The 71,422-nt window shown below is 46.0% G+C and overlaps 3 protein-coding genes and 1 non-coding gene across 4 annotated transcripts; 1 reads left to right on the top strand and 3 right to left on the bottom strand.

The window, feature by feature from the left end:
• The first annotated feature begins 34,539 nt into the window (after positions 1–34,539).
• LOC125536093 (integrin-linked protein kinase 1-like) lies at positions 34,540–39,428 on the top strand. The gene is made up of 11 exons (XM_048699217.1): positions 34,540–35,127; positions 35,680–35,754; positions 36,405–36,521; positions 37,079–37,173; positions 37,391–37,511; positions 37,595–37,674; positions 38,389–38,448; positions 38,523–38,644; positions 38,730–38,815; positions 38,909–39,024; positions 39,118–39,428. The coding sequence occupies exons 1-11, from the start codon at positions 34,777–34,779 to the stop codon at positions 39,245–39,247; spliced, it is 1,353 nt and encodes a 450-aa protein (XP_048555174.1). The 5' UTR covers positions 34,540–34,776; the 3' UTR covers positions 39,248–39,428.
• Positions 39,429–41,025: 1,597 nt separating this feature from the next.
• On the bottom strand, positions 41,026–41,145 carry LOC125541999. Its single transcript, XR_007297785.1, has one exon. It is a non-coding gene; the product is annotated as a U5 spliceosomal RNA (small nuclear RNA).
• A 524-nt stretch (positions 41,146–41,669) lies between these two features.
• LOC125536091 (transmembrane emp24 domain-containing protein p24delta9-like) lies at positions 41,670–44,596 on the bottom strand. Its single transcript, XM_048699216.1, has 4 exons — positions 44,234–44,596; positions 43,922–44,131; positions 42,248–42,324; positions 41,670–42,043 (listed from the first exon to the last, which is right to left on the bottom strand). The coding sequence occupies exons 1-4, from the start codon at positions 44,486–44,488 to the stop codon at positions 41,899–41,901; spliced, it is 687 nt and encodes a 228-aa protein (XP_048555173.1). The 5' UTR covers positions 44,489–44,596; the 3' UTR covers positions 41,670–41,898.
• A 5,824-nt stretch (positions 44,597–50,420) lies between these two features.
• LOC125536090 lies at positions 50,421–60,474 on the bottom strand. The gene is made up of 20 exons (XM_048699215.1): positions 60,301–60,474; positions 60,140–60,209; positions 59,184–59,226; positions 58,796–58,873; positions 58,606–58,690; positions 58,441–58,523; positions 58,235–58,292; positions 57,537–57,647; positions 56,896–56,953; positions 56,656–56,752; positions 56,095–56,130; positions 55,793–55,929; positions 54,925–54,995; positions 54,792–54,845; positions 54,541–54,683; positions 54,276–54,425; positions 53,337–53,570; positions 53,189–53,248; positions 51,445–51,678; positions 50,421–50,955 (listed from the first exon to the last, which is right to left on the bottom strand). The coding sequence occupies exons 1-20, from the start codon at positions 60,413–60,415 to the stop codon at positions 50,815–50,817; spliced, it is 2,058 nt and encodes a 685-aa protein (XP_048555172.1). The 5' UTR covers positions 60,416–60,474; the 3' UTR covers positions 50,421–50,814.
• Between the last annotated feature and the right edge of the window lie 10,948 nt (positions 60,475–71,422).

Raw genomic sequence — 71,422 nt, 5'->3', positions numbered from 1 at the left:
AGTCCCCGGAGCTGATCAAGCTCCGAGGCGGACAAGGGGACGAGAAGCTTGGTCAGCTTCCTATCCCGGAGAGCCGGCTTCGCGGGCGTACGCCGACTTCTGATAACCCGCGTAAGCGGGAGGAGAGGGGGCCTGCATGCTGACCATGGGCCCTCTCGCGGCCACGCGGCGGCAGGATTCTGCGAGCGCACGCGCGTGATGGGACGCCGCCGCAGGCCCGGGCCCGCCACTCGCGAGCCTCGGTCCGGGCGCGGATGTCCCGTGGCCCACAGGGCCGCTCGCCTTCTCAAGGCAGTTTCGCCTCGCCATTAAGGATCGGTAATCGTGGGGCGTGGGAAGTGGGCACGATCGACCCCCACGCTTCCCCACGCCACGCCTCCTCGACTCCATCACGTGAGCCTATAAGTAGGGGGAGGAGAGGGAGCGATAGAGGTTCGCGCGCTCCCTCCCACTCCGTCCCCCCTAGCCCCCGTCTCCTTACTCTCGCTGCCGCCGCAGCCTCCTCCTCAACGCCGTCGCGTCTCCACGCCACCTCGTCGCCATGGCACTGTCAAGCTCCTGGGACGGCTCCAACGTCCGCGAGGATCACGTGGAGTTCCTTCGCCAGACCCGGCGCCTGCCCGGCGCCGACCGCGTTCAGGTCCGTCTGGCGCCCGAGAAGGAGATCTCGCCGGTGCCGGAGGAGGGTGAGCGGGTCGTCTTCCGCTCGCACTGCCTGCGCGGCTTCGGCCTCCCGGCGAGCGGGTTTCTTCGTTCCTTCCTCGACTTCTACAACCTCCAGCCGCATCACCTCACGCCCAATGCGGTGATGCTGCTGTCGGCCTTCGTCTCCCTCTGCGAAGGCTTCTTGGGGCTGCTCCCCACGCTGGAGCTCTGGGGAGAATTCTTCCAGAGCAAGCTCGGCACGGTCGTCGCCGGCGTGCCCGCCCCCTGCGGAGCCTTCATCGCCATGAGGAGGGCGAGCGAGAACAATCCGTTCCCGCCCATCCCCCTGATCCAGTCGGTGAAGGTTTGGCAGAGATCTTACTTCTATGTGAGGAACATCGCCGAGCAAGAAGACTACATCAACTTGCCGGCTTACGTAGCCGGCCCGCCGGCTGGGAGGCAGCCCTCGTGGAGCTTCCGATCCCGGTCGTTGTCTCCGGCCGGGAACGCCGCCATCTCCCGACTTCGGGTGCTCGTTCAGTCAGAAGGCCTGCGCGGGGCCGACTTGGTGGCCGCCTTCGTGGAGCGCCGGATCCTTCCTCTCCAGAGCCGGCCCCACATGATGTGTCAGATGAGCGGCCGGTTCGACCCAAGCCGGCTCAGCACATGGGAGATGCCCCACGCGGAGGTGGCGCTTATGGTCAACTACATCGCCAATTGCAAGCTCAGCGGGGACTGGCAGTACGGCAAGGCGCCGTACTCTCGCGCGAATCCTCCACCCGTGGTAAGCTTCTCTCTTTATCCTCTTTTTCGTCGTCAGCCGGCTTTGCGATGGCCGGCTTCTGACCTTCCGGCTCTCTGTGCAGAACCCTCTTCTCCCGCCGCCGGCTGGGGCGGCAGGGATCTAGCGCCAGTACGTCCCCGACCGCACGGTGGATGATGTTGACGACCCAGACTTGGGGGCGGCCGCCATGGAGGACGCCGTCGTGGGGGACAGCGCCGAGCCCGGAGGCTCCAAGTTCACCGCGAGCTTCGAGGACTGGCCGGACGACTTTGAAGCCGAAGTCGTTCCGCGCCGCCAGCTGGCGGCCGACCAACAGGGCGCCGGCTCGTCCGTCGCACCGGCTGCCGGCGGCGCGCAGAAACGTCGGGCCGCTCTAGGCCTCTTCGGCAGTCGGCCAAAGAAGTCCAAGCCCTCCGCCGTGGCGACGAAGCGAGAAGAGGCGGCCGCGAAGGCGGCCCGCTTCCGCAAAGCCGTGAAACAGCCCCAGGCGGTCTCGGCGTAAGTTTTTAACCGCCTGCCGTAGTCTCGTTGTTGTTCTTTTTTCTTCAAATTCTTTAGCTTTCTTCGTTTGCTAGATAGGGCGCCGCTTTCTCTCGAGCGGGGCCCAGGCGGCTCCGTCGTGGGGCCGGCTGTAGGTTCTTCGAGCTCCCGCCGCGTGGACCCCTGCGCCGATCTTAGGGAGGCCACAGAGCGGAACGCCCGCGAAGCGCGGGAGGAGCGCGAGGCGGTGGAGAAGGCGGCCGCCCATGCGGCAAAGGGGCAGGCTGAAGCCGTAGCCGAGGCCCAGAAGGAGGCGGCTCCTGCAGAGACGGAGGCGGAAAGCTCGCGCAGCCAGCCTCCGCTGCTCGCCGTTCCCCTCCGAGCCGTGGCCCCCAACACCCCGTTGCCCATGGCGGAGGAGATCATCCAAGACCCGCCGCTGTTGGAGAGGGAGGAGGAGCCCGTGTTCTTGGCCGGGAGAACACCGCCTGCGGCGCCAACCGGGGCGGGCCAAGGCAGTCGATCGCCAGCGGCGCCGGAGGAGCCGGCCGGAGGTGAGCCAGGGAGCCGGGCCGGCCTCAAGGTGCAGCTGGCGACGGGCCGGCGTGCTGAAGGAGGCGTCGCTCCGCCGGAGTTGCGCCGAGCCGCGGGCGCAGGCCAGCCGGCAGGAGATCTGGAGGTGGCCAGCTCCGCCGTGTCCGAGTGGACTCCCATCGGGGGGACCGGCGAGCTAGAAGCAGCGGCTCAAGGGGTCCGGAGCCGGCTACGAGCTCAAGCCGCCCTGCTGCAGCAGCTCAACCAAGAGTTCTCGTCGACACGAACCTCTGTCCGGGTAAGTCCTTCGCTCCTGGCTGCTTTGCTTTCTTGATTTCTTCCGTGGGGGCGCGTCAGCGCACCCACTGGGTGTAGTCCCCGAGATTCGGGCCGACTGCTGCGCAGTCGGGCGGATCTTTCTCGACGGCCACCTTACTTTGCTTTCTTTCTAAACTTTCAGGAATACCACAACCTTCGTGTTGCCGCCTTCGACTCCCAGGCTCGAGAGCTGAGCCGGCGGACCAACGACCTGGCCGACAGCCGAAGTAAGTACTTGGTTTGTTTGTCTCCTGTGGGGGCGCGCCAGCGCACCCACTGGGTGTAGTCCCCGAGATTCGGGCCGACTGCCGCGCAGTCGGGTCGAATCTTTCTTGACGACTCCTTTCTTATTGATTTTTCTTCTTCTTTGTCTTCAGGGGCCAACGCCGACTTGAGGAAGGAGCTTGGCGAAGCGAAGGCCGCCCTTTTCGCCAAAGAGGCCGAGTGCACTGCCTTGGCCCAGGAACGGGATCGCCTGGCCAAGAAGCTGGCCGACCAAGAGGAGAGCCACAAAACGGCCCTTCAGGCGGCGAAGGAGAGCGAAGCCGCCGTGCTGGCGGAGTATGAGATAGCGGCGGCGACCTGGTCCGAGACCCGGCGAGGCCTGGAGGAAGGCTACGGCCAGATTGAAGACTTGATCGACGGTAAGCTGCTTTCCACGGCCTTCCCCCGTCCCTTGCCGTCTGGGTTTTTTGACTTATCTTGGACTGCTGCTTGTTGTTTCTTGCAGATTACTTCCCGGGCTACTCCGTCTTCGCTGCCCAAACTATCGAGGCTCATCGCGAAGCGCACCGTCAAGCGGGGGCCGACATTGCGCCGGATGCAAACCGGACCCTTGAGGAGCAGCTTCTGGCTGTCCAGGCGCGGCTACAGCCGGCCCACCGGATGCTCCGCCGGCTCCAACGTGCCGGGGCGCAAGTGCTGGCCGCCCTCTGGCCTGGCGAGACGATCCCCCGCACCCCGAGCCGAACTGCCGACTGGCTGGAAGTCGCAGTCGAACGCTTCGAGGCTTGGAAGGCGTCAGCGGCCCGCCTCGGAGCCGGGCGGGCGTTGGAATTCGTACGGGCTTGGTACCCAGGACTGAGCCTGGACCAGCTGCGTACTTGGCGGATGGAGGCCGACGCGGAGCTGGAGGAGGTGAGGCCGGCTATCGCCCAGCGAGCTTCAACGATCGCCGAGTGCACCGACATCAGCGTTTTCGCACCCGAAATCGATGATGACGGTGTCGCGCAGCCGGAGGAGTGGTTCGGGCTGAACCCAGCGGTGGGCGAGGACTTGGCGGAGGAGATCGCCTCCAGCGACGAGGGCGAAGAGGACGAAGACGACGACGGCGGAGACGTCGAGCCGGCTGGTGGAACAACCAGCCGACCTCAGGCCGACCGTGCCTCCAGCAACGAGGCGCGTGGAAGCGCGCCCTCTGCGGGAGGCGGCGACCAAGCCGAAGTTCGTCAGCCGGCCGCTCCTTCAGCCGGTGCGACCGTCTCCGCCAACCAGTCGGCCGCTCCGCCAGCCTGACCCGCCGTCTTTATCTTTCCTACTTTGTTGTCTTTGAACAATCTTTTGTTAAGTTTCGCAGTTCCACCCACTGGGGGTGTATCCAAACTATGTTGAATGCTGGCCTCTTGGAGGTCTTTTTATGTAAATATTATCACGTGCATGTTTGGTTTCCATTCACGTATGCTTGTTTGTCCTTAGACTTTTCCTTTGCCGCCTTCCCTCCTTGGGGAGGCAAGTACTTGAGCTTTCTTGGATTTAAAGTAAAGTGAATGGAAACCGGCCGGCCGACTACTCTGGTAGCCGATCGGCGGTGCGGGAAAAACCGGCTTTGTTATATTAGTCCGTTAGTCCCTAGCCGATTTTCGTGTGGGCGGTCGTTCCTACCTTTAACCCTTGCCGGCCGGACAGCTGGTTCTTCGAACTGCGACTTTGGCAAGGGAAGGCTTGAGAGCCGGTACACTACTTGTCTGACTGCGGGTAGGACTTCTAATATAACTTCAGTCGGCCAGTCCCCGAGCCGACTAGTCGGACTCGGTGCCAGACGGAATAAGTAAATGATACGACAAGCATGACATTTTCATTCATAAAATAAGGGATGGCAGTCCCCGAGCCCTCCTCGGGGAGCCTATTGTCTTGTACTTAATACAAAAGTTAGCGTGATACATACTGCCTTTCAACTGTAAAATCTTCGAAGGAGGTTGGCGTTCCATGGCCGTTCCGACTCCTTGCCGGAGTCGTCTCTTTTGCGTGCCTTCGGCTTCTGTGCGTCGATCAGGTAGTAGGAGTCGTTGCCTAGAGCTCTGCTGATGACGAAAGGGCCTTCCCAAGGGGCTGAGAGCTTGTGCTGGCCGGCTGTTCGCTGAATCAGCCGGAGCACAAGGTCGCCCTCTTGGAAAGATCTTGGCCTGACCTTCCGGCTGTGGTAGCGGCGCAAACCCTACTGGTAAATTGCAGACCGGCTGAGAGCTAACAGCCGGCTTTCTTCCAGCAGGTCGACGCCGTCTTCTCGTGCTTCCTTGGCCTCCGCTTCCGTGTACATGGTTACTCGAGGCGAGTCGAATTCGATGTCAGTTGGGATGACCGCCTCGGCACCGTACACAAGGAAGAAGGGGGTGAAGCCGGTTGACTTGTTGGGTGTAGTGCGCAGACTCCAGAGGACAGCCGGCAGCTCATCGAGCCAACAGCCGGCCGAGCGCTCCAGAGGTACAACCAATCGGGGCTTGATGCCGGAGAGGATGAGGCCGTTGGCTCGCTCGACCTGGCCGTTTGACTGCGGATGGGCGACGGACGCTAAGTCCAGCCGGATGCCTTGGGCTGCACAGAAACGTGCCAAGGCTCCTTTGGCGAAGTTCGTGCCATTGTCGGTGATGATGCTGTGCGGCACGCTTTACCGAGTTGTTATGTCTGCGATGAAGGTCACGGCAGTCGGCCCATTCAGCTTCTTGATCGGCTTTGCTTCAATCCACTTGGTGAACTTGTCCATGGCGACGAGCAGATGCGTCAAGCTGCCGCGCGCCGTCTTGAATGGGCCCACCATGTCCAGTCCCCAAACGGCAAAGGGCCAAGTGAGGGGAATGGTCTTGAGTGCCGAGGCCGGCATGTGTTTCTTGGAGCTGAAGAGCTGGAATCCCTTGCAATGCTTGACTAGTTCTTTGGCATCGTCCAAAGCAGTCGGCCAGAAGAAACCATGGCGGAAGGCTTTGGCGACAAGTGATCTTGAGGCCGCATGGTGGCCGCACTCTCCTTGGTGAATGTCTGCGAGGATTGCAATGCCCTTCTCTTGCTCGACGCATTGCTGGAGGACTCCGGCGATGCTGCGCTTGAGTAGTTCTCTGTTGACGATTGTGTACGCTCCGGCTCGACGCTGGACTTGTCTTGCTTCTGTTTCGTCAGCCGGCAGGTCTTGGTTCACTAAGAAGTTGAGGATGGACTGAGCCCAAGACGGAGCCGCGATTTCTTCTACTGCCAAAGTGGCTACTGCCACTAGGGTGGGCGAGCTGGTCGGTGAGGTGCTGGAGTCGGCCGCCGGCTGTAGTGCTGGTGCAGTCCCCGGGCCGGCTACCGCAGTCCCCGAGCCGGCTGCCGAAGTCCCCGGGCCGGCTACAGGGGTCTTGAGGTCGGCTACTTGATTCTTCGAGCCGGACCTGGCCGCATCGGGGTCAGGCGGCACGAAGATGGAATCGGATTCCGGAGACGGCTTGATAGACGGCTTGAGTAGGCGTTGTAGAGCGACGCCGGTTGGAATTGCTTGCCGGGTGGAGCCTATTCGGGCCAAGGCATCGGCTGGCTCGTTGTCGGCTCGAGGTACGTGGAGGAACTCGCACCCTTCAAAGTATCCGCTGAGTTGTTGGACCAGGAAACGGTAGCTCGCCATGTTCGCGTCCTTGGCGTCCCAATCACCGGATGACTGCTGGACTACCAGGTCCGAGTCGCCATAACATAGGATCCGGCGAATGCCCAGCTCTTTGGCAAGCCGGAGCCCGTGTATGAGCACCTCGTACTTGGCCACATTGTTGGAGGCGGCGAAGTGGATCTGTAGCGCGTATTTGAGCTTGTCGCCTTTGGGAGAGGTAAGGACGATGCCGGCTCCCAAGCTGGTGCGCATCTTGGACTCGTCGAAGTGCGTGCGCCAATGGGTGGAGTCCGGAGCCGGCGGCAGGTACTGGGTCTCGGCCCAGTCGACGAGGAAGTCGGCCAGCGCTTGGGACTTGATGGCGGTGCGGGGCTGGTAGAAGATTGTGTAAGGGGCCAGCTCGATTGCCCATTTCGCGACCCGGCCGGATGCATCCCGGCTGCCTATGATCTCGGCTAGCGGGGCAGTGCATACGACCGTGACGGGATGCTCTTGAAAGTAGGGCTTCAGCTTCTTGGCGGTGAAGTACACGCCGTAACACATCTTTTGGTAGTGCGGGTAGTTCTGCTTTGAGGCGGACAGCACCTCGCTCAAATAATACACCGGCCTCTGGACCGGCTGGGCTCGGCCTTCTTCCGGGCGCTGGACTACGATGACGGTGCTGACCACCCGGCTGGTTGCAGCGATGTAAAGGAGCATGGGCTCTTTCTCAGTCGGCGCTGCGAGGACAGGCGGCGTGGCCAGCATCTTCTTCAACTCGTGGAAAGCTTGGTCGGCCTGGTCGTTCCACTCGAAGTGAGTGCTCTTCTTCATGAGGCGGTAGAGGGGGAGGGCCTTTTCTCCGAGCCGGCTCATGAAGCGGTTCAAGGAGGCTAAGCACCCGGTGAACTTCTGAATGTCTCGAAGCTTGGTGGGGATCGCCATTCTCTCGATGGCCTTGATCTTCGTTGGGTTGCATTCGATGCCGCATTCGGAGACCAGGAAGCCTAGGAGCTGGCCGGCTGGCACCCCGAACACACATTTCTCGGGGTTGAGCTTGATTTGGAACCGGCGCAGGTTCTCAAATGTTTCCTTGAGGTCTTCCAGCAAGGTGCCACGCTTCTCCGTCTTCACCACGATGTCGTCCACGTAAACGTGGGCATTCCTGCCGAGCTGCTTGAGGAGGCACTTCTGCATGCAACGCTGGAAGGTGGCACCGGCATTTCTCAAGCCCAATGACGGCAAACCTCTCTGGATGCTCGGGGTCAAGGGGTATCTTCTTCATCTCCTTGGCCGGCTGGAAAGATCCTTGATCATCATGCTCCTTGGGGTCGGGGGACACGGCCGACTTCTTGCCGGCCATGGCCACGACTCGGTCCAGCATCTTCTTCTCTTCAGCGATCACAAGGGACTCGGCCAGCCGGCTGCTGGCCGCGGCGCACTCGGAGGACTTCTTGTAGTCGCCGGCTACGGTGATGACGCCTTTGGTGCTTGGTATCTTCATCTTGAGGTATGCATAGTGGGGGACCGCCATGAATTTGGCCAAGGCAGGTCGGCCCAACAAGGCATGGTAAGGGCTCTCCAGGTCCACCACCTCAAACCAGATCGCTTCCCGGCGGAAATGCTCCTTGTCCCCAAAAAGTACATCAATCTTGATTTTGCCAATGGGGGCGCAGGACAGGCCGGGTACGATGCCGTGGAACACTGTCCGAGTGGGCGTGAGCTGCTTCGTCCTGACGTTCAGCTTCTCGAGGGTGTCACGATACAGGATGTTGATGCTGCTCCCGCCGTCTATCAACACACGGGAGAAGCGGGCGGTGCGTCTGTCCGTTGCAAGGGTGGCTTCCAGGACCAGAGCGTAAGAGCTGGGAGACGGCATCACCTCTGGATGGTCGGCCCGGCTCCAGCTGATGGGCTTTTCTGACCAATGCATGTGTTCAGCGGGGTTGGCAGCGACCACGCTGACTTCCTGGCGCTCTCGGCGTTTGCTGCGCCGGTCTTCGGGTTGGCTGGTGAAGACGATGTAGGTTGCTTGCTCGTCGGGAAACTCGTCGCGCACGGCTCCGACTACGGGCCGAGCGGCCGGAGGCGGCGGAGGCGGAGGCGGTGGGCCGGCAGGCGGGGGCGGTAAGAGCCCCTCGCCTTAGAGATTTGGGTGAGCCAGTTGCACTTCCGGGTCGTGTGGTTGGACGGCTTCGCGCCGCTGTGGAACTTGCAAGGGGCGTCGAGGGTTTGCTTGTAAGAGAAGGCGGGCTGCCAAGCCGGCCTGCTGCCCTTGGGCCTCTTGGGCGCCGGTTGTTCTTCAGGCGGCGCATCTTCGACCGTGGCCACCTGCCGGCTAGCGGGAGGCGGCGCAGGGCCCTTGCGCTTGCTGTCGTTCGAGTTGGGGTGTCGGCCGGGCTCTCCAGCCGGCGTCTTGGGCGCCGGGTTGAGCACCTTTTCGGACGCGTCTACCCGAAGCTCGGTCTTCATCGAGGAATCGGCGGTGGCGTACTTGTCCGCTATGTCCAGAAGCTCGTCGAGGGTAGCCGGCTCGTCGCAGAGGAGCTTGTGCTTGAGGAGGGTGCCTTCTCGGCATCCGGCTGTAAAGTACTCGATGGCTTGCACCTCGTGCACCCCTTCGCAAGAGTTGCGGAGCTCGGCCCAACGCGTGAGGTAATCGCGAGTGGACTCGGCGGGGCCTTGTACGCACAAGGAGAGCTGTCTGGGCTTGGGAGCCCGCTTGTAGGTGCTGGTGAAGTTGCGGATGAAGGCTTCTGTGAAGTCTAGCCAGCTGTTGATGTTGTATGGCTTGAGGCTGTTGAGCCAGGTCCGCGCCGTGCCCTGCAGCATGAGGGGCACGTACTTCACGGCGACTTGCCGGTTGCCGTTGGCTATGCTGACTGTGGTGGAGTAGTCGATCAACCAATCTTCCGGCTTCACGGAGCTGTTGTATTTGGGCGTATCTCTTGGGAGCGAGAACCCTTTGGGAAAGGGCTCGTCGCGGATGCGGGGGACAAAGCAAGGCGGGCCGACATCGTCTTCTTCTTCCAGCGCCAGGGATCGTGCCAGGCGGTCGAGCCGATGGCGGGCGTCGTTCTCGCCGATTCCTTCGCGGCGGCCCAGTCGGCCGCTGAGAGTCGGGTGCGCCACTGGCGGTGAGGCGGGATATCTCTCTCCACGGGGCGGAGGCGGAGGCGGGTCGCCCCGCCACTCCATGGCTCGGGGATACCGTCCGCGTCCCGCTCGATGGAGATCCGGGTCCGCGCGGCTGGTAGCCGGCTCCTTCTCGCGTCGCGCGCGGGTATTGCCTCGTAGTCGGCGTCCGGGACGTCGCGCCTGCTCTCGGCGCGGGGGAAGGCTTTCCGCGCGAGCGTCGGCTTCGTGCCGCTGCGCGGCGATCAATCCTGCTGGATGCGCCGGGTCATGTGGGGAAGGTCTTCGGCTCTCCAGGCCGTCCAGCTCGTCTACGGCCGCCTGGGCGGCACGCAAGTTCTCGAGCGGAGTGGCATAGACCGGGCGGTCGACTCCCAGCGTGTCGGCGATGACGGCGCCGCGTTGCTTGACAAGGCCGGCCCGGCTTGGCCCGCCGGGGCCGGCGTGCCGAAGGCGGCGCGGTCAGCCTCGCGCCGGTAGGCCTCAGTGAGGCGTCTTACGGAGGCCAGCCTCCGGCCCTCTGCGAGGAGGGCGAGGCGGCGTGCTTCCAGGGCTTCGTCGTCGGCGTCGGCCGGGAGAGGAGCGGACAGGTCGTGGGCCGCCGCGCGCGAGGCGTCGCGGGCGCTCTCGTCGGCCGGGCCGCCTGTGGCCGACAACCATCACTTCGGCGTGGCGACAGCATCGTGGCCGTCCGTCGGCTCGGGGAAGCGGGTCATTGTAGATCGCGACGTTGGCGGGTGAAGATCGTGGGAAGGCGCCGTAGGCCGCGTCGGAGTCGACGGGCATCGGGTCGGTGAAGCCAACCACTCCAAGTCCGCAGCGGGCTCGCTGGAGACATGGAGCCGGGCCGAGGAAGGTTGGCGAGGCGGTCAGCGCTCACATCGGGCCGCGCATCGTTGGAGGAGAAGGTCTCGTCGGGGAGATCGGCGAGGCTGCTTGCCGCGCAGATGCTGGTGACGCCTTGCGCGTCGTGGCACGCCATCGGGCGTGCCGGCCTCTACGCGGGGAAGAGGGTTCCCGTCCAGAACAGGTCTCCGGACGACGGTGCGCCTGCCCCACGGTGGGCGCCAAATGTCGGGTGGTAGGTGCGACATATGCCAACGGGTGGCTTATCTTTGTGTGGAACCAATAAGACGTCGCGTGTGCTGGAAGCGGGATGAGGCGAAGACATGCACGCCGGCGGATCTTACCCAGCTTCGGGGCTCTCCTGAGGAGTAACACCCCTACTGCCTGCTCTGCGGGGTCTCCGCATGCTCACTAGATGAATCGAGTAGCTACACAACGCTCCTTGAGCTGTTTTGGGGGAGGAGGAGGAAGAAAGGGCACGGCTAGCCGCTTCTTCTCCTTGTATATGTGTCTAGAACTAGCAGGGGGTCGAACCCTTTGCATGGGTGCCCCGGGGGGTTTATATAGGCCTACCCCCCGGGGGTACAATGGTAATCCGGCTGGGCGCGGGGCCCAGCCGTCTGTGACTGCACTCGCCGGCTTCTGCGCCGACTGCTGGGGCCCGCCGGCTGGTGGGTCCCGCCGGCTGCCAACTCCTTGGTCACTGTGGCTTCATCTTGCTGACGTGAGCTTCATCGTGGTAGCGCGGCTACAGTACCGCCGCCTGCCGGGTGATCGCTGTAGCCTTACCGCGTCTTGTCTCCTTAATGGGGCGTCCTCTTCGAGGGAAGCGGTGGGCCGGCTGACGGAGCCGGCCCCGTCTTGGGCCGGCTGGTTGGAAGCGCGGCCGCCTTCGGCCGTCTCCCTGCTCTAAGGGGCCCACCGCCTGTGGGCCATGCTGGCGGCCCGTCGTGGGTGACGCCAGGGTCGACATGGCAACAGTGCTGCGCCGGACGGGTCATGCCTACCTCGTACGGCGCACTGTGCCAGGCGTGCTCCGGGATTCGGGGGTGGCAGGCTCTTCTGTAGCCATGCCGTTAGGTGGGTGCAAACTTTGTGGGTACGGTCTTGACTACTTTATGGGGAGCCGTCTTGAAGGAGTTGGCTGTCTCGTAGCCGGCTTCTTGGAGTCGGCCCTCTCATGAAGGTTGAAGTCGGACCGCCTTCCCAAAGCCGGCCTAGATCGCAGCCGGCGGGGGGAAGGTGGCCCCCGTGTCTTGGATTCTTACGAGCCGGGCGGGCTCGTAATTTTTGCAGAAGTGCCAGGGGAAGCCGGCTAGGCTACCCATGGCCATTTACTCCCTTCGGATCTGTGATAGAAGGTGTATCCAATAGTTTCCTTTGGATATCCTATGAAGACACATTTCTCCGATTTGGGTTCGAGCTTATCAGGTTGAAGCTTTTTCACATAAGCATCGCAGCCCCAAACTTTTCAGAAACGACAACTTTGGTTTCTTGCCAAACCACAGTTCATAAGGCGTCGTCTCAACGGATTTTGATGGTGCCCTATTTAACGTGAATGCGGCCGTCTCTAAAGCATAACCCCAAAACGATAGCGGTAAATCAGTAAGAGACATCATAGATCGCACCATATCTAGTAAAGTACGATTACGACGTTCGGACACACCATTACGCTGTGGTGTTCCGGGTGGCGTGAGTTGCGAAACTATTCCGCATTGTTTCAAATGTAGAACCAAACTCGTAACTCAAATATTCTCCTCCACGATCAGATCGTAGAAACTTTATTTTCTTGTTACGATGATTTTCAACTTCACTCTGAAATTCTTTGAACTTTTCAAACGTTTCAGACTTATGTTTCATTAAGTAGATATACCCATATCTGCTTAAGTCATCTGTGAAGGTGAGAAAATAACGATATCCGCCACGAGCCTCAATATTCATCGGACCACATACATCTGTATGTATGATTTCCAACAAATCTGTTGCTCTCTCCATAGTACCGGAGAACGACGTCTCAGTCATCTTGCCCATGAGGCACGGTTCGCAAGTACCAAGTGATTCATAATCAAGTGGTTCCAAAAGTCCATCAGTATGGAGTTTCTTCATGCGCTTTACACCGATATGACCTAAACGGCAGTGCCACAAATAAGTTGCACTATCATTATCAACTCTGCATCTTTTGGCTTCAACATTATGAATATGTGTATCACTACTATCGAAATTCATCAAAAATAGACCACTCTTCAAGGATGCATGACCATAAAAGATATTACTCATATAAATAGAACAACCATTATTCTCTGATTTAAATGAATAACTGTCTCGCATCAAACAAGATCCAGATATAATGTTCATGCTCAACGCTGGCACCAAATAACAATTATTTAGGTCTAATACTAATCCTGAAGGTAGATGTAGAGGTAGCGTGCCGACTGCGATCACATCGACTTTGGAACCGTTTCCCACGCGCATCGTCACCTCGTCCTTAGCCAATCTTCGCTTAATCCGTAGTCCCTGTTTCGAGTTGCAAATATTAGCAACAGAACCAGTATCAAATACCCAGGTGCTACTGCGAGCATTAGTAAGGTACACATCAATAACATGTATATCACATATACCTTTGTTCACCTTGCCATCCTTCTTATCCGCCAAATACTTGGGGCAGTTCCGCTTCGGCTCCATAGAAGACCAGTCTGCTTCCAATAGAATGCACTCAGTTTCAGGCTTAGGTCCAGGTTTGGGTCTTCTCTTGGGTAGCAACTTGCTTGCCGTTCAACCCAACCCCTTGAGTCCACCTCTCTTCTTCCCCTATGCCCTTTTTCTATTGCAATCCCAAGATGGTCTTGCTCTTGACCATCAACACCCACTTATGATACCTATCCTCTTGTTCCTTTTGGATTTCTCGCTCCGCAGGCTCTTCAACGATTGCGAAGAGCTCGGGAAATGTCTTTTCATCCCTTGGCATTATTATCCATCATACGAAGCTCTGTAGCTCTAGCAATATCGGTCAGCCCGACCAACGTCCCCGCGTCGCATTGGCGACAATTCCCAATTCTCGTCAATGATCCCCATCCCTCTGCCGCAGAAGGTCTCACTCCCCAACAATTGCAATCCAAACGTCGATTCTTATACCCGACATTTTTGCAGTATCTGCTCATGGACAGCCACTGTTCTCCTCATTTGCCGCCTCCAATGACACTCTATTGGCGAACTTCCATCATCGTCCTCCATCCCCGCGGCATTTGCCTTGGCAATTTAACTTCAATCCCCCACCCAAACACACAACCCCTGGCAAACTACCACTATGCCTCCTGACGTTCCAACGTCGTTGACCAAACCCTATCACTCCACAGAGATTCAGCCTGTCCACAGCCCTGGCACACGTTGAACTATCGCACCCTAGTCATTCATCTTGCTGCTGCCAGACGTTGCATAAAACTCTGGGTGTTCGCTCTCCAGCGCCGGCCTGCACCCGAGCGGTGCTTCTTCAGCCCCGTAATTCTTCTGTGCACCCCAATGAGGAAAAATACCATCCCATCAAGTTACGAGACCCCAAATCCATGTAATTTATGCTAAATACCCATCACCTCTAATTCCACTATGCCATCTCTCAAGGAACTCGCGACACTCACAAAAATACAACTTCAAAACGGACAAAACAACCGCAAAGAGCGCACTCATAGACTCTCAATTCAAGCCACGCAATAATCAAGCACGACTCCACCTTATCACACAAACCCCACCAGTAAAATACAGGTACTAAGGTTTACATGATAATTAGGTCCATCCAATTAATTCTCCAACTTAACGCCTCCCCCTTTAGATCAGACAATACCCCCCTCTCAATCCATCTACACTGCATTAACGCTGACTACCCCAATTCCCAAAACCCTGTCCCAAAAAACAACCGCCATCATCACGTGAGATGCTAGCTAAGTTTCAATTGAAGTGACATCCTTGCATTAATACAATACATTCCCTATATGATTCCTCATGCATCGACCCCATATTCGGCTTCTCGTGTTCCCCAAAACAACCAACACCCCCATAAAACCAGGCCATCATCATAGTTTACGCATCCAATTGGCTCATCCAGTATAGACCTGAGATTACGCAAGTAGTTGCAACTGTTTTCTGGCCAGCCGCCGCCTCTACCTTGCGTAGCCGCGCCCACCAATATCAACAAAACCCATTACCATCACGTGGTGTCTTCCGCCCCAGACGCAAGAACTTTCACACCACAAAATACGCCGCCTGCCATACACTACGGCACCCCACAAAACGGACACCCCCTATCTTGCTCCTCTAAAGTGAGAGAATCCAATCCCTCAAAAAAATGCTACACGAATACTACACCCCCGCAACCGAATCAGATTGACCCTAACGAAAACTAAAACAATTCACATGCCAATCTAAAAAAATTATAAGTGGATACCCGATGCTCCAATGGACCATCACCTCATCCACTGGCTTGGTAGATTCATACCAATTCTCTCGCAACAAAGCACCGTCACAAGTGAAAATCCCCTCGTCACCCAGACGCGACCTAACAGACAACACTCGCTCATCATCGTCCAGGAACAATCCGATTGTTCCGTCTCGCCATACTCTATTGACTATTCCTCACCTGCACCCTATCATCTACACCGCTTCGTGTATAAAGTCAGCAATCATACACGCGCTTAGCCCTAGAACATAACCTACTAACAGCGACAAACCCCAATAATGGCACATAAACCAAAGAAAACATACCTGCAAAGCTTGACTCAAGAACTAACCTTGCTTACCACCCGACATCCTTCATACTGAACATCCCAAAAAATATTATAGACCTCAAAGTTCATATGAACAACACCATACCCATCAAAACAAATGACTGCAAAAACAACGCTACTGCACAGTCCATAACAACCTTTCCCTTTAGCTTGTTGCAAGTCCTAATACAGTGGACTGCTACGGGCTATAAAGCAACCGCAACACTACTTACACTAACGCATCAAACCCACAAATGACCTGATCTTAGCATCAAGTTACGCCGCTGCACTACGATCCTTTCCCAACCTATCGCAAAGGACAAACTCCGGGCGTAAGCCACACTGGATCAACTAAAGTTGGAAGCAACTAGTCTACACCAGCAACGCCCACTCACTGTACGACACAACGTACACGTCAGACCGAAAACCAGACCACAGGGCTCGCGTAGCCGGTACGCTAAAATGCTCCGGTCCGATACGGCTTCCCGGCTCACAACCATACATACCGACCCTCAAACCACACGTAATCGCACCAATACTGGTACAGCGTATGACATTATATCCCCCAACTACACTGTGTTCTACTCGTTGCCAAATATCCAAAATCAACCGATATACCAACTCTGCCGTCGGATGCCACTGTTCCGAGGTTATCGTTCAGCTCACATCCAAAATTTCAAAAATTCCTACGCACGCCATATCATGGTGATGCATTAGCAACGACCGAGGGGCCGAGTGTTCTGTATCATCACGTACCCTCTGTAGATCGCCACGGAACGCGTAATTGAGTTGCCTGTCGTGCTCACTCCTCCCCGGCAAACACTCGAACCCCCAGACCCAGACTAACCACGCAACCGACAAACTACCAAACAGGCCACCTCCGCCATTCTCCCAGCCACACGTTACGCTCCGATGACGAAAATCCAACCAGATCTGAACACAGAATCCCGCAAGTGTACAGAAGGCCGAAGAGTTACCCAAATCGCCCGCTGAGGACGCTACAAAAAAAACGCACCCAACCACCCGAAAAAAAACGGTGACACAATCAATTGACTAGCTAACTACCAGTACAACAAACAACAACCGCCGAGCTCATCGACACTAAGCAAAACCACGCTACCAAATCAATTCGACAACAAACGCTAATGAGTCGGCCAAGGAGAGCACCAGCACTCGCGCTAGCCTAATGACTTCCACGTTGGATCACTTGATGTCGTCTAGGCGGCCTAGCCCCCCTCGTCCACCGCCGTTCCATATAAAGGAGACAGAAGCGCTCCGCCAGGAGGCCGGCACCGGACCAACAACCCCATCGGAACGGCCAAACAGCCAGAAAGTCCTTCACCTCCACTATAGCTCGACAGAGATCGAGCCTACACCTAACTAGGCAGGAGGGCGGAGTGGCGAAAAAACACAAACCAAGCCCAGGGCGAGGGAAGAGCGGCAGATGTCCGCCGCCACCCTCACAATGGTTGATGTAGTCGTACGTCTCCACGGCCCGACCGATCAAGCGCCGAAACTACGGCACCTCCGAGTTCTAGCACACGTTCAGCTCGATGACGATCCCCGAACTCCGATCCAGCAAAGTGTCGGGGAAGAGTTCCGTCAGCATGACGGCGTGGTGACGATCTTGATGCACTACCGTCGCAGGGCTTCGCCTAAGCACCGCTACAATATTATCGAGGACTATGGTGGAAGGGGGCACCGCACACGGCTAAGAATATGATCACGTGGATCAACTTGTGTGTCTAGGGGTGCCCCCTGCCCCCGTATATAAAGGAGCAAGGGGAGGAGGCCGGCCGGCCCTATAGGCGCGCCAAGGAGGAGTCCTCCTCCTAGTAGGAGTAGGACTCCTACTAGGAGGGGGAAGGAAGTGGGGAGGGAGAGGGAAAGGGGGGCGCCGCCCCCCTCTCCTAGTCCAATTCGGACCAGGGGGGAGGAGGCGCGCGGCCCACCTTTGGCTGCCCCTCTCTCTTTCCACTAAGGCCCATATGGCCCATTACTTCTCCCGGGGGGGTCCGGTAACCCTCCGGCTCTCCGGTTTTCTTCGAAATCACCCGGAACACTTCCGGTGTCCGAATATAGCCGTCCAATATATCAATCTTTATGTCTCGACCATTTCGAGACTCCTCGTCATGTCCGTGATCACATCCGGGACTCCGAACTAACTTTGGTACATCAAAACTCATAAACTCATAATATAACTATAATCGAAACCTTAAGCGTGCGGACCCTACGGGTTCGAGAACAATGTAGACATGACCGAGACACGTCTCCGGTCAATAACCAATAGCGGAACCTGGATGCTCATATTGGCTCCCACATATTCTACGAAGATCTTTATCGGTCAGACCGCATAACAACATACGTTCTTCCCTTTGTCAACGGTATGTTACTTGCCCGAGATTCGATCGTCGGTATCTCAATACCTAGTTCAATCTCGTTACCGGCAAGTCTCTTTACTCGTTCTGTAATACATCATCTCGCAACTAACTCATTAGTTGCAATGCTTGCAAGGCTTATGTGATGTGCATTACCGAGAGGGCCCAGAGATACCTCTCCGACAATCGGAGTGACAAATCCTAATCTCGAAATACGTCAACCCAACATGCACCTTTGGAGACACCTGTAGAGCTCCTTTATAATCACCCATTTACGTTGTGACGTTTGGTAGCACACAAAGTGTTCCTCCGGCAAACGGGAGTTGCATAATCTCATAGTCATAGGAACATGTATAAGTCATGAAGAAAGCAATAGCAACATACTAAACGATCGGGTGCTAAGCTAATGGAATGGGTCATGTCAATCAGATCATTCACCTAATGATGTGATCCGGTTAATCAAATAACAACTCTTTATTCATGGTTAGGAAACATAACCATCTTTGATTAACGAGCTAGTCAAGTAGAGGCATACTAGTGACCCTCTGTTTGTCTATGTATTCACACATGTATTATGTTTCCGGTTAATACAATTCTAGCATGAATAATAAACATTTATCATGATATAAGGAAATAAATAATAACTTTATTATTGCCTCTAGGGCATATTTCCTTCATCAATTTCATGTCCATCATCCATGTCCTCAACATATGGATCATTAATGTGTGGTGTAAGATCTTCTTCTTCATTTTGCATTTGTTGGGGTTCATCGTCAATGATTGCACTTTCTAGATCTTGCCCTTGAGGATGATCTTGTTCTTGATGATTATTATGAAGAGGAACTTGATCATCATCTTGTACTTGGTCTATGGGCATTGGTTGAGCAATAGGAGCTTGTGGTGGTATGGGTGTTGAAGTAGTTTGATGATGCGTGAAGCTTCCATCTTCGTCTTCATCATCATGAGGTTCTTGTTCCATTGGAAAAAGTGCACCAACACACATGGTCAAGATATCTTGAGAAGAATCTTCTTCACCATTCTCTTTTGTTGAGGATGAAACATTTACACCCAAATGCACGAAAGTACTTGACATTCGGCTTGTTCCCAGTTAGGATCTCATATGGAGTATTTTCCAATATAGTGCGAAGGAAGAGCCGGTTTGATGCATGACATGCGGTGTTGACAGCCTCGGCCCAAAAACTATGTGGCGACTTGTATTCATCCAACATGGACCTTGCCATCTCCACAAGTGTGCGGTTCTTCCTTTCTGCTACACCATTTTGTTGGGGAGTGTATGGAGCTGAATATTGATGTTCAATCCCTTCATCACTAAGAAATTCTTCCAAGGTGTAGTTCTTAAACTCAAACCCATTATCACTTCTTATTGCCAAGATTTCTTTGTCAAACTTGCGTTGTGCTTGCTTGGCAAAATCAATGAAGGTGATCTTCGTCTCATCTTTGGACTTGAGGAAAAAGACTGATACATCTCCAACGTATCTATAATTTTTGATTGTTCCATGCTATATTATATTCTGTTTTGGACATTATTGGGCTTTATTATACACTTATATATTATTTTTGGGACTAACCTATTAACTGGAGGCCCAGCCCAGAATTGCTATTTTTTTGCCTATTTTAGGGTTTCGCGGAAAAAGAATATCAAACGGAGTCCAAACGGAATGAAACCTTCGGGAACGTGATTTTCGGAACGAACATGATCCAGAGGACTTGGACCCTACATCAAGCAATCAACGAGGAAGGCACGAGGTAGGGGACGCGCCTACCCCCCCCCCTTGGGCGCGCCCTCCACCCTCGTGGGCCCCCTGTTGCTCCACTGACGTACTCATTCCTCCTATATATACCTACGTACCCCCAAACTACCAGATACGGAGCCAAAACCCTAATTCCACTGCCGTAACTTTCTGTATCCATGAGATCCCATCTTGGGGCCTTTTCCGAAGCTTCGTCGGAGGGGGCATCGATCACGGAGGGCTTCTACATCAACACCATAGCCTCTCCGATGAAGTGTGGGTAGTTTAGATGGCTTCTTCTCTCTTTTTGGATCTCAATACAAAGTTCTCCCCCTCTCTTGTGGAGATCTATTCGATGTAATCTTCTTTTGCGGTGTGTTTGTTGAGATCGATGAATTGTGGGTTTATGATCAAGTTTATCTATGAACAATATTTGAATCTTCTCTGAATTCTTTTATGTATGATTGGTTATCTTTGCAAGTCTCTTTGAATTGCAGTTTGGTTTGGCCTACTAGATTGATCTTTCTTGCGATGGGAGAAGTGCTTAGCTTTGGGTTCAATCTTGCGGTGTCCTTTCCCAGTTACAGTAGGGGCAGCAAGGCACGTATTGTATTGTTGCCATCGAGGATAACAAGATGGGGTTTATTTCATATTGCATGAGTTTATCCCTCTACATCATGTCATCTTGCTTAAAGCGTTACTCTGTTCTTATGAACTTAATACTCTAGATGCATGCTGGATAGCGGTCGATGTGTGGAGTAATAGTAGTAGATGCAGGCAGGAGTCGGTCTACTTGTCTCGGACGTGATGACTATATACATGATCATACCTAGATATTCTCATAACTATGCTCAATTCTATCAATTGCTCAACAGTAATTTGTTTACCCACCGTGAATACTTATGCTCTTGAGAGAAGCCACTAGTGAAACCTATGGCCCCTGGGTCTATCTTCCATCATCTTAATCTTCAAATACTTAGTTATTTCCTTTGCCTTTTATTTTACTTTGCATCTTTATCATAAAAATACCAAAAATATTATCTTATCATATCTATCAGATCTCACTCTCGTAAGTGACCGTGTAGGGATTGACAACCCCTTATCGCGTTGGTTGCGAGGATTTATTTGTTTGTGTAGGTGCGAGGGACTCGTGCGTGGCCTCCTACTGGATTGATACCTTGGTCCTCAAAAACTAAGGGAAATACTTACGCTACTTTGCTGCATCACCCTTTCCTCTTCAAGGGAAAACCAACGCAAGTGCTCAAGAGGTAGCAAGAAGGATTTCTGGCGGCGTTGCCGGGGAGGTTCGCGCAAAAGTCAACACACCAATTTTGTGTTGTGAAGTTTTCAAGTTTTGGGTAAAAGATTTGATGGATTATGGAACAAAGAGTGGCAAGAGCCTAATCTTGGGGATGCCCATGGCACCCCAAGATAATCTAAGGACACCTAAAAGCCAAAGCTTGGGGATGCCCCGAGGCATCCCCTCTTTCGTCTTCTTCCATCGGTAACTTTACTTGGAGCTATATTTTTATTTACCACATGATACGTGTTTTTCTTGGAGCGTCTTGTATTATTTGAGTCTTTATTTGTTAGTTTACCACAATCATCCTTGTTGTACACACCTTTTGAGAGAGACACACATGATTCGGAAATTGTTAGAATACTCTATGTGCTTCACTTATATCTTTTGAGTTATATAGTTTTTGCTCTAGTGCTTCACTTATATCTTTTAGAGCACGTCGGTGGATTTGTTTTATAGAAACTATTGTTCTCTCATGCTTCACTTAGATTATTTTGAGAGTCCTAAAAAACAGCATGGTAATTTGCTTTAATTATGTTAGGCATTCAAGATTAATAAAAAAATTCTTATGAGTGTGTTGAATACTATGAGAAGTTTGATACTTGATGATTGTTTTGAGATATGGAGATGGTAATATTAGAGTCATGCTAGTCGAGTAGTTGTGAATTTGAGAAATACTTGCGTTAAAGTTTGTGATTCCCGTAGCATGCACGTATGGTGAACCGTTATGTGATGAAGTCGGAGCATGATTTATTTATTGATTGTCTTCCTTATGAGTGGCGGTCGGGGACGAGCGATGGTCTTTTCCTACCAATCTATCCCCCTAGGAGCATGTGCGTAATACTTTGCTTTGATAACTTGTAGATTTTTGCAATAAGTATATGAGTTTTTATGACTAAGGTTGAGTCCATGGATCATACACACTTTTCTTCCTTCCATCATTGCTAGCCTCTCTAATACCGCGCACCTTTCGCCGGTATCATACACCCACCATATACCTTCCTGAAAACAGCCACCATACCTACCTATCATGGCATTTCCATAGTCATTCCGAGAAATATTGCCATGCAACTTTCCACCGTTCCGTTTACTATGACACGCTCCATCATTGTCATATTGCTTTGCATGATCATGTAGTTGACATTGTATTTGTGGCAAAGCCACCGTTCATAATTCTTTCGTACATGTCACTCTTGATTCATTGCATATTCCAGTACACCGCCGGAGGCATTCACATAGAGTCATATTTTGTTCTAAATATCGAGTTGTAATTGTTGAGTTGTAAGTAAATAAAAGTGTGATGATCATCATTTTTAGAGCATTGTCCCAAGTAAGGAAAGGATGATGGAGACTATGATTCCCCCACAAGTCGGAATGAGACTCCGAATGAAAAAAAAAGAGGCCAAAGAAGCCCCCCCCTCCCCAAGAAAAGAGGCCATAAAAAAGGCCCAAAAAATATGAGAGAAAAAGAGAGAAGGGACAATGCTACTATCCTTTTACCACACTTGTGCTTCAAAGTAGCACCATGATCTTCATAATAGAGAGCCTCCTATGTTATCACTTTCATATACTAGTGGGAATTTTTCATTATAGAACTTGGCTTGTATATTCCAATGATGGGCTTCCTCAAAATGCCCTAGGTCTTCATGAGCAAGCGAGTTGGATGCACACCCACTTAGTTCCTTTTGTTGAGCTTTCATATACTTATAGCTCTAGTGCATCCGTTGCATGGCAACCCCTACTCACTCACATTGATATCTATTGATGGGCATCTCCATAGCCCGTTGATACGCCTAGTTGATGTGAGACTATCTTCCCCCTTTTTGTCTCCTCCACAACCACCATTCTATTCCACCTAAAGTGTTATGTCCATGGCTCACGCTCATGTATTGCGTGAATATTGAAAAAGTTTGAGAACACCAAAAGTATGAAACAATTGCTTGGCTTGTCATCGGGGTTGTGCATGATTTAAATACTTTGTGTGGTGAAGATAGAGCATAGCCAGACTATACGATTTTGTAGGGATAACTTTCTTTGGCCATGTTATTTTGAAGAGACATAATTGCTTAGTTAGTATGCTTGAAGTATTATTTTTTCTATGTCAATATTGAAATTTTGTCTTGAATCTTTCGGATCTGAATATTCATACCACAATTAACAAGAATCACATTGAAATTATGCCAAGTAGCATTCCACATCAAAAATTCTGTTTTTATCATTTACCTACTCGAGGATGAGCAGGAATTAAGCTTGGGGATGCTTGATACGTCCCCAACGTATCTATAATTTTTTATTATTCCATGCTATATTATATTCTATTTTGGACATTATTGGGCTTTATTATACACTTTATATTATTTTTGGGACTAACCTATTAACCGGAGGCCCAGCCCAGAATTGTTGTTTTTTGCCTATTTTAGGGTTTTGCAGAAAAAGAATATCAAACGGAGTCCAAACGGAATGAAACCTTCGGGAACGTGATTTTCGGAACAAACATGATCCAGAGGACTTGGACCCTATGTCAAGAAGTCAACGAGGAAGGCACGAGGTAGGGGGCGCGCCTACCCCCTGGGCGCGCCCTCCACCCTCGTGGGCCCCCTGTTGCTCCACTGACGTACTCCTTCCTCCTATATATACCTATGTACCCCCAAACTACCAGATACGGAGCCAAAACCCTAATTCCACCGCCGTAACTTTCTGTATCCACGAGATCCCATCTTGAGGCCTTTTCCGGAGCTCCGCCGGAGGGGGCATCAATCACGGAGGGCTTCTACATCAACACCATAGCCTCTCAGATGAAGTGTGAGTAGTTTACCTCAAACCTACGGGTCCATCCTTATTAGCTAGATGGCTTCTTCTCTCTTTTTGTATCTCAATACAAAGTTCTCCCCCTCTCTTGTGGAGATCTATTCGATGTAATCTTCTTTTGTGGTGTGTTTGTTGAGACCGATGAATTGTGGGTTTATGATCAAGTTTATCTATGAACAATATTTGAATCTTCTTTGAATTCTTTTATGTATGATTGGTTATCTTTGCAAGTCTCTTCGAATTATCAGTTTGGTTTGGCCTACTAGATTGATCTTTCTTGTGATGGGAGAAGTGCTTAGATTTGGGTTCAATCTTGCGGTGTCCTTTCCCAGTGACAGTAGGGGAAGCAAGGCACGTATTGTATTGTTGCCATCGAGGATAACAAGATGGGATTTATTTCATATTGCATGAGTTTATCCCTCTACATCATGTCATCTTGCTTAAAGTGTTACTCTGTTCTTATGAACTTAATACTCTAGATGCATGCTGGATAGCGGTCGATGTGTGGAGTAATAGTAGTAGATGCAGGCAGGAGTCGGTCTATTTGTCTCGGACGTGATGACTATATACATGATCATACCTAGATATTCTCATAACTATGCTCAATTCTGTCAATTGCTCAACAATAATTTGTTTACCCACCGTGAATACTTATGCTCTTGAGAGAAGCCACTAGTGAAACCTATGGCCCCCGGGTCTATCTTCCATCATATTAATCTTCCAATACTTAGTTATTTCCTTTGCCTTTTATTTTACCTTGCATCTTTATCATAAAAATACCAAAAATACTATCTTATCATATCTATCAGATCTCACTCTCGTAAGTGACCGTGTAGGGATTGACAACCCCTTATCGCGTTGGTTGCGAGGATTTATTTGTTTGTGTAGGTGCGAGGGACTCGTGCGTGGCCTCCTACTGGATTGATACCTTGGTTCTCAAAAACTGAGGGAAATACTTACGCTACTTTGTTGCATCACCCTTTACTCTTCAAGGGAAAACCAACGCAAGTGCTCAAGAGGTAGCAAAGACCCATGTATATCTTGAGTAATCATCAACAATGACAAGCCCATACTTTTTCCCACCAAGACTATCCCATGAAGGAGGCCCAAAAAGATCCACATGAAGGAGCTCCAAAGGCCTTGAAGTAGACACAATATTCTTGGGTGGGTGCTTTGATTGATGTTGCTTCCCGGCTATGCATGCACTACACACACGATCTTTCTCAAAAGAGACATTGATTATTCCAAGGATGCGATTACCCTTTAAGAGATCCTGAAGATTTCTCATGCCGACATGGGCTAGCGGGCGATGCCATAGCCACCCCTTGTCGGCCTTGGCCATTACACAAGTTGCATGGAATGTGCTCTCTTTCAAGAAATCAACCGTGTAAAGGTTGCCATCCAACTCTCCAACAAAGGCCACCTCGAGAGTATCTCTCTTAAAGACTTTCACATCTGTTAGCCCAAAGAGTGTATCATAACCAACAGAAGCCAATTGACGAACAGAAAGCAAATGGTATTTAAGGGATTGGACAAGCATGACATTTGTAAGAGACATGTCATTTGTGATAGCCACCTTGCCCAACCCGAGTAATTATGACTTGGCTAGAGGCACCCATTTTGCAATGGGACCTCTCAAGTTAGTCACAAGGGTCTTAGGGACCCAAATAGCATAAAACCGAAATGCATTTCAAGGACCAACAAACTTAGCATAAACTTCTCCATCCTTAGTCTTACGAAGTATATAGGATGGAGGCATGAATTCTTTTGGCTTGTTGAGAGTGGGCATGCCCCTTGTGGCCTTCCCACTAACAACCTTACCTTTCTCCTTGTGCCCTTCTCGAACAAATGTTTCTTTTAGAGGAGTGGTGCACTTTTGAGAGGACACCTTCTTCTTGCTTGTGCTTGGGTCAAACCCGAGTCCCTCTTTGGCAAACACCTCATTATGTTGGCTCAATACCTCATTAAGGTTCTTTTGCCCTTGAGCACATTTCATGAGACCTTTCTCGATTTGAGCCTTAAGAAAGCGATTCTCCTCAAGAATAGATGCTAAATCACTACTAGAGTTAGTAGTACAAGCATCAACATTGATAAATAGGAGAAGAGTAAGCCTTGGCTAGAGTTTCAAGATAAGTAAGCTTGTAATAAGGGTGAGATCTTCTTCCTTAGTCTTGGGGGACATGGATAGGAGCTCACAATCCATATAGAGAGAGAAGCATTAGACTTCACAAGCTTACTTTTATCATTTATCAACTCTTCGCAAGAGTCAATAGCCTTTTTCAAGGAGGCAAGATCTTTAGTATGATCATCAATGTTTGTACCAATTTTCAAGCATAGTTCATCATTTCGTGCTTCCTCCTATTGGACTTTCCGCTCAAGGATTTCATATTTTTCCTTTTCCTCGGTGACGAGGGTTTCGAGTTCTTTAATGGTGATGGTGTGCTTACTCACCATCTCCATAAGCATACAAAACATAGTGAGCTTCTTTCCTTTGAGGGAGCACATGAACTTATTTAGTTTAGCAAGCATGGGATCATCTATATCATCATCCTCATGACTATCCTCCGCATCAAGATACTCATCACTAGGAGTAGGAGGAGTAAAAAGAGGAGGATTTGATCGTGGAGTTACCTTGACCTTGTCAAGAGAGCTTTGGTCCTCTCTATCTTCTACCACGGCCTTTGCCATTAGGAACTTGTGAGCGTTGTCCTTGTAGTCCTTCATATAGTTTTAGGTGACAACATCACCACTCTTGTTGACTAGCCTCAACGTGTTTTGAGAATCTTGAGCAACTCTGGCAACACCACTAACATCATCCGGATCGGATTCTTCTTGAGCAACCATTGCTTTCCCATGTCTCTTCTTGAGCTTGGAGTTCAAAGGATTTGGCAACTTCTTCTTGGGAAAGGTCTTGGGAAACCTTGGTTTATCTTCTCTCTTCTCATAAGGACACTCGTTGGAGAAGTGATTGGTTTCTTCACAGTTATAGCATTTTCTCACTTTCTTCTTCTGGAATCTTCCTTTGAATTTTCTTGCGCTAAACTTCTTGACAAAGAGAGCCATGTCTTCATATGAAGGGCCCTCATCAGATTCAATCTCATCATCATCTTCATCATCATCATCATCTTCTTCTTCTTCTTCTTCTTCACTTTGCTCTTCTTCACATACATGCTTGGCCTTCAATGCAAGGTTGATTTTTTATGTTGAGGTACCATGCATGGCAAGATGTTTTGTAGCATTTGCCTTTGACTCTTCAAATAGTTGGAAGGTGGATATGATGTCATCCGAAGTCATTTCTTGAATTCATGGTGTTGTCTTATGTCCCACACCATTTGATGATGATACAGAGCAAGAGCGTGAAGCAACTTATCCATGAGAAATCTCTTAGTCAAGTTGAATCCATCTTGTGTCTTGCCACATTCACATGACTCGATGTCGGCGGTGAGAGTCATGAGACGCTCAAGAAGTTGCTTGTGAGTTTCACCTTTCTCCATACAAAAGTTTTGCAATTGCCCCTTGGCAATTTCATATTGAGCAAGCCGGAGAGTGGAGGTACAGGTCTTGGTTCTCACAATGGTATCCCATAATTCCTTGGCACTTGTGATATGTATGTATGGTCTCCTTTGCTTGTCGGTCATACCTCTTCTTATGCACATGGTTGCTATGTCGTTGAGATTCTTGTCATATATCTCTCTTGGTGTAAGATTCTTTGGGTCAACAGCTTGGTAGCCATACTCCAAGATCTCCAACATTTCATCATTTCCATATCGAAGATGATCCTACATAGCAACTCTCCATAAAGCAAAATCGGTAGATTCATCAAGTAAAGGAGGTTTGCCTTGAGGGTTATACTTAGGTTTCTATATTTGAGGTCTTGCATAAATCCAAGGAACACTGGAGTGTTCATTGCTAGGAGGTTGTTGGCCAATTGAAGGAGTAGGCACAGTTGGCCTCGAGGCCGCACCACCAGAAAGTGGTGCAAGCATCGTGGTTACTGTGGCTAGCCTCATTTGGACCAACGCCTCAAGAGAGGCATCATTCTCCTCCTTTTGCTTAGCAAGAGCTCATTCCAGATCCTCTGAAGTGAAGGACTTGGCTTTCATGGAAGCCGCGCCCGTATTCTTCAGATCTGCAACGAGGGGAGTCCCATCGGGGTTCATCTCACTCTAGGGCAGTTAAGCCACAATAATAGAGCATGAGGCTCTGATACCAATTTAAAGGATCGAGATGGACCTAGAGGGGGGGTGAATAGGTACAATAACAAATTTTAATTATTACTTAGCAATTTTAGGCAATAATGCAGAATATGAAGGTGAGCCTAACAATTGCAAGTGTGATGCTAAGGGATAAGTAGGATAAACAAGTATCACAAGTATGTAAGTAAGCAAGCACAATATGAAATGAGTAAGAGCTAAGACACAAGTAACCACAAGTAGAGAGTTAGGGTTAGGGATAACCGCAACTCCGGGAGACGAGGATGTATGCCGATGTTCACTTCCTTGGAGGGAAGCTACGTCACCGTTAGAGAGGTGGATATTACCATGAAGGCACACCAACGCCACGAAGGCTCACCCTATTCTCCCTTTGAGACAACACCACGGAGGTGTTTATCAACCACTATTGGTAGACCTTGGGGTGGTCTCCAAACCCTCACAAACTTTTCCGAGGGTAATCACAAGGGTCGATTCCTCTCCGAAAGACTCCTACCACCTAGGAGTCTCCAACCTCCAAGAGTAAAAAGAACGATGGGGAAAAGCTCAAGACTTGCTCAAATCACGAATTCCTTTGGTGCAAAGAAGGGGAAGGAGTGTATCTAACACTTGATCAGATAACTCCTCTCAAATGCTCTCAAATCCCTTGGGGATCTAAGATTTGGTGTGGAGAAGTGAGAGAGAGAGTGAAATGTGTTCTAGGGTTTGTTCAAAGTGAATGGTCAACCTTATCGCGTGGGGGGTTATATATAGTGTGAGCACAAATATGGCCGTTGTAGTGTAAGTGAATGAGCGGGCCGGACATCCGGGCAAGGGGCCGGACATCTGGCCTGGCAATGTACGAGGAACAGAAACAGAACAGAGCAGAAAACAGAGGGGTCGGACATCCGGGGGCCAAGCCCGGACATCCAGCATATCAGGAGGGCCCGGATATCTGGCAGATGGCCGGACTGAAGGAAATATGCCCTAGAGGCAATAATAAAGTTATTATTTATTTCCTTATATCATGATAAAAGTTTATTATTCATGCTAGAATTGTATTAACCGGAAACATAATACATGTGTGAATACATAGACAAACAGAGTGTCACTAGTATGCCTCTACTAGACTAGCTTGTTAATCAAAGATGGTTATGTTTCCTAACCATGGACAAAGAGTTGTTATTTAATTAACAGGATCACATCATTAGTTGAATGATCTGATTGACATGACCCATTCCATTAGCTTAGCACCCGATCGTTTAGTATGTTGCTATTGCTTTCTTCATGACTTATACATGTTCCTATGACTATGAGATTATGCAACTCCCGTTTGCCGGAGGAACACTTTGTGTGCTACCAAACGTCACAACGTAACTGGGTGATTATAAAGGAGCTCTACAGGTGTTTCCAAAGGTACATGTTGGGTTGGCGTATTTCGAGATTAGGATTTGTCACTCCGATTGCCGGAGAGGTATCTCTGGGCCCTCTCGGTAATGCACATCACTTAAGCCTTGCAAGCATCTCATTAGTTGCGGGATGATGTATTACAGAACGAGTAAAGAGACTTGCCGATAACGAGATTGAACTAGGTATGGGATACCGACGATCGAATCTCGGGCAAGTAACATACCGATGACAAAGGGAACAACGTATGTTGTTATGCGGTCTGACCGATAAAAGATCTTCGTAGAATATGTAGGAGCCAATATGAGCATCCAGGTTCCGCTATTGGTTATTGACCGGAGACGTGTCTCGGTCATGTCTACATTGTTCTCGAACCCGTAGGGTCCGCACGCTTAAGGTTACGATGACAGTTATATTATGAGTTTATGCATTTTGATGTACCGAAGGTTGTTCGGAGTCCCGGATGTTATCACGGACATGACGAGGAGTCTCGAAATGGTCGAGACATAAAGATTGATATATTGGAAGCCTATGTTTGGATATCGGAAGTGTTCCGGGTGAAATCGGGATTTTACCGGAGTACTGGGAGGTTACCGGAACCCCCCGGGAGCTATATGGGCCTAAGTGGGCCTTAGTGGAAAAGAGAAGGGGCAGCCCAAGATGGGCCGCGCGCCCCTCCCCTCCCTTGGTCCGAATAGGACAAGGAGAGGGGGCCGGCCCCCCTCTCTCTTTTCCCCCCTCCGCGAATCCTATTCCAACTAGGATTGGGGGGGGGGGGAATCCTACTCCCAGAGGGAGTAGGACTCCTCCTGGCGCGCCTCTCCTAGGCCGGCCGCACCCCCCCCTTGAGCCTTTATATACGGAGGCAGGGGCACCCCAGAGAAACACAAGTTGATCCACGTGATCATATTCTTAGCCGTGTGCGGTGCCCCCTTCCACCATAGTCCTCGATAATATTGTAGCGGTGCTTAGGCGAAGCCCTGTTGCAGTAGTACATCAAGATCGTCACCACGCCGTCGTGCTAACGGAACTCTTCCCCGACACTTTGCTAGATCGAAGTCCGGGGATCGTCATCGAGCTGAACGTGTGCTAGAACTCGGAGGTGCCGTAGTTTCGGTGCTTGATCGGTCGGGCCGTGGAGACGTACGACTACATCAACCAAACACTTCCGTTGTCGATCTACTAGGGTACGTAGATCACACTCTCCCCCTCTCGTTGCTATGCATCACTATGATCTTGTGTGAGCGTAGGAAAATTTTTGAAATTATTACGAAACCCATCACGGACATCCGGCGCGATCACTAAAAGGTTACAGAACCTCAGCTGTTCCACGGGTAGTAGAGGTCGGACATCTGAGATGGGGCCCGGACATCCGTCGTATCAGGAAGGCCCGGACATCCGGGGTATAACCCGAACATCTGGCGTGCAGCACAGCACAAAAGTGCTCTCTGGATGGCTAGGCCCGGATATCCGGCAGGTAGGCCGGATATCCGGCGTGAGGCCCGGACATCCGGCAGCCAAGAGGCAGAAACATGAAGGTTTTATCATGTGCATGTATGGCAAGGAGGTTTGTGGCAAGAGCAAGCCTTTAACTAACCCTATCGACCCCCTCTTAATAGTGCGGGATCCTATACTCAAGAAAATAAATATGAAATCAATTTTTATGCTTCATCTTTGAGTAAAATCACTTTGTATGCTCTTGATCCACACACTTCGATGAAGCGGGGACTAACACCTGAAATTTACTTGACAACCATTGTTAGTCCCCCTACATGTATATTGTCATCAACATCAAAACATGATGTAAGGGCATGATTGCGCTTTCAGCGGTAGTATTTCTTCTTTTACTTTCAGAAACCTTTTATTGTGTCGATTACAGGGCAAGAAATTGTTTTGTCGTTCGTGCAAAAAATGGTTCGTCGTTCCTAATTTTTCTGATTTTTGTTGCCAATGGCACGTCAACGGCGCCATCAACGCTGTTTCGCTATGACTTGCTGGTCTCCGTGCGCCTCAGTGCTCTCCAGCCATGATGTTGTCTCGGGAGTATTCGACGATGCCCTCGACGACATGCGTGGCGGGGCACGACGACATATGTGTCCAATTCTTGATTCCTTCAGCTATTTCAGTTCCCTTCTTGGGTGTCTCATGCGTGCACGAAAAGATCATCTAATTCAGAGTTGGCAGCACTATTTGTCAAGTCATTTCTTTCATATGCAATGTTTTCAGAGAAGGAAGTATGAGATTAACCTTTTGATCTTTGCAGTATACCGTTTTTTAAATAGAGTCCCAGTGTTGATGTTTTATAAAATGAAAGAACTATGTATAAATTCTCGCTGATGCTTAATTGGTTACTTATTTCTCTCATTTTATGTTTGTATTTTGATTGAGAAGATATTGTTGGGCCTATGAGAAGAACATCAACTCTTTAATTGCAGGGGGTGTAGGCGAGGTAGTGCCGCCGCCCACTACGAACCAACCCCTCTGTGTCACCCTGCTGACTCCTTGCATGCAACCGACGGCCTAGGTACCTCGCCCTATTCCCCATCTCTTCATATCCTCCCACATCTCTTGCTTCTCTCTGCCATCTAGAGTAGCCCCTGGATATGGTCATATGGACAATTTCATGCCCTCCATTGCAGTTGTTGCTATAATATGATTTATTACAACTTGTCTGAATGGGTTAGAAGAGGATTGATAATTATTTCGTGGGCATTCATTTATGTTTAATTTTCATTATCATCTAAAGTGTGAACTTGCCTCAAACAGTCAATTTACCTTCCTGCCACAAATTTCTATGCAACGGTGGTTGTATTGGAAACATCTTCTTCCAAAAAGTAAATGTTTTCACACCACATATTTATGGTCTATTTTGTTCGGATAAGTGATTCAATGAGTAGCTATGTAGTCTCTTAGAGAATTTATACTGAATGATACTTTTTGAACTCTAAATATTCTTATTTACCACCAAGATTGTAGCCCACAAACTAAAAAGTAAATGCGTATTCCTCTCTGTCCAGGATACTATTGCGAGATGGTCTGATACATAAAAGACGACCTAAAGCCCCTCTACGGAAGCATCCAGTCTCTCCGTTCCACAAATTTCGCCGGAACAACGATCTACCAACTTTGCCGGAACACTGAGCGCATGTGCTCCACATGAGGTACGACGTTCTAAAACTACACAACCAAGTCATGAGTAGCCTTAAAGTAGCAAGCTGTTATGTTTCAATATTTATTTGAAAGAGCATGTGTTTTGGACTTTATACTTCACCATGACAATTAACACCATGTCAGGTTTATCATTTATACTTCTCATTCATGGCCCTTGAAATGTATCCTTGGATTGTTGAACTTTATGATTGCATGAGTGTCTCATGGCTTAATAGTCGTTCAGGCACGTGCAGTTTTTAGGAATGAAGTCAGGAGAATAGCTTCTTCTGGGGTTGAGGTTTCAACAGGTTGATTTCAACCGAGGGATGATGGTGAAGTGGCCATATCTATGGTAAGACGTGTGGAGTAAAATTAAAAGTTGATACCTTGGTCTGCTGAACTTTTACGCATCTAGAGAAATTTTGTATCATATACTAAGATGAGAAATTGTATTCTTCAATTCCTGACATTTAACAGTGAACTGAGATGTTCTAGCATGGACTACAAACTAATATCAACTATGTTTGGGTATAGTGAAAGGAACTTTGCTAAATGCAGTTGCAGGACCATGAGATGTCGGCGTTGCATCATGGACACACCAAGGTCCCAGCCAAGTCAGTGATGCTGCCCCAACTACCGTTTTCTTCAGCTTGAGGAAGCTGCGGCAGCCTGACCCATTTCTGTATATTGCCGGCCTATCCAACCTGCTGCTAGGCAACTACTACTACTACCGTTGGATAGGTGAACCCTGCAACTCTCTCCTTCATGTTCTTCCCTTGTTGTTATCCAATTGCTCTTGATAATTTAATGATTCAACCAAATTTCATTGCAAAGCATACTGGACAGGGCTTTTCTTCTTTCAATGCAGTGTTAATTTGCGTTAAGTTGGAAATCCAAATCCATATATTTATAATTCTTGTTGTTATAATTACACAAGTATTCTCTCATATTATATATTTTTCATTAACTAATGTTCATACAGAACACCATCTCAGCAACTAGACCTGATATAGTAGTAAGTTCTGACATTAGATGCAACAACATTGACATTGATAAATTGATCATGTTTTTAGTAGGACAATAAACTTGTCTAGCATTTCATTATGAATTATGAATTGTAGGCTCTCGGAATAGATGTATCCACTCCCTAAATTATTCTCGGCTTGGAACAAAAAGATTTTCCAAAGTTCGGGAAATTGATGTCAAAACAACTGTACAAGCTATTCTTGAGGACCTGATTCTGTGGGCTCACCGCCTAAAGACGGAAGTCCTAAAGGAACACGCCGGGTTGTGGCGTGACTTCCTCTCCTCACGAATTTCGTGACCCTGTGAACTCTACCCTTATTGAAATATATTTAGGTGGGGAGCCTTTCCTCCCGGTGACCATTTAAAAAAAAATCTCCGTGTGGTTTCTGAATCATACATCCTGACATGCATTGGCAATCATTATTCAACAGAATGCCTTTTTACTGAATATAGACAACTGAATGGATTAATGGCATGCTTAGTATCTTTTGGCATATGTAACGTGGGGAAGAAAATCAGTGTCTTTTGATAGGGATGGTAACCTGATTGTATGCACTTCGCAATTTTCTTTTGGCTTCCTGCTATTGCGTTTTAAGTTGTCTGCTAATACTTTTAAGGCTCTCTTACACACAATGTCAGATGCTATCTTGGGTACGACTGAGTAATCTCGGCTATACCTCAACCCAGACATTAACAAAGCAAATAACTTGATTATAAGGTAAATTCATGATTATCAATGCCTAGCTATGTTTTGATCTTGACTAACAGAAAGGTCAAAGGGTGCAATGTGCAGGTTCAGAGAGCTCCTGGCACTTTCTCCGACCAAAGAAGTCTTTCAAGCCAGATTTTTTTTTTCAAGATAACAATAAAACATGGGAGCATCCCTGTCCATGCATGGAACAGTACTCGAGATATAGAGTGCTATTGTCTTACATTTCTCAATATCCCTAGCTTTATTATCAGTATTCTGATCATCATTATATTTTGTTGGTACACAATTATAGTTTGTTTATTTTATTGATCTATTTTCTTCCTAGAATGACTGCGGATTGTTTTCACATGATGATACGCTTACTAGTTATGGCCAAATCGGTCAATTTGTGGCAGCTGTTTTCGTTTCCCACGCGAGGGCGAGGCGGGGACATCGCTGACACGGAACGTTCCCCCGCCCGGTGGGCGGCCGCTCCAGGCTGGCGCACAAGTGGGCCGCGCCGCGTCGGTCAAGCGATTGCAGAAAGAATTACTGGTTAACGCGGGCGCCATTTCCATATCAGATCGGATCCCACTCCATCGCTGGACGCGATCACGCGCGCCGAGGGACACAGAATCCGCCCCGCTCCTCAATACTCGGACTCCACGGCCAGCGTCCGTCCGTCCGTCGCAGGGAGAGAGAGAGAGACAGGGAGGGCGGGGGAGGGAGGCCAGATTCGGCGGGCGGGAGATGAGCGGGGCGGAGGAGGAGGCGGCGCATGCGGCCGGCCGGGGCGGGGGCAGCGGGGGCGGGGGCGGGGGCGGGTCGTCGGGGAGCGGCGGCGGCGAGGGCCACCCGCGCCGGCGGTTCGACGACAAGAGCCTGGTGGCGCGCACGTCGCTCATCCTCTGGCACACGCACCAGAACGACGCGGCCGCCGTGCGCAAGCTGCTCGACGAGGACGGCACGCTCGTCAGCGCCCGCGACTACGACAGCCGCACGCCGCTCCACGTCGCCGCGCTCCACGGCTGGCAGGACGTCGCCGAGTGCCTCCTCGCCAAGGGCGCCGACGTCAACGCGCTCGACCGCTGGCAGAACACGGTGAGGCGATCCTTCCTCCTCCCCCCTTCCGCCTCGTCTGGTCGCTCCGCTTGTTGGTTGGATTCGGGTCATGATGCGGTCCGGGCTTCTTCGCGTGCTGAAATCGTTCGGGTTTGGCATTTGTGTTGAGCTCATATTGGCCCGTATTCCGATTGGATTTGGTTTCTTCCGTCATGAATTGAATTTGTCCTGATGATTATTCTCGAGGAAAAACGATGAGCGTGAGCGTCTTGTTTGCACTTGAGCTTTTCATTCGTCTGATGTCGCTCGTGCCGCCATCTGCCTTTGGGTACTTGGTTGGGAGCTCCGGCTGTGCTCCACGAAATTAGGATTACCACTGCGAATTGGCGGGGCTTGTCCTATATGATTAGTTGTTCAAATGCATCTGCAACGAGTTCGCTGTTGAATGCATATTTGCTTCGGAGGTTCTAGTTCCTGCTTGGTTATGTTTATGCTGCATGGTCGTGACTGTATGCTGCTTTTCATTCCAATTTCTAGTATTGTGATATTTGTCATAATTGCTCACGATGCTAACGTTTGGTTGATTTACAGCCACTTGCTGATGCAGAGGGTGCAAAGAGGCATGCTATGACCGAACTGCTCAAGAAGCATGGCGGGTTGACATTCGTAAGTAGCCATTCACTCGGGTTCGTTTCAATAGATTGTCTTGCTTATTCATTGCAAAGCTGTAGCGATGCTTAGTTTCAAACATTAGCTCAACATTTCTAAACTTGTAACATGGCACCAGGTAATTTCACCAGCAACTGTATGGTATGTAATTAGTGGGTGCGTTCCCCATATATTGCTCTGCAGCTGTCTTTGTCATGTTTCTGAATTTGTATCCAGGGCACCTGGTCCCAAATATTGTTACCAGAAGTAGAAGTGGAGTCTTTGGATGTGTCAGTGTTGTTTGTGGAAAATGTTAGATGAGGTACAATGGATGATTCCGGTATCTTGCTGCTTTACACATGCGCATCAGTCAGAAATTGATGTTAGTAGAACAGACGTGTCATTGTTGATTAGGAGATCATAGTGGATAATACTAAGGATGTGTTTCAGAGGTTTACTTGTCTATTTTCGTTTAATGGGTAGTTCTGGTGCACCTTTCAAGCGTGACCAAATCAATTATGCTCTACATAGTTGGAATAAATGTTATGTTTGGGTAAGAGCTGTTTAATAATCATCGAGACATCATTTGATGCTTATAGTTGTCACCAGCCTTTAATCATGCTCTGAAATCTGATACGCTGGATTCCTCTGATTCATTTTTGCTGCAGGGGAAAACTGGAAGCCACTTTGAAGCAAAGTCAATTCCACCTCCCCTAACAAACAAGGCTGACTGGGAGATTAACCCACTTGAATTAGATTTCACAAAAGCAGTAATGATCGGAAAGGTCAGTATTCTCGAATTATCTCTTGGTTATGTGCAACTATTAATCTGTTATATCTCCAATGTTTATGTGATGCAAAGCAGTCTTAGTTAAGCATTGCAATTGTTATCAAGGCAAACTGAGACTGTTGTGATTTCAAGCTCGATTTAATGCTAGTTGTTAGTTAACTAATGGACCTCGCATTTCTCATGATTACAAAATGTCCATGGCTCGCATTTTGAAGTTTATCCAGTTGGGTAGCATTTGGCTTGTTATTACCGTAGTGAGCAAGGTGGAACTATGACCCATAATTTTTCCATCGGTTAACTCATTAGTTGTATATTTGGTATGTCAAATTAGATAGAGGCAATAAACTTACTGTTTAGTTCCGGTCGTTTTACATGCTGACAGAATAATGGATGTTAAACATATTTCGGCGGTAAAAAAATCATTTTAGATATTTGATTGAAAGTAAGCTCGGTGTAATACTAGGAAGATAATGGGCATATATTGTCTACATTTCCATAATAAACGTGTGCTTTGCTCCTCATTTAGTTCATTAAACCTGCTAACCACTGCAGGGTTCTTTTGGTGAAATCCTGAAAGCAAATTGGCGAGGAACACCAATTGCTGTCAAACGCATTCTTCCATCATTATCCGACGATAGACTGGTTATGTAAGTAAAGTTTATTCACATAATCACCAAGACTCCCACATTTTGGACCCAGTTGCCAGCTTTCTAGTACTCCAGCTGATTGGCTAGGACTAGCCTCTTGCATTTCTATATGGTTAACTAATGTTCTGTTCAAGGTGTGACTGGACACCTTATAACCTTTTGCCGCATGTTTTATCTCATGGAATATTTCCTTACCAGCTACTTTCCTGGTTTGCAGCCAAGATTTTAAGCATGAAGTCAACTTGCTAATTAAGCTGAGGCATCCAAATATTGTACAGTTCCTTGGAGCAGTCACAGAAACCAAGCCTTTGATGCTAGTTACTGAGTTCCTCCGAGGAGTACGCAATCTGTTTTGGAAGTCAACTACCCTGTGATGTGGACTCTATGGCACTCACTAATGTTGTACTAAATGCATTTCCAGGGTGATCTTCATCAATATCTCAAGGAGAAAGGCTCCCTCTCCCCACTTACTGCCGTTAACTTCGCATTGGACATCGCAAGGTATTCTCATCTTTATGTGCTTAGCTCTTACTACTCCCTCCGTTCCTAAATATAAGTCTTTTTAGAAATTTCAATAAGGACTACATACGGATGTGTATAGACATATTTTAGAGTGTAGATTCACTCATTTTGCTCCGTATGTAGTCCACATTAGAATCTCTAAAAAGACTTGTATTTAGGAATGGAGGAAGTGTATACTACATAATCTGGATAAATATGATTGACACTTCTGCAAGATTAACTGTATCCTTCTCTTGGAAAATTAACTACCTATGCCCTTGAATATATAGTTTTCGACAATCTTATTATGGTTCATATGTTAGATCATTTTAATCTATATAATGCATTTATAGTGAACACTGATTCTCTTATGCGCCTCTCGTTCATCTGTAAGATACTCACTAATCAGAATTGACTCTTAATTTTGCTGTCAACAAATTCATCCAAGTGATCAGTAATAGTAAACTGTTGGTACTAGTTATAGTGGCATGGTCTCTTTATATCTATTTGAACTGCAATGTGGGTTTATACTAACACCACCTCCTTGAATTATCACACACAGTATCCTTTCTTATTCTTTGGGTTATTCTTTGGAAATAAGTACTTTGCATGATAGGTTCTAGCTCTCCATATGAATAATCACTTGATCTGGTGATCTGTTTTTAATCATAGAAATAAAATGATTCATGTGTTTCTCTTGATTATCTTCTGCAGGGGCATGGCCTATCTTCATAACGAGCCTAATGTTATCATTCATCGGGACTTAAAGCCAAGGTATGATGCCTTTACCTGTTTTTGCTAATGCGAGCAACTTCATATCTGGTCTAACCTATTATGTCAATCCCCAGAAATATTCTTTTAGTTAATACTGCTGCCAACCACTTGAAAGTTGGAGATTTCGGTCTTAGCAAGATTATCAAATCTCAGCATGCCAATGATGTATACAAGATGACCGGAGAGACCGGAAGCTGTAAGTCCCCATAAGTTATTTGATTTTTCTTTCCTCTCTTATACTTATCCTCACTAGTTGGCTTGATAATTGTTCAAAAATATAGATCGGTACATGGCTCCTGAAGTTTTCAAGCACCGGAAATATGACAAGAAAGTTGATATTTTCTCCTTTGCCATGATACTTTATGAGGTAATTTTCCATCTAAACTTAGAATCCAGCAACGCGTCATATTGTATGATCATGCCTGTTCAAAATGACAGTAAATGTTACTTTCGATTGTAGATGCTGGAAGGGGATTCACCTTTTTCCAGTTATGAACCTTATGAGGCTGCTAAGTATGTATCAGACGGGCATCGCCCAACTTTCCGTTCAAAAGGACATACCGCTGAGCTGAAAGAGTAAGTGCAAGCTAAACAGTACCCTCTTAATATTCTGCTGTTGCCATGTTCATGTAAGTCTCCAGTGTTGTAACATGGTTTTCCTAATTGTAGATTGACTGAGGTATGTTGGGCTGCGGATGTCAATTTGAGACCATCTTTCCTAGAGATACTCAAGAGGCTGGAGAAGATCAAGGAAAGCTTGGCATCCCACGATCACCACTGGCATTTATTCTCACAATAACAATGCATATATCCGTTACGAGCAATTTAAACTACAGGTGTTGTTGTGAATCTGAATTGATTTACTTGGGAAATTGGTGCCGATTGTGTACAGATTAGATGGGTCAAAAAATGTCCACTGAAACGACAAAAACTCTGCTGCTTTTCTTTCTGCTAAAGCTGATATATTCTTGTTTTCCCCATATCATTATTGCTTTTAGCTAATTCTGAAAGCTTGGAGAGTTATTGAGCCCATAGTTCTACAGCATATATCAAAATAGATAACCCACCCTTTACCATTTATCAGAGGTTTACATTCCTTGAAATTGCTTCAGAAGACCGTAGAGCTCTTATTTGTAAATGTACACTCTGTAGAGAAATACCAACTTTCAACTTTTTTTAATCTGGATAACTGAAAGATGATTTTGAGATTTTGCATAAACCAATTGTCTCATCGTCACTGCCAAAGTAGCCAATTTTTTTTGCTTCAACACATGCACGGGCAAGATTGGCACCATCATGAAAATAACACAGTTTTTTTTTCTGAGGGGGGCACGGTTTTATTTGAGTAGTTTCCTCTGCAACGTTCTTTTTGTGTGATTTTCAACAGAAAAGAAAAACATTACGTTGTTTTCTGGATTTTACCTCAAAAAGTTGTTCCTGAGCGTCAGTCATTTTTAAATACCTGTTCTTTTAGGCCTCACCAGGCACCCTAGTCAACAGAAAAAAAAAACTGAAATACTCCCTCCGTCCCATAATATAAGAGCGTTTTTTACACTAGTTATGGGACAGAGGGAGTAATAAATTTCTATGCATAACTTTTCTATCATCACAAAAGAAAACATTACTTTGTAAAGATATGGCTCAAGGTCTACATGAAGTACCATGACAAGATTGTTGTGACATTGAATCAGTATTCAACGCAAAAATTGAGCTGGTGATCTTGTAAATAAAGCATGTATGAATCGATCATGTCTTTTCTTATGCTAAACCTAAGCAAAAGAAAAAGAGGTCCAAGAGACAGACCCGAATAAAGAAGAAATAGTAATCTTTGACGAATTAGGATTAAGCAGTGCAGCACCAACAAGAACACATTCAAATTCCTGAAATAGCACACAATTCTCACAGGAGTGGCCAACCATGACGGTGTACAAAATGCAACATTTATAACAAAACCAAAACTCAAACATATATTTTGAGAAGAGTGACAGAACCTGCAAAGTTGCAACATAGAAGCAACACGACCAGGCTTGAAAATTTAAAACCAATGAATTTATCAAATCAGAATAGTTGGGGCTTTTCACGGAGAAACAGGCTCAGAGTTGGCTCACCACTGTAAATATTTCATTTGAATTGTTTTAGCTGGGAGAATTTCACTAAAAATGTAACTCCGAAATGCAGAGTGTTTATCATCTCAAATCTCAAAAAGAGGAGGCGCACAAGCTTTGAAAATTTTAAACCAACTGATTTATCAAATCAAAATTCAGATTAGTTGTGGCTTTCTCACAGAGAAACACGATCCAAGAGTTGCTCACTACAGTTAACATTTCATTTCACATGTTTGAGATGAAGAAATTCATCAAAAAAGTAACTCTGAAATGTTTATCATGTCAAAACGAGGAAGCACACAAGCTGAATTCAAATTTAAATTCGGTATTGGTGGGGTCTACTCACAGGAAGACGACACCCTTCAATAATTAGCAGCACAAAATTTAAATCAAGGATTGGTGGGGTCTACTCTCAGGGAGAAGACATCCTTCAGAAATTAGCAGCATAAAATTTAAATTAAGGATTTGTGGGGCCTTCTCACAAGTAGAAGACACCCTTCAAAAATTAAGGTATGCTGCTTAGTGTGGCGTGCACACGGTATTCTTTAGTAAAAGGCGAAAGAATAGTTCGCTTTGTGCTCACCACGCAGCTGCGTGCCTTTCACTGCTCCCACTACGCCCTCTTATATAGCCGAGCTCCCTCCCCTCTCTTCCTCAGCCAGGCGAGGTGGGACTAAACGAAACGCGGCTGGCTCCGCCTCCTCCACTCCCGTCGCACATGCTTCACCAGCAAAGCCCACAGAACAACAGAAGACAATATGGGCCAACCAGGTGATCAGCCCACCCCAGAGGCAACAATAGCCCAGTACAACAGGCCCGTCGCCTCACACTTCTGCAACTCCTTTTGAGTGCGGAACACACACACAAAAAAAGAGTGCGGCACACCCATCAGAATTTGATCCGTTCCTCAAAAAAAAAAAATCGCGACACATTCCTTCCTAGGTCGTGTGAGCACCATGTAAAATCGGGTGATTCTTTATTCTGCTATTGTGAACCCGGGAAACAATTTGTATTATTTGGTCACTACAACATTACTCACGAGTCATAACAGTAGCGACGATGTGGCTCTACTCAGCTCTAGAAAAAGAAAACAATGTCACTCTACGTCACATCATATGAAACCATCAACAGAAACATTTCAGCCCTGTTCAAGAAAAAAGGGGAAACATTTTACAACTGTATTTGATCGGGCAGAAGATAGGGCACAGAAAGGCATTTCACAAGTATGATGATCAACGGTTTCTTTCTTACTGATGGTTCGACTATTCGCTTGGAAACATAGGTTAACAGCTGGCAGAAACAATATACCCTAATTCGCAACGATTTGTTTGTGATCATGGGGGAACTACAGCAGCTTCTTTCTCTCGAAAAAGGTCTTCAGATGCCACAGCTGCAGCCCTGCCACGGATAAGCAGATGCCGAGCGAGAGGAAACTCAGCCACCCCATCCTCGAGTTTGTCTGCCTGTTGATGTTCTGCATTTCCTCCTCCCTGCACGAATGACAGGTCAAAAAAACTTAAACTTGGTTTCAGAATGACGTCACTAGTTACCACGGAATAAAATTTTGCCAGCGCCAAAAAAAAAAAACTACGCGGATGAATGACAGGCCAAAAACTTGATCTGAGAGTTAGCTGCGGTAAGTATATCATCAAATAAAGTTTTACCAGTGCTAGAAACAATAGGCAGTATTGTACCTTTCACGTAGATAAAACATTTCTTCATGGATAGATTTGATGGTATCCTCTAGCTTCTTCAGCTCTAGTTCCATCATCTGCAACAAGAATAGAAATGCATGAACAGGCTGATCCTACGACGAAACAATGTAGGATAGTACTACTGCAGCCATATACTGCAGTAAATCACTGTATATTACAGCCAAATACTAATTTAATAATCTATAACATGTCTTGGAAGATCTATGTATTTTTAATAGTAATAATTGGTGATGTACAACATGTTACTGGCTGTTCTCTCAAGATGTATAGGCATGACAAACAAAATGGTGACTTAACAATGTTAATGTGTTTTGTTCATATTAAGACCATACTCACAGAACCAGATATATTTTTGGGGCTTATTTTATGACTTTATGAGCAGTGTTCAAAAGCTACTATGAACCCCTATTGTGCCTACTGTTTAAGAACCAACACTAGCTGACACAATGATACACGTTACCAGCAATGATATGTCGATGTGCAATTATTATATGGACAATGTTGCAGATAAGCTACCAAACACCCAATTTCTGAGAGATAAAAGAATCAGCGGGCACTGAGTCTCTTTTCTGCATTCCTTTTCCTTTTTATGTGAAAATATGTGCTTATGATGAAGAGTCGATGAAAAATGGCTGCATGTCAAAATTAAAGATTGTCCAAAACATAAAGCCTTTGTTCAGTGAGAATCTGACTCTAAATCATACCTTACATTGTGCGCAAATGATGTTCACAATCCAAGTACAATAACATACAAAACCAAGTAAAAAAAAGCCTAACAGAACATTAAAAAGTCAATGTTGTAACCTAATTCATATACATACTCTTGTACAAGTATCAAAGTGAGCAAATCAGAACACAATAGTTAGCTTAATTTAACTAACCACAGCACTATTCAGCATCTTCTCCAGACACACTAATATGCAATAAAGGATTGGCTTGCAAGAACTGTCTCATATGCTTAAACTCCTTGAATCAAAAATTGAAACAACACAGATGCATACTCGAATCAACTCAGGCCTAGAAGGGACCAACATACCACCTCACAGGCGGATCGCTCAACATAAAGTAGAAAAGCCAGAAGTGAATTGATTGCAGGTGTGCTCAAAATGACTAGTGTCTACACATACCACAGAAAATTGCATCGCAACCCACTCAAGCAAACAAGCAAACTAAGAAACTCAACCTAAAAGTATATAAATGACAAAAATTACAAGAGATAACGGTTTCCACACCGAGATAATAACAGACGCTGCAAGCCTACCCTGTTCTCTTTAAATTTCAGCATACCCTAGAACTGAATAACTCAATCAAAGTTACAAAATCTACCAGTCCTAGAGACATACACACATAAATTGCTCTCGAACAGACAAACTTGCAAACAATTCTGTCAATGACATGACCCCCGAACAACCCATCATAATAACCCAACAACGCGCGCAAACTCACAATTTATTTCACATCCAAGCACCCACGTGGGTGACAGGCAGAGTCTATAATTCCCTGCTGCTAGGCGCAAGTTGCAAATTCAATAGAATGAATCACTAGCCAAAACTATATTATCTACAGGGCAATTCAGCCATATGAAACAACACATTAGTTGAAATTTGAGCACAAACTGAAGTAAGCAGCCCAAGGGCGAATCGAAACACTCACATCGACCTTGCCCTTCTTGGCGACGTTGGACCAGTCCTTGGCCGTGACGCCGCTCTTCCAGTCGAACTCGAAGGTGACGGTGACGGGCGGCTTGTGGTCAGGCGCCCAGAAGCAGGCCAGGTAATCCCCGGCCTCCACCGCCGTGAAGGCGAAGTGCCCCGACTGCACGTTCTCGGAGTAGTGCATGCTGTTCCCGTACGGCGACGTCACCTGCGTCGACCCAATCGCACAAATCAGCGAAATCAACAGATCGCCGCGGTTTGCCCCAAACCCAATCGCGGGCCGCACGACGACGATCGATTAAGTACTTACCCTGAGGGAGACGCGGTGCGACTCGGGGAGCTGGGCGTCGGGGTAGCTGGGGTCGGGGGCGACGACGCTGTACTTGCCGACGGCCATGGAGTCGACCTTGATCTCGTCGGAGATGCACTTGGTGTGGCCGGACTCGAGGTCGAACCGGAGGGCGCGCGCCGACGGGGAGGCCGCGAAGAGGACGGCGGCCAGGAGGAGGAGCGTCGAGGGGGCCAGCCATCTGGGGGCGGGGGATCCGGGGCGCCGCGCGGCCATGGCCGGAGATCGGAGCGGGAGTCGAAGCGCGAGGCAAGGTCCGCGGACGAAGTCACGAGGTGGTGTTGGGCGTTTGGCTGACTGGGATGGAGATGGGGGGGGAGGGGAGAGGCTTGTTGAGGTTTGTGACGTCCAAGTGACTAAAAGTTGTACTCGCCCTATCAATCTTTTATTAGCTGATATTTAGTGATCAATTTCCCTAAAAAAACTGAGAATAATTTTCATAGTACTCGAACTATGAGATCGCTTCGTGCATTAACATTGTTGAACGTTGAGACAGCAGGAGATTATAAGAGTATAAGTTAGTTGATTGATTGCCGATTTGATCTTCTCAAGGGAAGGTGCAGGTTTTTAAGTTGGTATCTGAACTTTTAAACCACAATCTTGGGATTCTGCAAAACTTGAACAAATTTTTCTATTGGCAGATGTGTGCGAAATTCGAAGGATTGTCTCGCCATGGGCAGGTGATGATTTCATTGCATGTCCGCTAGAAAAAAAGAAGGATAATTTTATGTTAAGAGTGTCTATCACTTTGTTTTAATGAGCTCCTGAGTGGCTCAGTCGTTTAGTTCTCGGCCATATGAGAGATGTGAGTAATCACGGATGAAAGGCCATCTAGTCAAGTCCTGCACCCTCTAAGGTTCTTACCTTCGTTCGGCAATTAGCGATAGGTTCCCTTGCAACATGATGCAACAAAGATAAGAGAAATTTGGAGGCAACGCCTACTTGCCTAGTTTGTGGAGTTGAACATGAGGACACGGTTCATGTTTTTTGTACTAAGCGTTTGTGGTGAGCCATGGCCTCTGAACGGGAATTGTTGGATGTTATAAAGATACAACTTGTAGGGGATGAGTGGTTCATCTAGCTAGTGTGCGAGCTTGACGAATCTATGCAAATTCGTTGCTGCTTCTATGAAGGATTTGGCATGTGATAAACTAATTGGTACATGAGAAGACTATCCTTCTAGTGACTGTATCTACCAGATTCCTTTCTAGTTATCTTGCATCTTTGCAATCCTTGGAGGCATGTTCATCATGTTGAGGTAAAACGGTAGCACACAATTGCTTCCCGCTCATGAGACCCACATGCAATAACACTATTGTCGATGTTTTCTCGCCATGGATTCCTTCGCTTTCCTAGTCACGTGAAACTGGATACCGATGGTTCCGTTCTTGACGGGAGAGCCAGCGCAGGGATGATACCCCAGGACCATGAGGGCTCCATCATATTCAGTTCATGTCGACAACTACACACATGCAATGACGTTCTTGAGGCTGAAATTTTGGCAATCATTTAAGGACTCTCTCGCACTACAATGGGGCAACCTTCCTGTTGAAGTTAAATCCGACTATTTGGAAGGGATGTCAATGATCAAGAGCATGGAGAGCAACAAATTAGAATTAGAATATTCCTTTTTTTGGTTTGTGAGATCAACGATAGTGTGGGAGAACATACTTTTTGTATTAATCAAATTCATCATAGGGGTAATTGTGCTAATCATTTCATGGTTACCTTCGGTAGGTTGCAAGGGCGGACGGCTGTTTGGCTTGGCTCCGGACCAGAGAAAGTCTTGAACATTGTAAGACGAGATTGTAATGCATAAACCTTGAGTAGTATAAGAATTATTTCACTAGAAAAGTTAAAGATGTGTATATGAGAACTTATGCTGAAGTCTGTGTACACCGATAAATTGACACATCGACATTTTTTAATTAGTTTGAGCACTTATGTCATGAGTGGCTATGAAGTGAGTGTCTCAACTAGCGGCTTGAAGCCATCAAAGATTAGATCACATCAAGACTTCATTGACATAGTTGCTCAAACAGTGGTTCGGATAGAAGACAAGGCCACCTCAAAGCCATTGTGACGCCCCCGATTTAATCGTACACTAATCATACACGCAAACGTGTACGATCAAGATCAGGGACTCACGGAAAGATATCACAACACAACTCTACAAATAAAATAAGTCATACAAGCATCATATTACAAGCCAGGGGCCTCGAGGGCTCGAATACAAGAGCTCGATCATAGACGAGTCAGCGGAAGCAACAATATCTGAGTACAGACATAAGTTAAACAAGTTTGCCTTAAGAAGGCTAGCACAAACTGGGATACAGATCGAAAGAGGCGCAGGCCTCCTGCCTGGAATCCTCCTAACTACTCCTGGTCGTCGTCAGCGGGCATCACGTAGTAGTAGGCACCTCCGGTGTAGTAGGGGTCGTCGTCGACGGTGGCGTCTGGCTCCTGGGCTCCAACATCTGGTTGCGACAACCAGAATGAAAGGGAAAAGGGGGAGAAAGCAACCGTGAGTACTCATCCAAAGTACTCGCAAGCAAGGAGCTACACTACATATGCATGGGTATCAAATGGAGTAAGGGTATCATATGTGGACTGAACTGCAGAAAGCCGGAATAAGAGGGGGATAGCTAGTCCTTTCGAAGACTACGCTTCTGGCAGCCTCCGCCTTGCAGTATGTAGAAGAGATTAGACTGAAGTCCTCCAAGTAGCACCGCATAGCATGATCCTAACCGATGATCCTCCCCTCATCGCCCTGTGAGAGAGCGAACACCGGTTATATCTGGCACTTGGAAGGGTGTGTTTTATTAAGTATCCAGTTCTAGTTGTCATAAGGTCAAGGTACAACTCCAAGTCGTCCTGTTACCGAAGATCACGGCTATTCGAATAGATTAACTTCCCTGCAGGGGTGCACCACATACCCCAACACGCTCGATCCCATTTGGCCGGACACACTTTCCTGGGTCATGCCCGGCCTCGGAAGATCAACACGTCGCAGCCCCACCTAGGCACAACAGAGAGGTCAGCACGCCGGTCTAAACCTAAGCGCACAGGGGTCTGGGCCCATCGCCCTTAGCACACCTGCACGTTGCGTGGGCGGCCGGAAGCAGACCTAGCCTAGTGGCGTTCCAGTCCAATCCAGCGCGCGCCGCTCCGTCGCTGACGTCAAGAAGGCTTCGGCTGATACCACGACGCCGGGATACCCATAACTACTCCCGCGTAGATGGTTAGTGCGTATAGACCAAATGGCCAAACTCAGATCAAATACCCAGATCTCGTTAAGCGTGTTAAGTATCCGCGAACGCCGACCAGGGCCAGGCCCACCTCTCTCCTAGGTGGTCGGAACCTGCCCTGTCGCTCCGCCTCAAAGATCCACACAGAGGGCCGTTGGGACAAAGGTCCTTTCAGCCCCAATCCGTGAATCACTCGCGGGTGCTCCATAAGCCGACCCGTCTTTAGTCACCACATGTATCCTGTAGAAAGTATGTAGTAATATACCCGTGATCACCTCCCGAGTGATCACGGCCCAGTAGTATAGCATGGCAGACGGACAAGAGTGTAGGGCCACTGATGGAACACTAGCATTCTATACTAAGCAGTAGGATAGCAGGTAATGGTAACAACAGTAGTAACAAGGACAGGCTATGCATCAGGATAGGAATAACGGAAAGCAGTAACATGCTACACTATTCTAATGCAAGCAGTAAAGAGGAGAGTAGGCGATATCTGGTGATCAAGGGGGGGGCTTGCCTGGTTGCTCTGGCAAGAGAGAGGGATCGTCAACTCCGTAGTCGTACTGGGTAGCAGCGGCGTCGGTCCCGGTGTCTAGCGAGAGAAGAGGGGGGAGAAACAATAAATATTTAAGCAAACAGATGCATAGCGATGCATGACATGACAAGTATCGGTGCTAGGGGTGCCCTATCGCGGTATGAGGTGATACCGGTGAAGGGGGGAAAACATCCGGGAAAGTATCCCCGGTGTTTCGCGTTTTCGGACAGATGAAACAGAGGGGGAAAGCTGCGTGTTCGCTATGCTAGGGATGCGTGGCGGATAAACGGGCTGCGTATTCAAATTCGTCTCGTCGTTCTGAGCAACTTTCATGTTGAAAATATTTTAATCCGAGTTACGGATTAAAAGATATGATTTTCTAAAGATTTTATTAATTTCTGAAATTTAATTAATTATTTAATTAATTCGAAAATGATTTAATGACATCAGCATGATGTCATGCTGACATCAGCAGTCAACAGGGTTGACTTAGTCAACCTGACATGTGGGTCCAGGGGGGGACCCACCTGTCATCCTCTAATTAGGTTAATTAGGGTTTAGGTTAATCTAATTACAGTTTAATTAAACTTAACTAGTTAATTAAATTAATTAAACCGGATTAATTAACTTAATTAATTTCTTAATTAATTAATTAATTAATAATTAATTTTATTAAATCATTTTTTTATTTCTATTAATTATATTTATTTTATTTTTATTTTAATTCCTCTTTTTCTTTTCTTTTTTTTTATAAAACGTTCTGGGGCCATGGGGCCCCCGTGTCAGTGGCCCAGGGGGCCTATCGGGCGCGGGTCCTCGCGGGCAGTGGGCGCCCGGGCGTGCACCCGTGGCCGCCCAGTGGGGCGTCGGCCACGGCGACGGATCGGAGCGGGGCGGCGCAGGCTGGAGGTGGGGGCGCGGCCGGGCCGGTGCGGGTGCGGCGGTGGCTGGGACCAGGGGGGAAGGGCGCGGCGGCCGCGGCAGGGGAGCCGCACGGGGAAGCGGGGAGGGGCCGGGGGCGGGACGGCCCGGCGCGGGCGACGGTGGCGCCGGAGCACGTCGAGCGGCGACGCTTCGGGTGGAGGACGCGGGCAGGTATGGGGCGCGGCCAGCGCGCGCAGCCGTGGCGGGGGTGCGCTCGGGCGCGGCAGCAGCGAGCAGAGGGCTAGCGGCGCGCAGGGGGAGGGCGTGGTGGTGAGCGCGTCAGGGGCGCGACAGTGGTGGCGTCCTACGGCGACGAGAGCGGAGGAGAAGGGGGAAATGGAGGAGGGGCTCACAGGGAGCCGTAGGGAACGGGCAGCGGGCTCGGCGAGGCTCTTAGGGGTCCGGCGACGGCGGGGCGATGCCGGGTGGCGTCGAGGCAGCGGGGATCCGCGACGGGGTCCGGGGGCGGGGGCGTGGTCGCCGTCGAGGGGGAGCGGGCTCGTCCCCTCGATCCGATCTGGATCGGGGAGGAGGGGGGAGAGCGACTGGGGGAGGGGGCGAGTGGGGGGGATCGTGGGGGTTTGGGTTTGGGTCGCGGGGGGATAAGGGGAAAGGGGGGTGGCCGGCTGGGCCTTTGCCCAGTTGGGCCGGTTGGTGGCCTGGCCGGCTGGGCCGTCTGGCCCAGTGGGGGGGGGTCCTTTTATTTTTTTATTTGTTTGTTCTCTGTTTTTGTATTTTCTTTTCTTTATTTATTTTCTTTTCTGTTTTAATTCATTTTAAGTATTTAGGTCTTTTATAAAGGCATGGATCCCATACCATAAATTCCTAGGCATTTATTTGCACACCCCGAACATTTTTATTTTAAATTTTGAAAAGTTTTTATCCTTTGATTGTTTTTGAATTTGAATTTGAATCAGTTTCAAACTAGCACGAGATTAGGAATAGTAAATCGAGGTGACGTGGCATCATTAGCAGAGGTTCACTGTAGCTTAATTACCCGGGCGTTACAGCCATCAAAGATAAGATCACATCAAGACTTCATTGACATAGTTGCTCAAACAATGGCTCGGATAGAAGACAAGGCCGCCTCAAAGCTCCCTTTCCCTCGGCATTATCCAAGGTCTGAGAGGACTCTCAACTCTATAGGAATTTGGGATGTAGCTTTGGTAGTTGTTCCATAGCCAAATATAACATTTCATACATTAAACAGCCTTGAGATGCAATTTTAAAGGTTTTATTTCATATAAATATATGGTAGCTGAAAACAGAAATCATGATTTATATGACAAATGTGGTCGTACTGTTGTATCTGATGAATCTCATTAATCTTTTCTATATACCGATTGAGAAGTTAGGCATCACTTTTTTTAACATGCTATGTATCGTGAAATGGGAGAGTAGTTTCTAATGAAACTTATGCAAAATCTCGCTTTTCCAAGCGGAACCTAAACAGGCAATCCTATTTATTCAGTATATACAGTACAGTGTATCCAACACAGGCTTGTGATGTAACTAATCTTTACTATCCATGTGTATGGAGTTTGTGGGGGTGGTGAGGTGTTCGTCGTCCATTCACCTCTTCCACCCCCAACTTCACAACCTCCGAACAAAAATTTAAGAACTTTAACAATAAATTCCCTGAGAATCTGAGAGGCCTATGCCAGCTTCCAAGCAGATGGATAGATCCATGCAAAAAATATACAGCAATAAAGATCAGATATATGATCCAGCATTTTTCAGACTGGCTATGCTTTGTCAGGCACTAAGCTAATTTAGCCCCATCGCTCAACTAAGATATTTAGCCGAGTTTAACCTCAATGTTGGGTTACGATTCGTCAGTCTGAATCTGAGTCCTCTATCTCCCACTGACGAGCATCTCTGGGTTCAGGATCCGCGCTGGATTCAGGTTGACCAAAGAGTGTCGTGCTAAGCTTCGGACGGCGACGTTTGTCGGTCTTGTCTTTAGGAGCTTCGTCCTGAAAGACATAATATACGGTCAGAATTCAGCCATTGCGTTCATATAATATACGGTCAGAATTCAGACATAATATATGGTCAAAATAATATACGCTTCCTGAACTATATATAATACACAGTTAACTCTGAGTCAAAGCTTAACATCAAGTGCCATTATGTTGATGTTTTATTGGAAGAATGAACAGCAAACCATGACAGTGTGGGTGATTGTATTGCTGGCCTCAGTATTTCCTTTCATGCTACAAGTCAGGGAAAATGATATTGCAGTTTACGACTATTGCTCGTGAATAGTTCATGCCAATGTCAGGGAAAATGATATTGTAGTTTACGACTATTGCTCATGAATGCTTCATGCAATACTATATTGTCATTTAGCTGTAATCAGCTTGAGCAACAAATGTGAAAGCTGAGCGGAGTGAATGCTTGTTTGGATCAGTAAAGAATGCAAGTGGATATTATTTGACTTGGTAAGTCAAACAAGTACTTACCTTTGGAGTCTTCTGAGCTGATTGGATATTCTTGAACCATATTGTTCCCCATGAAATGCATGCAAGCATCAGCAAAGCTGGACCAATCCTTGGGTCAGTTAAGTAATCTCTGAAACTGAAGCCACTGTTCTGAACCCTCTCTTTTAAACTTTTCCCTGCCGAGCGGATACCTTTGGTACCGCTTAACCATTCCTTATTTGTTTCTTCAGGTACAAGATCTGGTACCTTTGAAGTCTAGATACAGAAAATGGATGGCATAATGGATGAATAATTGTTCGACAAATATTGCACTTCAGACAAAATAATTTCTCCGAAAACATTATCATCTAATAGTTTAATGAAAAAAAATTATGTTTCTAAAAATGCTTGTGAATTACTTGGTACGAATAAATGTGCTCATTTGATCTTGGCTTAATTCTAATTGTTAGAAAAGTTTCTTTGTACATAAACCATCAGTGCAAGGCTATAGAAAGGATTGGGTATTGCACATTTGCAGGGAGCACTGATATGATGTAAAAGAACAAATATTATGCATTCTTATTTCATCAGGATGATTCTGACATGAGGCAAAGGCGCAAAGCTGACCGAGGCAGACTCAGCAGGAAGAAAACGACCACACATCATTTTTCTGCTGAAACATGCCCAGGGATCGACCTCACTGCTTGTTTGCTCATTCGAAGATCTTCCAAAAAATGTAAAACCTCTCCTCTAATGTGCTTAAAAGAGTTTCTGACCATGTAGCTACTTATTGCCATTCCTTCAACAACTTAGGTATAAGCATAAAAGTTACACCCTCTGTTCAAATTGAACTGCCAAAGTGTCTTATATTAATGAACAGAGGTACTCCTCCGATCCAAAATAACTGTCGTGGTTTTAGTTCGGAGGGAGTAGTAAATAGCAAGAATGTGATCGTAACACAATTTTTTCTGGTCCTTCTAATGCACAACCACCTTATACCTACAAAGTTTTAGCTTACTTGTTACCCATATGTTCTGAGCATCATTTAAAGCATGCTTTCATCATATTAAGGCAGCATGATTAGCACGCCACCATCCGCCAACAGAAACCATAGCGACGATTTACCATAGTTAGAGAAGATTGGTGGTGGAGTGGAAGACGATGGAACAACACGAACGAAGCAACACGGGCATAAATGGAAGAGAGAAGAAACATCACACGATGTCCGATTGCAAGGAGGAAGTAATCTGAAAGGGTGTGCTATAGACTTGTAGTCGCTAGAGAGTGGGCCGTGGTAGGTAGTCATTGTTTGACGCTGGTGAAAAACACATGTACACCATACTGAGAGATGCATTCACAAAACCAAAAAATCATGAATGGAGGAAGATGACAACACCTTGTACTCTTGCACGGAGAGGGTGGAGGAGACGTGCGGGGGAGAAACATATGGGTGGGTGCACAATGGTTGATGTAAAGAGAGGGAGCAGAAGAAATACTGTAGTAAGGGTGGGGAAGAGACATCCATAGCAACATATGGGGCACTTAGATAGTGCATTAAAGTTTGCACCCCAATGTAAAGGTACGTGTCTCCTGCGCCAAGTGAGTTTAGGCATCTTTGGTATTCTTGGTGTCAGGTCCACATTTAATTTTGTTCCATATAGGTTTTTTTATTTAAGCGGATATGTTATCTCTTCAGAAATACTCCCTCCGTAACTTAATATAAGACGTTTTTTGACACTGACATGCTAGAGAAAGTTCAAAAGGGAACATGCTTTAAGAGACTTACAAAGTAAGGAATTTCTCTAGTATCTCCATCTTTGATAATCTGAGAGACCCACTTGTTTATCTGCCAAAATAAGCAATTAAAAATGTATTTTAAGCTGCATGACTTGACCGCATATATATGTAAACTAATAAACCAGTGAATTACGCACCTCCAGAATTTCATCTGGGCCATTATACCTAGCCACTAGCTGGGAGGCATCAGGAGTGTCCTGTCCCTGGAGAGTCTCTATAAGATTATTCTTTTTGTCGGCTTTCAACGCCTCGTATGTTGCATTTCTTTGGAAACGGACAATGAATACTTCAGGCTTATCATTGTCATCTTCAAAGCCTCTAGGACCACAGGCTCCATTGTAATCAGTGGCAAGGTAGAAGGCACAAATTTTCTGTAAAAGGAGGTACTGTTATCCAAATTTACAAGCTTGTTTGATTGTTCAGAATTGAGAATGTCATGACTAAGCCATTTGCTGAAGCTAGGGCCTAAATTGTTCCAAATACTCTGATTCCAGTGATATACAGCATCATTCATTGCAGAATCATTGTAGAATTTCAAGAATATACACTTAAATGGACATTGTTCCACTTGGTGGAAAATACTCCTTTCAGGATTTGTAGCTAATAAGCACATGAAAGGATCGCTTAATTTCTAACAGAGATTAATCACAAACATAGGAGGGTATGTTGCATATGGTAAAAAACAAAAACAAAATATGGATGCACAGCGAGAGCACATTTCAGGGTTTTAATGAGGCATGCGCTACAAAATCATATTACTCGAGAGGCCCGCTTCAATCAGATCAAGTACTGTTCTGCAATACTAGAGGCTATGATTCTTATCTGTAAGCTGGTCATGTAGTAGTATAAGGTAATGTAATGGACCTGGAACCTGGATATGAGGTGGTGAGAGTACCCATGAAAGACATCTTTATCTGAACTGAAGCAGATAAATATGCCCATATCTCAACTAATTCAGGAAAGCAGAGCAATAGCTAGTGTGGCCTTCTGGGGCATGTCACCAAACGGCAAGTACAGCACCACAAGCTTAAAAAATGTATATTAAAAATAAAAAAGAATTTTGTGAAGCAGTCTACCTTCTGCAATTCTCCATCCAACCAAACAAAGGTCAGCCTGTCATCTTTTAAGGCAGTTGCAGCACTTGTTACCTCTACTAAATTTTCCAAATTCCCAGCAGTACTTCCACCAGCAGCACTGAGTAGTTGGTCCTGGGCCTTCCTCAAAATCTAAAGAAGTTTCAAGTTCCAAAACAATATAAGTTGGCAACTAATGAATGATGAAGTTGGTTCAGGAGGGATAACTTCACCAACTTGTTATTGCACCCAGCTTATAGAAACTTACTTGTCTCTTTTTACTTAATTCTACACCAGGGCGACCTGCAGCTATTACACAATACCATATCATCATTTCTTTCCCAGCGCGTGAATGACCTCTAGCATCACAACCAAGATCCAAAGATGTGTCACTTCTTAGCTGCTGGAGTTCTAATCAAGAAAAGAATTAAATGAGTATTACTGAAAAAGCACATAAGTTCTCTTAGTAAAAATGACAATCCAGTATACTGCTGATTCGCAGACAAATTTTAATAATACCTTGGTGCTTATGCTCCTCCATTATCTCTGTGAACTCGGACTTGCTAAAAGTTCCTGAATTGGAGGTAAAAAATCAGTTTGGTCCGATTTCACTGCATAAAATCAAAAGGATAAATAGGGGATAGAAGCTTGCCATGGTATACAACAGGTTTGGCACCTGGTCCCTTCAAGAAAACAAGTGCAGGAGCAGATTCCACTCCTAATCTGCTTGAGCAGAGACAAGAAAGTACTGATAAACATGATTTCTTAAAATTAAACACCGAAGTACTAATAGCTGTAGCCGATTCGACATGGAAATATGGTTTGCCATACTTAGCAAAAGATGTGTTTTGCTTCACTACAATGCAGTGCTCAATCACCGATCTGGAAATTACATTTTTTTACTGCTAGAAAGCTGCTACCTGCGATTTCAGCATGCAGTGTTCAGACAACCCTAACTATCTTTAGAAAAACAGTAAAATTTCTCAAGAATACAGGTCCTAGAATACACAACTATTTATGCCATGAAGTCAAGGTAGTTTCCGCATACACGTGGCTTAGCCCTTCACCTGGTCGACTCCAATGTAACCCATGCACGGCCAATTTCTTGGCCTAGTTAATCAAACCAATTTCATGCGACCAACTTCGTGCATGTGCCCTAGTTAATCAAGCCAATTTCTTAAACGCTCTTATATTAGTTTACGGAGGGAGTACATCATATTCCTTCTTCCAGACCAAACAAATATCGGCTAGTAGCCATATGGCTACGATAATCAATTTACTGAAACATGAAACTGCGGTGAGAAGGTCTAAAACTGCAGTTTGCATAGTTAGCTAGATATGGATGAGGTTTCACAATGCTTAAAAATATTCAAACAGCTTGTATCAACTGAAGAAAATTCCAACTTTACTTATCAAAGCATGCAGCATTCAGTAGAAACAATTATACCATTATATGAATACCAACTCAGGCACAAATAAGAAAGAACAACATATTGTACATAAAGAAGTAAAGAACGTACGAATTCCACCAGATCTGGGATTCCTCTTCTTTCCATAGGACAAATGCAAAGGATGCATAGCTGGAATACTCTTGGGCAGCTTGGCGAAGGAATGGAGCCGCACGCTCCCCAGTGCTTGAGAAAAAGATAGCCTTGACCTATGCCGCACATAAAAAAGATGGCATGACTAGATTATAGCTATGGACTTAGGATTGTATGCATGTGCTCCACATGCACATTGAAAAGGGTGCAAGTAATAAGTAAGGCAGATAGCACAGATGCACGGGCATATGTATGAAAACAAAAGCAGTAAATCTAGTTACCTTATGATGGCTACTCTTCCCAATGAACTGGGGTCCCTGAAATGATATAAGCTCTGCATTAAAGGCGCAGTCCCTCTCAGGTAAAAATCTATCTAATTAAAGTGCAATTCTAGAATAAAAACAGACAGCACAGCGAATTATGAACAACAGGAATCATACATAGAGTGTACTCGTTGGCTATTGTACTTGTGGTGCCATAGGTTAGGATAATGCGGCATATATAAATTAATGATGCCATAAGACTAGGACTTGCTGTTGCAAATAAACAAGTGAAGACGAAACTTAGTCCTGAATTCCACTAACTAGGAGGTCATACAACCTCAGCTCCAAACTAGTACCTAGATGTGAGCGTCGAGAACATTCACTTAACTAGCATAATGACAAACCTATCTCAGGAGCCAAGAAGGCAATTTCATATATACTAACACCCATTAGGTCTGTACTCCATTGCCTAACACAAACTGTTTGCATGTTGTACTACTGATTACTGTGATTTCATATGATTCCTTAGAACACCACATAAACACGAACAAAAAAAAAAGAGCCAGTCAAAAACCTTACCAGTGTCTCCTTTGAATAGTACAAGATCCGAGGTAAACCAACAATTGATGATGCTACCCAGTTGACAACAGAATCCACAGTTAGCTCACCTGGGTACCTGGGTACAGGAAATGGTTATATTGAGGTCATATCTTTGGAATCGATTGAAATGGACATGTCGTAAACCATTAACAGGAATAGACGAGTCACACTTTTATTATTTCTTTAACTGATACTCTGGAATCTGATTAGAACAGTCACCTCATATAACAGGATGGATTTCTGCAGTTAGCAGGATATGCAACAAGAGCTGGTATACCTGCATGGGTAGATAGATATATATAGGAGTAGTAAAGAACATTAAACAGGAAAAAGTCTTTTTTTCTTCTAAAAAATAATACAAAGAACATGTAATGTTCAAAATTCGAACTACTAAATATTACTTCCTCCATCCCATAATATAAGAGCGTTTTTTACACTAGTGTAGTGTCAAAAACGCTCTTATATTATGGGACGGAGGGAGTACTATCTAAAAGACTAAAATTCAGGGCAAAATTGTAGGAAGTATTTTTGTTGATGCTCACTAAGTTGAAAAAAGATCCCTCCATCCTTGGCACGAAATGATGAACCTACCAGTTGTCTTGAATACTCTTTGGTTTCCACATTATTCCCAATAGCAAAACAAGGTTGTCATATTAAATTCCCAGAAGACCGCTTTACCAACTGTGAACCTACTCATTTTGACACAAATCCAGAACTAAAAACACCTAAAATAAGCATTTCCATGTGCTGCACTTGCACTTGCACTGATAATAGCTAAAGTGCTTACTTATGTTCATCTTATGATTGAAAATGACATGCTATCTTTTTTGTAACTTTAATGGCATGTTATCTTGACTTACCATTGCGGAAAAATGGCTGTTGAGAGAACCTTTTTTCTGCAAAATACCCCGCCAGTGGCACATCACCAAGTTCTACCATAGCAGTGTTGGCCACGCCGTCCAGTCGAGTGTCTAGATCATGAAGCAAATATTTTGTCAGAGACAAGAATGAAAGGTGAGGTATATTTAATCCACAAAGAGAATTCTCTATAGAAACTTCAATTTTTTGCATTATAAGACAGAAGCTGTAGTTATATTGAGTTGTCAACAATAGCATAGTATTTGGGAGAATGGAAAATGCCATCAAGTCAGCTGCCAATAGATCCACAAAATTGCTGCTCAAAGATAATGGCTAAAACTTCAGTTTAAAATGCAATGCTAGAAAGTAGCAAACTCTCATTTCGGCAAAAATATTTCCATGGACAAATCTAGTTATAACTTGTGAGTGCAGAACATAAATTTCTATATATTTGTGAAGTGTCAATTTAAAAGAAGAAAATGAACAATGCTAGATCACAATTCTTACACCTCCATTTTTACCCATCATCCTTAAATATTACTAAATGCTATAAGAGGGATCGGACACAGAAAAACCAATGCAGCTCTGTTTCTCCACGGCTAATACTTTGACAATCACTGATCTTTTTATACAGTGTACAAATATGTTGTTAAAGAGTGCAATGCACAAAATGGCAAGCAAGTCAACATGGTAAACATACCAATTTGCTTCCAGTACTCAAAAAATTGAGCACAGCGAGGACTCCCCTTTGAATAAACCTGCACAGTAGGGAAAAAATACAGCTGGTGGTCAGGATTTCTTGTTTGCCAACTTCCAACAAAAAGATGTTCTCAAGAATCATGCAAATATGACGTACATAGAGCACTGAAAAGTTAAAATTGATGAAGTTACGGCCTTCTAACTTACCTGTATGAGCAACGGGTAATCTTCAGCAATGGCAGACATCAATGAGTCACGTGTGAGTACATTGAAGGCATGACCAGTCGAATCTATGGAACGGAAATGGTGTTATGTCCAAGACATCAAAAGGAAAACATCATTTCTTATCAGAATTAGATGGTTATAACTTACGAGATAAAGAATCTTTTAACAAAGGTAGATCTATTTTCAGGAAGTGCTCTTTTTGATATTGTTCTTTGACTCTCTCGAAGATATCCTACCATGATGAAAATTGCAAACTAAGGGTTAGATCAGAAAGGAAGAAAAGAAAAAGCCTTCCCGCGGAGACGCACGCAGAGAGGGAGGGGAGCAGGGAGATCACCGTATGATGATCCAGACCAAAAAGATCATAGTCCCGCTTCCAAACTGGATTTGTCAACAGCTCATACGCATAACGGATCTGTATAAAACACCACAGAACTATAAAGTTGTTTATGAAAGTCCATTAGTTGGAACTTTAAATAGAAACTACAGGGACCAAATAAGTAATGTACATGTTACTGAAACAAACGTAATGTACATAGAAAAACAAATAGTGGAAGTAATGTACACAGAAAAGCAAATAGTGGAATTGCAGTTTAAGGTGCTTCGGTGCACTGTGGAAAGCTAATTCAGCCCCCATGCATACAACACATGAAACTTTGTATGAAATATCTTCGTATTGCACATGGAAATTACAAAGGCTAGTAATTATGGATTCTGACTCTCACCTTTATAATATCAACAGTTGACCGGTCATTTGTTTCAGCAAGCCTAAAGTTGGCATCATGAAAAGGATCATTAATTTGTTGTAAATAATGAATTAAAAGTATGAAAACAAAACATGGCAAGAGGCAAGAAGCATAATGGTAACCAACAAAAAAAAATCCAATTTCAGGTATGGAATCATGTGCAGGGCCTCATCAGAGTTATATGTCACCTATGCTAAACTCCAAACTGTGACCTAAAAGTTGATATTCCATGTCACGAGCTCGATGCCAATACACACTCTACCCTACAGGCAAAACTTTGCAGCTAGTAATGGGCACAACCAGAATTACTCCTAAAAAACAATATCTTAGTAACAGAATGGAGCAGGGAATTAAAAGCCTAGTCAAGCACCGACAGTCAGCAGTCAGCACCATCAATACATGTTGACGTATAAATGTATTGCCTAGTCTCTTCCATCAGATCGGTCTTTTGGTTGCATTGGCTAGAGCATGCACTTCTACATGGTATCAGAGCCAAGAGGTATTGAGTTCAAGACCCAGCTGGCGCAATTAAATTGCAGCCCATTTTCGGTCCACGTTTAGGCCTGAGGGAGCCACACGTGAGGGGGATGTTGACGTATAAATGTATTGCCTAGTCTCTTCCATCAGATCGGTCTTTTGGTTGCATTGGCTAGAGCATGCACTTCTACAATACACACAAAAGATAAACTAGACTGTGTTTGCTACTAACAGAACTGTCAGATTTGTCACCGGAAACATCAATAAGTTACACCAACGCTACCAGATTGTTAAGCTCCAAACAGATGCCCAGCCCCACCAAGACCAGATCACGAGTCTACTGCCCAAACCAGAACTCATGGACTGCACTTGCGACTACAGTCAGACTCCATCCAGCAAAGCACACCACAGGGTTGGAAGTGAGAAATTATCAGTGAGGTCGGATCAATCGCGCTCACCACTCCTTGGAGAGCAGCTCGTATGCCTCGACCACCTTCTCCACCGGCGCAAACCTCTGGATTCCGAGCGCTGCAACCAAATCAACCAATCAATCCAACAAATCTCAGAACGCGTGCGAGAGCGCGAGGAGGGAGCGGGGAGCGGGGGAGCGGGCTCTCACCGTCGTAGTGGGAGGGCGGAAAGGATTTGGGCAGGACGAGGAGCTGGAAGAGGAAGCCGGCGGCGGCGAGGAGGATCGGCAGCCAGTAGCGGCGCAGCTCCTCCGGAATCGCCATTGGGGACAGCGCGGGCGGTAAAGGCGAGGTGGGATTATCAGGGGGGTTTGCACTTTTGCTCTTTGCGTGGCGACAAGGGCTTTGCTTTTTAATTTAATTATTATTATTAATTAATTAACAAATCTAAGTTATTCGATTAAACGGTTTAAAAAAAGGCTTTGCATGTATTTTTTTAAAATAAACAGTTGTAGTTTCTTTTTCCAAAAAGATTCCTCTATCTATGCTGATCGCTAAAAAACAAAATCGATAGTGTGGCACACATATATACAAATATTAAAGTGGCTAAGCTAGCCTCAACCTCAAGCGTTTCAAGTGAGTGATCTTTTTAATTGACACGTGTCTTTGGTTTTTCTATTGTTCATTCTTGATTTTGTGCTTTTTTTACCTGTGTAAGTGCTCTTTCTGTTAAGGTCTGGTCCACCGTCTTCATGTATCAAAATGACTAAGTTAGTCTCAACCTCAAGCGTTTCAAGTGTTAAGCGTAACTAATTTGTTTAATTGACACATGTCTTTGTTTTTTGGGTCCACTCTTGGTTTTACACTTTTTTTTACCTATGTTTAGTTTTCTTTCTATTAAGGTCCGGTCCATCGTCTTCGTGTATCAAAGTGGCTAAGCTAGCCTTGATCTCAAGCGTTTCAAGTGTTGAGCGTAACTGGTCTGTTTAATTGACACGTGTTTTTGGTTTTTCTATGGTCCATTCTTGGTTTTGTGCCTTTTTTACCTATGTTAGTGGTCTTTCTGTTAAGGTCCGGTCCACCGTCTTCGTGTATCAAAGTGGCTAAGCTAGCCTCAACCTCAAGCGTCTCAAGTGTTGAGCGTAAATGATTTGTTTAGTTGACATGTGTCTTTGGTTTTTCTATGATCCACTCTTGGTCTTGTGCTTTTTTTACCAGTGTTAGTGGTGTTTCAGTTAAGGTCCGGTCCATCGTCTTGGTGTATCAAAATGGCTAAGCTAGACTCAACTTCAAGCGTCTCAAGTGTTGAGGGTAAGTGATCTGTTTAGTTGACATGTGTCTTTAGTTTTTCTATAGTCCACTCTTAGTTTTGTGCTATTTTTACCTATGTTAGTGGTGTTTCTATTAAGGTCTGGTCCACCGTATTCGTGTATGTTGCGTATTTTTTAACACTATACAGACACAGACGCTCATACATGCGCAAATACACCCATCCTTATAAACGTACGCGCACGCACGCACTACTTGTATGATCACCTCCGAGAGACTGGGGCGGCACATTATATTGAGATGGCAAAGTCACCACAGACGTCTTTGTAGTCGGCGGGACGTCTTCTCTACATGAACGCACATCGTCGAAAGGCCTAATGTAAATCGAAGAAAATGCAAGCATCAATGTCAAGTCTAGGACTTGAAACCTGACGGACTGAAGATATTATTATCCTCTTAACCATCCAGTCACATGTTGGTCCAAATGAGTTGGCATCAGTGTCCATAGTTACCCATGACACCACGCTCTTTCATGTGGAAAATAACTTTCTTGCATGCTGCTATGACCTCCCTAGCTTCTACAAATAAGAAAGTACAAGGACCAACATGAACTCGTTAAATACACAGATACTTTCACGGCATCAGCTTGCTTTCAAATACATTGTTTCTATTTTTCTCACTAAAAAAACAACATAAGTGCACACACAAACTTTCTGATTCGCGCCTCTTCCTACTAGTATTGTACTATTGTGGTCGGCGAGAGCATAATTTGATGGTGCCATTTTAAGCTAATTGTTAAAAAAGAGAATCCATTTAAAGCTCACACATAGTACAAAAATCCATTTTACCCAATAGCGTATGTATGAGCGTTTGCGTCTATATTATGTTAGAAAAAACATTTCAAGCCATTGTAAAAAATCCATTTTAAGCTTACATTTTCTGATCCGTTTATTCATTCGTGCCATAAAGCAACGCTGATGACGACTGCTCGGCGGTCATGTTGAACCATGCTTCATGGTGGTGCATAACAAAAAAACGGTTAGGGGCGTTCTAGCTTGCAAATTGCTTGGCACCATTGTGCGTCGGCTTTGCAAACCTAGTTGGGCCACAATATCCAACTCTACAATCGCAAAGAAGAACCCTATTTATATGGCATCACAAACATTAGCACACATCCTTGCACAAGAGGCTGTGATCATCTTTTCAGAATCACCTTTGATTTTTATCAAATGTTCAAATTTGTTGAGCTCTGTGATTCCCAAATTGGGTAAGCACTGTGTAAGCCTATGTGTGTCAATATGTGGTTGTGGTACACCAATTTGTATATGCCTATGTTGTACACGGTGTTTCTAACAAAAAATTAGGTAACAGGTGGCACTATTGGTTTGTCCTTGCCTACAAGGAATGCCAACACACTTTCTGCAAATCATTGACAAATTCAAACACCGTTCCCTTAAGTCACACTCACAAGATACTTGGTGTAGTTAAGGTCAACATGCTTCAGTTTAGGCAACTTAAAAAATCCATCAGAGTTGATCTGTGCGAGCATCAACCTTTTATAATTTGAAAATTCATCCAAAAAACCTTGATGACCTTGTACATGATCAATGTCTAATGCTAATTTTAAAATACACTCATAATCATTGTTACCTTGAATTGAATCTTTAGTTTTTTGACATTACTGGATCTAGATGACATGTAGAAGATTTTTACATGCACGTAATTACTGAAGTCATTTTCATTTCTATCACAAGAATTGCACACCAGATTCATTGTAATTTTAATAATTCTGAAGTTCAATCAATATATAAATAAAAACTATCAATTCATCAAGTTCATACTCAAAATATAAGTTTCATCCTTTGTAACTTAACGCAACACCTTTTACATACATAAGGGTACCATCTTTTTTATCTGCATTATATTCCAGATCATAATATTTCATACTGCATAAACTTAATATGTCCAACAGATCAATTATTCCAACTAAACAAGCGAGTATAATGACACATAGTAGCAACATAAACATCAACGATGAGATACAACGGGTATTACAAACATTAAAGAACTCTAGAATAACAAACAACTACGGAGACGAAATATACAAGTACAACCAACGTCTTCAGTAAAAATCTTCATATATAACTCCAATCTCTTGTTGATATCATTGACGTCTTCCAATCGATGATAATAACAACTGCTCTATGCTCTTTCCTCTACAAAAATACTGGTCCAAGATGATTGTTCTTGTATGAGAACAGGGGAGTACAAGAACAGACAACAAGCAACAAGAACAACACGATGAGTAGACATAATGAATCGGTCTTCCGGTGGAGTTTTATAAAAAGTGTTGGCCTATTATTAAGGGAGATTTGCTTCCGATGTTCCATGATTTATTTGCTGGATAGCTCAGTTGTTTCACTTGAATTTTGGAACGATTATCTTGCTTCCTAAGAAAACAGAAGCTGTGCGGATCGAGCAGTTCAGGCCGATCTGTCTTCTTAACGCCAGTTTCAAAATTTTCACCAAGGTTGGGACTAATAGGCTTACGCAGATTGCGCATTCTGTGGTGCAGCCATCCCAGACTGCTTTCATGCCGGATAGATACATCCTAGAAGGGGTTGTGGTCCTACATGAAACGCTCCATGAAATCCACACGAAAAAACTAGATGTCGTAGTTTTCAAAGTGGACATTGAAAAAGCGTACGATAAGGTCAAATGGCCATTTCTGCAACAGGCCTTGCATATGAAAGGTTTCGATCTGGCTTGGAGAAACCAGGTGGAATCTTTCACGCAAAAAGGAAGTGTTGGAATTAAAGTGAATGATGACATATGTCATTACTTCCAGACACACAAAGGGCTGAGACAAGGAGAATCGTTGTCACCTATTCTATTCAACATAGTGGTCAATATGTTGACAATTCTAATAGGAAGGGCTAAGGATGTTGGCCAGGTAGGTGGCCTCATGCCACATCTTGTTGATGGAGGGGTGTCCTGCTACCTCTTGAGCACTGCGTTGGATTTCCCCGAAGAGGAGAGGATGATGCAGCAAAGTAGCGTAAGTATTTCCCTCAGTTTTTGAGAACCAAGGTATCAATCCAGTAGGAGGCTACGCGCGAGTCCCTCGTACCTACACAAAAACAATATCTCAATGCAACCAACGCGCTTAGGGGTTGTTAATCCCTTCACGGTCACTTATGAAAGTGAGATCTGATAAAGATGATAAATAATATTTTTGGTATTTTTGGTATAGAGATGCAAAGTAAAAAGTAAAAGCAAAGTAAAAGCAAAGCAATAATAAAGTGATGGAGATTGATATGATGAGAAAGAGACCCGGGGGCCATAGGTTTCACTAGTGGCTTCTCTCAAGAGCATAAGTATTCTATGGTGGGTGAACAAATTACTGTTGAGCAATTGACAGAATTGAGCATAGTTATGAGAATATCTAGGTATGATCATGTATATAGGCATCACGTCTGAGACAAGTAGACCGACTCCTGCCTGCATCTACTACTATTACTCCACTCATCGACCGCTATCCAACATGCATCTAGAGTATTAAGTTAAAAATAGAGTAACGCCTTAAGCAAGATGACATGATGTAGAGGGATAGTTTCATGCAATATGATAAAAAAAACCATCTTGTTATCCTCGATGGCAACGATACAATACATGCCTTGCTGCCCCTTCTGTCACTGGGAAAGGACACCTCAAGATCGAACCCAAAGCTAAGCACTTCTCCCATGGCAAGAAATACCAATCTAGTAGGCCAAACCAAACTGATAATTCGAAGAGACTTGCAAAGATAACCAATCATACATAAAAGAATTCAGAGAAGATTTAAATATTATTCATAGATAGACTTGATCATAAACCCACAATTCATCAGTCTCAACAAACACACCGCAAAAAGAAGATTACATCAAATAGATCTCCACAAGAGAGGGGGAGAACATTGTATTGAGATCCAAAAAGAGAGAAGAAGTCATCTATCTACTAACTATGGGCCCGTAGGTCTGAAGTAAACTACTCACACTTCATCGGAGAGGCTTGGATGATGATGTAGAAGCCCTCCGTGATCGATGCCCCCTCCGACGGAGCTCCGGAACAGGCCCCAAGATGGGATCTCGTGGATACAGAAAGTTGCGGCGGTGGAATTAGGTTTTTGGCTCCGTCCCCGATCGTTTGGGGATACGTGGATATATATGGGAGGAAGAAGTACGTCGGTGGAGCTTCGAGGGGCCCACAAGGCAGGGGGCGCGCCCTAGGGGGGGCCCTCCACCCTCGTGACCACCTCGTGGCTTTCTTGACGGAGGGTCCAAGTCTCCTGGATCTTATCTGATGAGAAAATCATGTTTCCGAAGGTTTCATTCCGTTTGGACTCCGTTTGATATTCTGTTTCTCCGAAACACTGAAATAGGCAAAAAAACAGCAATTCTGGGTTGGGCCTCCGGTTAATAGGTTAGTCCCAAAAATAATATAAAAGTGGAAAATAAAGCCCAATATAGTCCAAAACAGTAGATAATATAGCATGGAGCAATCAAAAATTATAGATACGTTGGAGACATATCAAGCATCCCCAAGCTTAATTCCCGCTCGTCCTCGAGTAGGTAAATGATAAAAACAGAATTTTTGATGCGGAGTGCTACTTGGCATAATTTTAATGTAATTCTTCTTAATTGTGGTATGAATATTCAGATCTGAAAGATTCAAGACAAAAGTTCATATTGACATAAAATAATAATACTTCAAGCATACTAACTAAGCAATTATGTCTTCTCAAAATAACATGGCCAAAGAAAGTTCATCCCTACAAAATCATATAGTTTAGTCATGTTTCATTTTCTTCACACAAGAATGCTCTCATCATGCACAACCCCGGTGACAAGCCAAGCAATTGTTTCATACTTTAGTAATCTCAAACCTATAAACTTTCACGCAATATATGAGCGCGAGCCATGGACATAGCACTATGGGTGGAATAGAATATAATGAGGGGGTTATGTGGAGAAGACGAAAAAGGAGAAAGTCTCACATCAACGAGGCTAATCAATGGGCTATGGAGATGCCCACCGATTGATGTTAATGCAAGGAGTAGGGATTGCCATGCAACGGATGCACTAGAGCTATAAATGTATTAAAGCTCAACAAAAGAAACTAGTGGGTGTGCATCCAACTTGCTTGCTCACGAAGACCTAGGGCACTTGAGGAGGCCCATTGTTGGAATATACAAGCCAAGTTCTATAATGAAAAATTTCCACTAGTATATGAAAGTGATAACATGAGAGACTCTCTACTATGAAGATCATGGTGCTACTTTGAAGCACAAGTGTGGTAAAAGGATAGTAACATTGTCCCTTCTCTCTTTTTCTCTCATTTTTTGGACCTTTTCTTTTTTATGGCCTTTCTCTTTTTTGGGGGGCCTTCTCTTTTTTTATGGCCTTTCTTTTTTTATATATTCCTCACTTGGGACAATGCTCTAATAATGATGATCATCACACTTCTATTTATTTACAACTCAATGATTACAACTCGATACTAGAACAAAGATGACTATATGAATGCCTCCGGCGGTGTACCGGGATATGCAATGAACCAAGAGTGACATGTATTAAAGAATTATGAACGGTGGCTTTGCCACAAATACTATGTCAACTACATGATCATGCTAAGCAATATGACAATGATGAATGTGTCATGATGAACGGAATGATGGAAAGTTGCATGGCAATATATCTCGGAATGGTTATGGAAATGCCATAATAGGTAGGTATGGTGGCTGTTTTGAGGAAGATATAAGGAGGTTTATGTGTGAAAGAGCGTATCATATCACGGGGTTTGGATGCACTGGCGAAGTTTGCGCCAACTCTCAACGTGAGAAAGGGCAATGCACGGTACCGAAGAGGCTAGCAAGGATGGAAGGGTGACAGTGCATATAATCCATGGACTCAACATTAGTCATAAAGAACTCACATACCTATTGCAAAAATCTATGAGTCATCAAAAACCTCGGCACTACGCGCATGCTCCTAGGGGGATAGATTGGTAGGAAAAGACCATCGCTCGTCCCCGACCGCCACTCATAAGGAAGACAATCAAATAACACCTCATGTTTCAAATTTGTTGCATAACGTTTACCATAAGTGCATGTTACGGGACTTGCAAACCTCAACACAAGTATTTCTCAATTTCACAACTACTCAACTAGCATGACTTTGATATTATTACCTCCATATCTCAAAACAATCATCAAGCATCAAACTTTTCTTAGTATTCAACACACTCATAAGAAAGTTTTATTATTAATCTTGTATACCAAGCATATTAGGATTTTAAGCAAATTACCATGCTATTAAGACTCTCAAAATAATCTAAGTGAAGCATGAGAGATCAATAGTTTCTATAAAACAAATCCACCACCGTGCTCTAAAAGATATAAGTGAAGCACTAGAGCAAAACTATAAAGCTCAAAAGATATAAGTGAAGTACATAGAGTATTCTAACAAATTCCAAATCATATATGGCTCTCTCAAAAGGTGTATACAGCAAGGATGATTGTGGTATACTAACAAGCAAAGACTCAAATCATAAAAGACGCTCTAAGCAAAACACATATCATGTGGTGAATAAAAATATAGCTCCAAGTAAAGTTACCGATAGAAGTAGACGAAAGAGGGGATGCCTTCCGGGGCATCCCCAAGCTTTGGCTTTTAGGTGTCCTTATATTATCTTGGGGGTTCCATGGGAATCCCCAAGCTTAGGTTATTGTCACTCCTTGTTCCATAATCCATCAAATCTTTACCCAAAACTTGAAAACTTCACAACACAAAACTTAAGGTAGAAAACTCGTGAGCTCCGTTAGCGAAAGAAAACAAAAGACCACTTCAAGGTACTGTAATGAACTCATTCTTTATTTATATTGGTGTTAAACCTACTGTACTCCAACTTCTCTATGGATTATAAACTATTTTACTAGCCATAGATTCATCAAAATAAGCAAACAACACACGAAAAATAGAATCTGTCAAAAACAGAACATTCTGTAGTAATCTGTAGCTAGCGCAAGATCTGGAAACCCAAAAATTCTAAAATAAATTGCTGGACGTGAGGAATTTATCTATTAATCATCTGCAAAAATAATTAACTAAATATCACTTTCCAAATAAAAATGACAGCAGTTCTCATGAGCGCTAAAGTTTCTGTTTTTTTTACAGCAAGTTCAATAAGACTTTCCCCAAGTCTTCCCAACGGTTCTACTTGGCACAAACACTAATTAAACACAAAAAACACAACCAAAACAGAGGCTAAATAATTTATTTATTACTAAACAGGATCAAAAAGCAAGGAATAAAAATAAAATTGGGTTACCTCCGAACAAGCGCTATCGTTTAACGCCCCTAGCTAGGCATAACAAGCAAGAATAGATCTAGGTATTGCCATCTTTGGTAGGCAATTCTTCAATGAGGCATCTATCTCCCTTAGGAATTTCTTTCTTTCTATTGATTATCAAACTTTTAGGCACAAGATCGAAAAATTCATTTGTAGCAATTGGTTCCTTAATGATAGCAAAAAGATTGAGATGAATACTTATAGATTTAAGATCCGTAGTTTCCTTACTAGATGATTCACCCTTATTTTTAGGAACATACATAAGCTTGGAAATTTTAGTAGGAGGACTTAGAGTATTCTTTACAGAAGAAAAAGTGGTTCCCAAGTTTGTAATGATACCCTCAAGTTTATCCATTCTAGTGGAATCTAGATTTATTTTCTCATTAACTATGGGTTCCTTTTCCTTAATATTTTTCAAAGTCATTCCTACCCTAGATCCATATTGGGTAATTTGATTCTGGATCTTTTTATCTAGATTTTCAATTAATTCAATGGTAGCAACTTTATTTTCAATAATTTCAAGTCTTTGCATGACATGCTCCAAAGTTAACATAGTTCCATTAACCAAAAGAGGTGGTGAGCCAAATAAATCTAACATAGCATTATAAGAATGAAAAGTATGGCTACCCAAGAAATTCCCTCCGGTAATGGTATCAAGGATATATCTATACCAAGGACTAGCACCTACATAAAAATTGCGGAGAAGAACTGAAGTAGATTGCTTCCTGGTAGATCTATTTTGAGCATTGCAAATTCTATACCAAGCATCTTTTAGATTTTCTCCCTCCCTTTGTTTAAAATTTAGAACTTCATTCTCGGGAGACAACAGAGAAGATATGAGACTAGCCATGATGACAAGCAAACAAACTAACACACGAGCAAACAAAAGCAAACGGGCAAAAAGATGCAAATAGAGAAAGAGAGGGGGGATAGAGAGAGAGGGCGAATAAAACGGCAAGGGTGAAGTGGGGGAGAGGAAAACAAGAGGCAAATGGCAAATAATGTAATGCGGGAGATAGGGATTGTGATGGGTACTTGGTATGTTGACTTTTGCGCAGACTCCCCGGCAACGGCGCCAGAAATTTTTCTTGCTACCTCTTGAGCACTGCGTTGGATTTCCTCGAAAAGGAGAGGATGATGCATCAAAGTAGCGTAAGTATTTCCCTCAGTTTTTGAGAACCAAGGTATCAATCCAGTAGGAGGCTACGCGCGAGTCCCTCGTACCTACACAAAAACAATAGCTCAACGCAACCAACGCGCTTAGGGGTTGTCAATCCCTTCACGGTCACTTACGAAAGTGAGATCTAATAGAGATGATAAGTAATATTTTTGGTATTTTTGGTATAGAGATGCAAAGTAAAAAGTAAAAGCAAAGTAAAAGCAAAGCAATAATAAAGTGATGGAGATTGATATGATGAGAAAGAGACCCGGGGGCCATAGGTTTCACTAGTGGCTTCTCTCAAGAGCATAAGTATTCTACGGTGGGTGAACAAATTACTGTTGAGCAATTGACAGAATTGAGCATAGTTATGAGAATATCTAGGTATGATCATGTATATAGGCATCACGTCCGAGACAAGTAGACCGACTCCTGCCTGCATCTACTACTATTACTCCACTCATCGACCGCTATCCAGCATGCATCTAGAGTATTAAGTTAAAAACAGAGTAACGCCTTAAGCAAGATGACATGATGTAGAGGGATAGTTTCATGCAATATGATAAAAAAAACCATCTTGTTATCCTCGAGGGCAATGATACAATACGTGCCTTGCTGCCCCTTCTGTCACTAGGAAAGGACACCGCAAGATCGAACCCAAAGCTAAGCACTTCTCCCATGGCAAGAAAAACCAATCTAGTAGGCCAAACCAAACTGATAATTCGAAGAGACTTGCAAAGATAACCAATCATACATAAAAGAATTCAGAGAAGATTCAAATATTATTCATAGATAGACTTGATCATAAACCCACAATTCATCGGTCTCAACAAACACACCGCAAAAAGAAGATTACATCAAATAGAAGTCCACAAGAGAGGGGGAGAACATTGTATTGAGATCCAAAAAGAGAGAAGAAGCCATCTAGCTACTAACTATGGACCCGTAGGTCTGAAGTAAACTACTCACACTTCATTGGAGGGGCTTGGATGATGATGTAGAAGCCCTCCATGATCGATGCCCCCTCCGGCGGAGCTCCGGAACAGGCCCCAAGATGGGATCTTATGGATACAGAAAGTTGTGGCGGTGGAATTAGTTTTTTGGCTCCGTCCCCGATCGTTTGGGGATACGTGGATATATATGGGAGGAAGAAGTACGTCGGTGGAGCTTCGAGGGGCCCACGAGGCAGGGGGGCGCGCCCTAGGGGGGGGCGCCCTCCACCCTCGTGACCGCCTCGTGGCTTTCTTGACGGAGGGTCCAAGTCTCCTGGATCTTATCTGATGAGAAAATCACGTTTCCGAAGATTTCATTCCGTTTGGACTCCGTTTGATATTCTGTTTCTCCGAAACACTGAAATAGGCAAAAAACAACAATTCTGGGCTGGGCCTCCGGTTAATAGGTTAGTCCCCCAAAAAATATAAAAGTGGAAAATAAAGCCCAATATAGTCCAAAACAGTAGATAATATAGCATGGAGCAATAAAAAATTATAGATACGTTGGATACGTATCATGTC

The sequence above is a fragment of the Triticum urartu genome, chromosome 2 (genome assembly GCF_003073215.2).
Source record: "Triticum urartu cultivar G1812 chromosome 2, Tu2.1, whole genome shotgun sequence".
NCBI classification, from domain to species: Eukaryota; Viridiplantae; Streptophyta; class Magnoliopsida; order Poales; family Poaceae; genus Triticum; species Triticum urartu.
The sequence above is the reverse complement of the archived record's forward strand: the minus strand, read 5'-3'. Positions and strand labels throughout refer to the sequence as shown.

Excerpts from the sequence above, each read along its gene's own strand:
- LOC125536093 (XM_048699217.1), top strand. The coding sequence starts at position 34,777 with ATGAGCGGGGCGGAGGAGGAGGCGGCGCATGCGGCCGGCCGGGGCGGG. Across the intron at positions 37,512-37,594 it reads TTACTGAGTTCCTCCGAGGA|GGTGATCTTCATCAATATCT; the intron begins GTACGCAATCTG and ends ATGCATTTCCAG. Across the intron at positions 38,645-38,729 it reads GACCGGAGAGACCGGAAGCT|ATCGGTACATGGCTCCTGAA; the intron begins GTAAGTCCCCAT and ends TCAAAAATATAG.
- LOC125536091 (XM_048699216.1), bottom strand. The coding sequence starts at position 44,488 with ATGGCCGCGCGGCGCCCCGGATCCCCCGCCCCCAGATGGCTGGCCCCC. Across the intron at positions 44,132-44,233 it reads CGCACCGCGTCTCCCTCAGG|GTGACGTCGCCGTACGGGAA; the intron begins GTAAGTACTTAA and ends GGGTCGACGCAG. Across the intron at positions 42,325-43,921 it reads CCAAGAAGGGCAAGGTCGAT|ATGATGGAACTAGAGCTGAA; the intron begins GTGAGTGTTTCG and ends TTCTTGTTGCAG.
- LOC125536090 (XM_048699215.1), bottom strand. The coding sequence starts at position 60,415 with ATGGCGATTCCGGAGGAGCTGCGCCGCTACTGGCTGCCGATCCTCCTC. Across the intron at positions 58,874-59,183 it reads CAACTGTTGATATTATAAAG|ATCCGTTATGCGTATGAGCT; the intron begins GTGAGAGTCAGA and ends TGTTTTATACAG. Across the intron at positions 58,691-58,795 it reads TTGGTCTGGATCATCATACG|GATATCTTCGAGAGAGTCAA; the intron begins GTGATCTCCCTG and ends TCATCATGGTAG.